Source organism: Anomaloglossus baeobatrachus, chromosome 5 (assembly GCF_048569485.1).
Source record: "Anomaloglossus baeobatrachus isolate aAnoBae1 chromosome 5, aAnoBae1.hap1, whole genome shotgun sequence".
Classification (NCBI taxonomy): domain Eukaryota; kingdom Metazoa; phylum Chordata; class Amphibia; order Anura; family Aromobatidae; genus Anomaloglossus; species Anomaloglossus baeobatrachus.
In genome coordinates this window covers 263,231,903-263,303,991 of record NC_134357.1, presented here as the reverse complement: position 1 = coordinate 263,303,991, position 72,089 = coordinate 263,231,903, and the positions used below count along the sequence as shown (strand labels likewise).

At 47.9% G+C, this 72,089-nt stretch overlaps 1 protein-coding gene across 1 annotated transcript; it reads right to left on the bottom strand.

Annotated features, from left to right (window-relative positions):
• Positions 1 to 19,817: 19,817 nt before the first annotated feature.
• On the bottom strand, positions 19,818 to 68,004 carry LOC142311192 (uncharacterized). Its single transcript, XM_075349384.1, has 6 exons — positions 67,952 to 68,004; positions 51,461 to 51,821; positions 47,797 to 47,961; positions 43,374 to 43,505; positions 24,744 to 24,867; positions 19,818 to 22,937 (listed from the first exon to the last, which is right to left on the bottom strand). Exons 2-6 carry the CDS (start codon positions 51,806 to 51,808, stop codon positions 21,589 to 21,591), a joined length of 2,118 nt encoding a protein of 705 aa, XP_075205499.1. The 5' UTR covers positions 51,809 to 51,821; positions 67,952 to 68,004; the 3' UTR covers positions 19,818 to 21,588.
• Positions 68,005 to 72,089: the final 4,085 nt, after the last annotated feature.

Genomic DNA, 72,089 nt, shown 5'->3' with positions numbered 1-72,089 from the left:
CCAAACGCGGCGTCTGCCGCAGGTGACCAGTCCTTCGGATTAGCCCCCTTCTTGGTCAAGGCGGAGAGAGGCGCAGTCAGGGCAGAGAAGTGAGGGATAAACTGACGGTAATAGTTTGCAAATCCAAGAAACCGTTGGATTGCCTTCAGTCCGGAAGGAGGGGGCCAGTTGAGAACGGAAGATACCTTCTCTGGGTCCATCTGCAGACCGGTATCGGAGATTACGTAACCCAGGAAGGGAAGAGAAGACTGCTCGAAGACACACTTCTCGTACTTGGCGTACAGACGATTCTCTCTCAGTCTTTGTAGTACCAGCTGCACGTTCTCTCTGTGGGTCTGGAGGTCCGGAGAGAAGACCAGGATGTCATCCAGATATACCACCACACAGACGTAGAGAAGGTCCCGGAACACGTCGTTCACCAATTCCTGAAAGACTGCTGGTGCGTTACACAGGCCGAAGGGCATCACACAGTATTCATAGTGCCCATCGCGAGTATTGAATGCGGTCTTCCATTCGTCCCCAGAGCGGATGCGGACCAGGTTGTAGGCACCCCGAAGATCCAACTTGGTAAACACACGAGCTCCTCTAAGCCGATCAAACAATTCAGGGATGAGCGGCAGGGGGTATTTATTCTTTACGGTGATTTGGTTCAATCCCCGGTAGTCAATGCATGGGCGCAGGTTGCCCTCTTTCTTCTTAACGAAGAAGAAGCCTGCTCCAGCAGGAGAGGAGGATCTCCGGATGAATCCCCTTGCCAGGTTCTCAGTGATGTAGGCAAACATGGCCCTTGTTTCAGCAGGGGACAAAGGATATATTCGTCCTCGAGGTGGTGTAGTTCCCGGGAGTAGGTCGATGGCACAGTCGTAAGGACGATGTGGCGGCAGTACCTCTGACTCCTTTTTATCAAAGACGTCCGCGAAGGACCAATAGGCCGAGGGCAGTCCTGGTAGGGACTCCGGAACCGGAGGTCGTCGGATGGGCTGTATGGTCTTCAGGCAGTGCTCGTGACAAGAGGAGCCCCATCGGGTAACTTCACCAGTACGCCAGCTGACTGACGGTTCATGTGTCCGTAACCAGGGGAGTCCCAGCAGGATTTGATGAGACATGTGTGGGAGGACGTAGAGAGTGATGTTCTCGGTGTGCAGGGCACCGATACGTAATTCTACCGACTTGGTGATCCACGAGATGGTGTCAGAGAGGGGTCTCCCATCCATAGAGGCAATCACGAGGGGTTTGTCGAGTGGAGTAACAGGCACCTGGTACTTGTCCACCGTGGCCTGCTGGATGAAATTGCCTGCTGCCCCGGAATCGAGGTACGCCTCGTCCGTGAACCGCGTCTCTCCCGTGGTCACTTGAACAGTCCACGTAACCGGGTCTGAGAGAGTCCCAGCACCTAGGGTGGCCTCTCCTACCAACCCTAGGCTTTGGAGTTTCCCGGTCTCTCTGGACAGGAACGTAGCAGGTGTGTGCCCTCTCCGCAGTAGAAGCAGAGACCCTTAGCGAGCCGTTCTGCTCGGCGTTGGTCGGACTGCCTCAGACGATCCAATCTGCATGGGTTCGTGGACAGAGACGCCAGACGATGCCGACTGAGGTACGACGGGCTTCTGCGGAGGAGAGGAATGCCGTATTGGACGTCTCTCGCGCGGACACCTCTTTGGATCGTTCCTGGAATCTGAGGTCCACGCGGGGTGGCTAGTGCAATTAGAGCATCCAGTGTGGAAGGAACATCGCGGCCCGCCAGCTCGTCCTTAATACGACCGGAGAGTCCTTCCCAGAAGGCGGCGGTGAGGGCTTCATTGTTCCACCCCCAATTCTGAGGCCAAGGTGCGGAAGCGGATGGCATACTGCTCCACCGTCATGGTCCCCTGACGTAGCCTGTGGAGTGATGAGGCGGATGCGGCGGCACGGCCGGGTTCGTCAAAGGTGGTTCTAAACGCCTGCAGGAAGTCCTGGATGTTAGTAGTTAAAGGGTCCTCCTGTTCCCACAAGGGGTTCATCCAGGCCAGTGCCTCACCCTCTAGATGGGACATCACAAACGCCACCTTGGCTTGGTCGGAGGCAAACAGGTGCGGAAGCAGCTTGAAATGGAGGGAGCACTGATTTAGAAATCCTCTGCAGGTCTTGGGATCTCCGGCATAACGGGGTGGAGAGGCCAAGCGGAGTTTAGAAGCTTCCGAGGCAGCCACCACGGGAACCGTGGCCGTGGACTGTGCAGTAGAAGCCTGAGATGCCAGGGACGTGGCAGTTGCTTGCAGCGTGTTCAGGCGGGTATCCACCGAGGACATGAAGGCCAGCATGCGGGACTGGGTCTCGCGCTGTTGTACGAGTTCTTGCTGCAAGGTGCCCAGCTGGGCCGCTAGTGCTTCGGCGGGATCCATGGCCTGTTCTTACTGTTAGGACCAGGTGGACGGGCAGACCCAGGAGGTGGATCCACTGGGCTGAACACCCTCACCGAGGGCAAGGTGCCCGGTAGCCGGAGCACTACAGGTAGCAGGACAGTCCGTGCAGAGGAGTGAAGTGAAGAAGTCCCTGGGACCACGGGGTCTCTGATGGTAGTCTGGGTGACGGAGCTCAGGTTCGGAGGCCGAGATGACGTCAGGCAGAATCCGGAACCAACGGAGCGAGAAGGTGGGTCCCCGCAGGGATCGGAGATGGTAGGAACTGACGGGATGGCAGACAGTCACCGTTCGGGGTTCGGGTATCGTCAGGACCGGTTGGCGTGGCAGGAGCGACTCTACGAGAGAGATAGGTAAGTATGGCACAAGACACAAGGAGACCTGACTCCTAGCTTAGCAAACACGAAGAACAGGCCCCGCCCACTTGGAAAGGGATCCCCCTATATACCCTGTACCTGATACTTCAATATCCTGTTGGAGGACACTGGCCCTTTAAGAGAGGGTCAATGACCGCGCGCGCGCCCTAATGCGCATGCGCGAGGCCCGGGTGCCAGAAGCCAGAGCAGGGAGCGGTGCACAGGAGGCAGGAGTGCCGGGCTGGATCAGAGTTGCCGCCGGGCGCCGGGAGCGGGGACCGGGCTGCCTGGGGACCGCAGGTGATGGGGCATGGAGGCTGTGGAGTGGGGGACGCGTGGCAGGGGAGCCGGTGAGCAAGGCAGGGGAGCCGGGGAGCATGGCAGGGGGAGCCGGGGAGCATGGCCGAGGAGCCGGGGAGCGTGACAGGACGTTGGACAGGGGTGTGACGGACGTAGTCTTGGAGGAACTGTCGGCACCAGAAGGGCCCAACAGAACTGACCGGTACCGGAGCACGGGGTACACGACCCTAGGTCAGGAGCCGATTCAACGTTCTGACAATTCACTTGAAAGGGAGAGGATCTTCAAGGACTTCCCTAAACGCTCAGAGATTGAGGGCATCAGCACAACAAGGGGGGCAGAGTTTTTCCAGACACAGCAACTCACTGAGGTCCCAAGTGCCAGCCCTTAAGAGCACAGCTACACTACACATAGTGAGCAGGGCCCCCAACAGCTTTAAGCCATGGGGACTATCAACGGACAACAAATTGTGCACGGAAGCAGGCTCCGAATCACTAAGTGACACCGATGGGACCGGGTACTTGGATGGGCTCCCGGCAGCGGCAGCTGTACTCAGAGACTTTGGTTTACCTACAGTGTGTGTGTCTCCTTTCTCCACCTCATCCAACACCACGACTACCCGCAGTGAGTACACCTGGTCCCTGCACTCTGTCCTCCCAAAGCTACCAACCCCTGAGCCCGGGGCCTTCCTACATGCGGAGGGACTGACACCTTGCTGCTTCACACCATCTGCCCCGGTCCTCCCTCATGCAGCAGCAGTACTTCCCATTACCGCAACCCGCAGGTGGTGTCACAATTGTTTCCCCTGTAAATATCCCCCTTTTACATATCAGAGTGTCCGCCAAGCCAGGTCGGACCCCTCGAGCCACGACGATCCCGGATCCAAGCAGCCCGACTAACACCGGGGCGGCACATATGTATTTCCGCTAAAGGAATTTTCACCGTCGCATGGAAATGGAATGTTGGCCTGTCACAATGCAGCCAGGGAAAGAGAGACAGACAGACAGGGAAAGAGACAGACAGGGAAAGAGACCAACACAGAGAGACAGGGAAAGAGATAGAGAGACAGACAGGAAAAGAGATAGAGAGACAGACAGGGAAAGAGACAGACAAAGAGAGTCAGAAGGAGACAGACACCGACAGAGAGAGACAGACAGAGGGGGAGACAGACTGTGACTGGGAGAGAAACAGAGAGACAGTTACTATCCTGGGCAACGCTGGGTGCTACAGCTAGTATATATATATATATATATATATATATATTTATATATATATAGGGGCAGCTTGTGTGGGGGATAGTATTCAAGTGCACTTGAGGGATATTATGCAGAAGGGCAGTGGGAGTGGGGATATTATACAGAGCGGCATTGTATGTGGGGGATATTATACAGTGGCAGTATGGGAAAGATATTATGGAGAGGGGCGGTGTAGAGGGTGCATTACGAAGAGGGGCGGTGTAGGGCCTGTATTATTAATTTGCTCAGAGAAATACTCCATTTTCTGGAACAACCTGTTGCGAACACTGTTGGCCATAACTGTGTGCGCACTATATATATATATAATATATATATATACATATATATTATATATTATATATATATATATTTAATTGCTTTATTCTGTCTGTCTGTCTGTCTGTCTTGCTCCAAAATTGTGTCACCGTGACAGTGTCATTACAGTGACAACTGTCGGATTGGCCGCTGGGCTCGGACTGGCCCCGCCCCCACATGGATTAGCCGCTCGCCCCGGCCCTCCGCACGCATCGACCGCTCCAGCGTACACCGGCTCCCGGTACACATGTGCAGGGAGCCGGCATACGCTGACGCCTCGCCCGCTCGCCCCCGCCACACGTTGGCACACTCGGCCCCGCCCCCCGGCGGACATAACCTTGCGATGCTGGGATCGTGACGGAGCCGGTGTACGCTGGTAACCATGATACACATCGCGTAACTATAGGAAGCGCTTCCTTAGTTACCCGATGTGTATCATGGTTACCAGCGTACACCGGCTCCCGGTACACATGTGCAGGGAGCCGGCATACGTTGACGCCTCGCCCACTCAGCCCTGCCCCGGCACACGTTGCCATTCCCGGACACGCCCCCGGCGGCCCCAGCATGGGGGATGGAGCACGATGGGGGGTGTGCAGCATGGAAGATGGAGCACGATGGGGGGTGTGCAGCATGGAGGATGGAGCACGATGGGGGGTGCGCAGCATGGAAGATGTAGCACGATGGGGGGTGCGCAGCAAGGGGGATGGAGCACGATGGGGGTGCGCAGCATGGGAGATGGAGCACGATGGGGGGTGCGCAGCATGGGAGATGGAGCCATGATGGTGGTGCGCAGCATGGAGGATGGAGCACAATGGGGGGTGCGCATCATGGAGGATGGAGCACGATGGGGGGTGCGCAGCATGGGGGATGGAGCACGATGGGGGGTGCGCAGCATGGGGATGGAGCATGATGAGGGGTACGCAGCATGGGGGATGGAGCACGATGAGGGGTGCGCAGCACGGGGGATGGAGCACGATGAGGGGTGCGCAGCATGGAGGATGGAGCACAATGGGGGGTGCGCAGCATGGAGGATGGAGCACGATGGGGGGGTGCGCAGCATGGGGGATGGAGCACGATGGGGGGTGCGCAGCATGGGGGGATGGGGCACGATGAGGGGTACGCAGCATGGGGGATGGAGGCACGATGAAGGGTGCGCAGCATGGGGATGGAACACGATGAGTGGTGCGCAGCATGGAGGATGAAGCACAATGGGGGTGCGCAGCATGGGGGGATGGAACACGATGGGAGGTGCGCAGCATGGGGGATGGAGCACGATGGGATGCACACCTCCCCCCCCAAAACACACACACACCGCCACACGCGCACCGCACAACACACCACACACATACACTGGGAACCACAAACACCGCCCTACACAGACACCCACACACACAGACAACGCCGCACACACACAACACCCAACACACAAACACCGCGGCATACATAAATATATGCACATACCGCGCAATCACACACACTGCACAAAACATACCTCCCCCCAAAACACACACACGCACTCCACACCCACACAAACCGCGCAACACACACAGCACCACACACACAGAACGCTGCAGACACACAGTGCTCCACAAACAATGCAACACACACAACACCGCTCTCACACCCCCCCCACCCAGACAACACCCAGAACATTTACAGCGCACTTGGTAACTACACACAACAACATTTATATATATATATATATATATATATATATATATATATATATATATATATATATATATATATATATATATATATATATATTATATATATATATATATATATATATATATATATATATATATATATATATATATATATATATATATATATATATATATATATATATATATATATATATATATATATTAATATATATATATATATATATATATATATATATATATATATATATATATATATATATATATATATATATATATATATATATAATATATATATATATATATACTATATATATATATAATATATATATATATATATATATATTATATATATAATATATATATATATATAGTGTCGTTATTTGTGGAGCGCTGTGTGTCTGTATCGTTGTGTATGTGTGTTGCGCGGTTTGTGTGCGTGTGTGTGTTTTGGTGGGAGGTATGTTTTGTGAAATGTGTGTGTTGTGCGGTATGTGCGTATATTTGTGTGTGCCACGGTGTTTGTGTGTTGGGTGTTGTGTGTCTGCGGCGTTGAGTGTGCGTGTGAGTCTGAGTGTGAGTGTGCGTGTGAGTCTGAGTCTGAGTGTGAGTCTGAGTCTGAGTGTGAGTCTGAGTCTGAGTGTGAGTGTGCGTGTGAGTGAGTGTGAGTGTGCATGTGAGTCTGAGTCTGAGTGTGCGTGTGAGTCTGAGTGTGAGTCTGAGTGTGAGTGTGCATGTGAGTGTGCGTGAGTGTGCGTGTAAGTGTCAGTTTGAGTGTGAGTCTGAGTGTGCGTGTGAGTCTGAGTGTGAGTCTGAGTGTGCGTGTGAGTCTGAGTGTGCGTGTGAGTGTGCGTGTGAGTCTGAGTGTGAGTCTGAGTGTGAGTCTGAGTGTGCGTGTGAGTGTGCGTGTGAGTGTGCGTGTGAGTCTGAGTGTGAGTCTGAGTGTGAGTGTGCGTGTGAGTGTGCGTGTAAGTGTGAGTCTGAGTGTGAGTGTGCGTGTAAGTGTGAGTGTGAGTTTGAGTGTGAGTCTGAGTGTGCGTGTGAGTCTGAGTCTGAGTGTGAGTGTGAGTGTGCGTGTAAGTGTGAGTTTGAGTGTGAGTCTGAGTGTGCGTGTGAGTCTGAGTGTGAGTCTGAGTGTGAGTGTGCGTGTAAGTGTAAGTGTGAGTGTGAGTGTGCGTGTGAGTCTGAGTGTGCGTGAGTGTGCGTGTGAGTCTGAGTGTGAGTCTGAGTGTGAGTCTGAGTGTGAGTGTGAGTGTGAGTCTGAGTGTGAGTCTGAGTGTGAGTGTGAGTCTGAGTGTGAGTCTGAGTGTGAGTCTGAGTCTGAGTGTGAGTCTGAGTGTGAGTCTGAGTGTGAGTCTGAGTGTGAGTCTGAGTCTGAGTGTGAGTGTGAGTCTGAGTGTGAGTCTGAGTGTGAGTCTGAGTGTGAGTCTGAGTGTGAGTGTGAGTCTGAGTGTGAGTGTGAGTCTGAGTGTGAGTCGAGTCTGAGTGTGAGTCTGAGTGTGAGTCTGAGTGTGAGTCTGAGTCTGAGTGTAAGTGTGAGTCTGAGTGTGAGTCTGAGTGTGAGTGAGTGTGAGTGTGAGTGTGAGTCTGAGTCTGAGTGTGAGTCTGAGTGTGAGTCTGAGTGTGAGTGAGTGTGAGTGTGAGTCTGAGTGTGAGTCTGAGTGTGAGTGTGAGTCTGAGTGTGAGTGTGAGTCTGAGTGTGAGTCTGAGTGTGAGTGTGAGTCTGAGTGTAAGTCTGAGTCTGAGTGTGAGTCTGAGTGTGAGTGTGAGTCTGAGTGTGAGTGTGAGTCTGAGTGTGAGTCTGAGTGTGAGTCTGAGTCTGAGTGTGAGTCTGAGTGTGAGTCTGAGTGTGAGTCTGAGTCTGAGTCTGAGTGTGAGTCTGAGTGTGAGTCTGAGTGTGAGTCTGAGTGTGAGTGTGAGTCTTAGTGTGAGTCTGAGTGTGAGTCTGAGTGTGAGTCTGAGTGTGAGTCTGAGTGTGAGTGAGTGTGAGTGTGAGTCTGAGTGTGAGTCTGAGTCTGAGTATGAGTGTGAGTCTGAGTGTGAGTGTGAGTGTGAGTCTGAGTGTGAGTCTGAGTCTGAGTGTGAGTGTGAGTCTGAGTGTGAGTCTGAGTCTGAGTCTGAGTCTGAGTGTGAGTCTGAGTGTGAGTCTGAGTGTGAGTGTGAGTCTGAGTGTGAGTCTGAGTGTAAGTCTGAGTCTGAGTGTGAGTCTGAGTGTGAGCCTGAGTGTGAGTGTGAGTGTGAGTGTGAGTGTGAGTCTGAGTGTAAGTGTGAGTCTGAGTGTGAGTCTGAGTGTGAGTCTGAGTGTGAGTCTGAGTCTGAGTGTGAGTCTGAGTGTGAGTCTGAGTGTGAGTCTGAGTGTGAGTGTGAGTCTGAGTGTGAGTCTGAGTGTGAGTGTGAGTGTGAGTCTGAGTGTAAGTGTGAGTCTGAGTGTGAGTCTGAGTGTGAGTCTGAGTCTGAGTGTGAGTCTGAGTCTGAGTCTGAGTCTGAGTGTGAGTCTGAGTGTGAGTGTGAGTGTGAGTGTGAGTGTGAGTCTGAGTCTGAGTCTGAGTGTGAGTGTGAGTCTGAGTGTGAGTCTGAGTGTGAGTGTGAGTCTGAGTGTGAGTGTGAGTCTGAGTGTGAATCTGAGTGTGAGTGAGTCTGAGTCTGAGTCTGAGTGTGAGTCTGAGTGTGAGTCTGAGTGTGAGTGTGAGTCTGAGTGTGAGTCTGAGTCTGAGTGTGAGTCTGAGTCTGAGTGTGAGTGTGCATGTGAGTCTGAGTGTGAGTCTGAGTCTGAGTGTGAGTCTGAGTCTGAGTGTGAGTCTGAGTGAGTCTGAGTCTGAGTCTGAGTGTGAGTCTGAGTGTGAGTCTGAGTGTGAGTCTTAGTGTGAGTCTGAGTCTGAGTGTGAGTCTGAGTGTGAGTCTGAGTCTGAGTGTGCGTGTGAGTCTGAGTGTGCATCTGAGTGTGCGTCTGAGTGTGAGTGTGAGTCTGAGTGTGCATCTGAGTGTGAGTCTGAGTGTGAGTGGTGGCCAATCCGTGCGGGGGGGGCGGATCCGAGCCCAGCGGCCAATCCATGCGGGGGGAGGAGCCGAGGCGAGCGGCCAATCCGTGCGGGGGGCGGGGCCATGGCGAGCCCAGCGGCCAATCAGCTTTGTGTCACCGTAAGGACACAATTTTGGAGCATGACAGACAGACAGACAGACAGATAGACAGACAGACAGACAGACAGACAGACAGAATAAGGCAATTATATATATAGATATATATATATAAAACAAAAATTATACATTAACTACACAATATGTAAATTCTAGAATACCCGATGCGTTAGAATCGGGCCACCTTCTAGTATATATATATATATATATATATATATGTATGTATATATATATATATATATGTATATATATATATACATGTATATATACATATATATATACATATATATATATATACGAGGGGCGATCCAAAAGTAATGATAATCGGTTATTTCTATTGCACACAGAAATTAACATAAAATGTTTTCTTCTCTCTTAGGTACCCACTAGTCCAGGAAAAAAAAATCAAAAAAACCCCACAAACCGTGGCGTCACGGACCAAATCCCCAAACCAAACTACTCCCCTTTCACTCACGGGCGAGGAGCGCCGCTCGAGTCCCCGGATCCGGCCCACCGCTCGAGCCACCGAGCAGCAGCAGCAACGCCGGACCCGAGCGTGGTGAGTGCAGCGCCCTCCCCGCCCGCGACAACTTGGCGTCACGAACAGGATCTTACCGTTCTACCGGCTGGTAGAGGTGCGTCTCCGACCGAAAACTTTCAGAATCCGCCATCTTGGGCGCGAAGATTTTCCCGCTCGAGCGTCTTCTCGAGCAGTGGAGGCGCGAAAGCCGAAGCTCCACCCCTGAAGAGGAGGTGCTGAGAAAAGACCAAGCGGGGACGGATGGCGTCCGGCCGCATGTAGACCGCGGCTATAAAAGCAGGGACGCCAGAACTCTGCGGCCATATTTTGGTTCCTGGAAGACACCGCTGCCAACATGTCCGTCCCGTCCGGCCACGCAGAGATCCCGGGGCCGGTGCCCAGAACAGCGGCATGGCTCAGGGCCCGAACGGCGGGGATCTGTCAGCGCTACCAGAGTCAGATATGTCTTCTGATGGAGCAGTGGACCGCGGAGGTGGAGTAGTTGGCTGCGGTCGCCCGGGTGTACGGGATGGAGGCCATGATGGAGGAGCTGGTGAGTGACCCACGCCCCTGTGTCCCTGAGGGACCGGCCGCTGCGGCTGAGGGACCCGGTCTGCCCCTGGCCCCCATACTGCCTCCGTCTTCCCTGCCCGCGTGCCCCGCCGCTGCTGGTCCGTCTGGCTTGCGGCCCCCTGCAGCGGCAGCAGAAAGAGTGGCGAGCCCGGAGACTGCGGCAGCTGGCGGCAACCCGCCTGGCACAGGAACGGATGATAGTGACTCCGGGCCTGACACAGAGCCTGTCTCGGAGGAGGAGGGAGTCGTCGGCTTGTATGACATGGAGGCCACTTACATCCCACGGAGCGGGAATAATGGATATCGGGCGGCCCTTCCCCGTCGCGCCTGCCGTGCGTTGGAGGGGCAGGTACCCGTGTTTCTTCACCTGGGGCCGGGTGAGGAGGATGAGAGTGAGCAGTGAAGGCAGCGGTCCCCCCGTTGCACCGTTGTCCCCGTTGGGACCACCAGTACCGTTACCTGTTAACTGATGAAAGTAATCAACCGAAGATGTTACCTGATTGTCGACTGTGATTGAAACGGCCGTTGCCGGCAAGTAGTCCCCGTAGGGACCCTTTGTACCGTGCATAAGAAACTGCTTATGGACATGCCTGAGAACTAGCAGGGCAACCACAAACTAGTGGAAATGTAAATATGTTGGCATGTTTCCGTTACCGCCTCCGGAGAGGCTGATTTGGAGGATGGGCCTGGAGGAAAGAGATGGCCCAGGCCCGCCACTACCATAACCGATGGCGATCCTCCGGGGGTCATGGGTCCCCCATGGACGTGGGGTCCCCTGAAGTGACCGTAGGATGCGATACACCGTACCCGTTCCCGCTCGGGCAGCCTGGATCTGGACTGGGGTCAAAAGGTGCTGCCCACTTCTTAGGGGCAGTATCAGGGCCAGGTTGTTTGGGTGGGACAGCGGAAGCCATCCGTTTTAATAAAAATGTCTACCGTTTGTAACGTTAAAAGTACCGTGCCTCCCGTTAGGGGAAGATTCATAAACATGCTTGTGTTTAAATGTTTTATATGTTTTTTACCTTTTACAGTTTCAAAATAAAAACGGTGATGGACGGGCAGCCCGCGGACGGTCTGCATTTAACCAAGAGAGAATGTGGCGCCCTGGACTAGCCAGGTCGTCACAGGGACTAAAACACAACACCCCCACCCCGAGATAGGCACATCAGTCAGACACAAATCCTTGTTGCCTCCCTCCAGGGGCTGATGTCCACACCAGGTGGGGTGGAGCCAGGTGGTTGGCCCCACCCACTGAGGAGTTCACAGTCCTGGAGGCGGGAAAAGGAAGTCAGTGCAGTTAGGGAAGTGGAAGAGTGTGGAGGAGAAGTGGTAGTAGAGGAGCAAACTGACCGTGTCCGGGTACGTGGCCCGGGCACCGAGAGCAAGGTTGGCAGACGGTGGTGGCCGTCGGCAGGAGAGGCAGATCAACGCAGAACCGTAGGACCGGGGAGGGGCGGTGGCCCGCCGGTACTGAACCGGGGAGCGAAGTGAAGCCAGCACAAACCGGCAGGGCCTGCGGTCCCCGACCAGGCTTGGAGTCGCCTTTAAACAGGTCAAATGCGTTAGTGACCGGAACCCCAGGGGTTTCCAAACAGCCGAGACCCGATTGAAGGCAACCGTCCAAACAGCAAAAGGGAAATACAGCTACCGCCACAGCTAGAGTTCCCAGGGCCTGCGGGCAAAAGGGCTCCTCCGGCACATATCCACGCTGGGGAGCGGGTTACCGGTGGGAAGCCATCGGGACCGAAGATACACAAAAGGTGCAGAGAAAGAAAGCCACCACCAACCGTCCGGGGGAAACCACAGCAGCCGGCTGCGGGACCCGTCCATCCAGCCGTTTGTTTTACCAGAGACTTGCATCCATTTGTGGCTGAGTGAGTACTACCGTGCCGTCCGGCACCGCGCTGCGCAGTCCAAGCGGCCTTTACACCTTGCCCGACCCTGCCTCCCTGTCACCTCACTGGGCCCCGGGACCACCAACCCCTACCCACGGAAGGGGAAAACAACATCCCAGCTGCTCCCTGCCATCGCTCCCGGGATCCCCGTCAATAGCAGCGGTGGTGCCCCAACCTCACCACAAACCGTGGGTGGCGTCACGGACCGAATCCCCAAACCAAACTACTCCCCTTTCACTCACGGGCGAGGAGCGCCGCTCGAGTCCCCGGATCTGACCCACCGCTCGAGCCACCGAGCAGCAGCAGCGCCGGACCCGAGCGTGGTGAGCGCAGCGCCCTCCCCGCCCACGACAGGTGCAGGTGGCTGCAGTAAGTGAGCGGCGCGGGGCTGGGACTGATGGGGAAAAGGTATGGACGGGGTAGCAGGAGAGCGGGTTTGGCAGGGAGCAGGGACCTCAGGGTTTGGAGCGACGGGTGGTGAGCGGCGCGGTTGGACTGGGAGCGCGACACCAGTCCATAGTTTCAATGCCTTCAGCTTGTAGGAACCGCTGACACACTACAGCCACATGAGGTCTGGTATTGTCCTGCATTAGGAGGAATCCAGGGCCAACTGAGCATATGGTCTGACAAGGGATCTGAGGATCTCATCTCAGTTCCTAATGGCAGTCAAGCTACCTCTGGCGTGAACATGGAGGGCTGTGCAGCCCTCCAAATAAATGCCACTCCACACCATTACTGACCCACTGCCAGGGCCGGCTCCAGGTTTTTGTGGGCCCCGGGCGGAAGAGTCCCAGTGGGCCCCATAAACACGCAGACACACACACATACACAGATACATACACGTACATATACATATTTAAAGACAAACTCACAAAAATACATATAAACAGACAAATCTATACAGTCATATACACTGACATACATAGATACACATCATACATGCATACATACAGAGACACACACTGCTATGCTGCATACATACATACAGACACACACATACTGCTCTGCATGCATACATACATGCATACATACAGACACGCATACTGCTCTGCTGCATATATACATACATACATACAGACACGCACACTGCTATGCTGCATACATACATATAGACAGACACGCATACTGCTCTGCTGCTTGCATACATGCATACATACAGACACGCATACTGCTCTGCATACATACATACAGACACGCATACTGCTCTGCTGCATATATACATACATACATACAGACACGCATACTGCTCTGCTGCATGCATACATACATACAAACACACACCTTGCTCTGCGGGCCACACACGCGGCTCTGCGGGCCACACACGCGGCTCTGCAGGCCACACACGCGGCTCTGTGGGCCACACACACGGCTCTGAGGGGCCCACACACTCGGCTCTGCGGGGCCCACACACGCACGGGGGGACAGGGAGGGGCGGGGAGGTAGTGATGTCCCACATACTGATCAGGTCACGGTGCAGATGGGGCTCACACAGCGCTGGAGGGAAGCAATGTGCTGGGGGTCGCCTGGCACTGTGACTCCTTTATCTGTGCGACCAAGCAGGACGCCGGGCGGTAGCTCCGCCCACAGATGATGCTCAATGCAGGAGAACACAGTGAACGCTGTGTAAAGGGCCGGCAGCCACAGTTTCCAGTGCCAAGGACTGGGGTCCCCGGAACTCGGCCCGGGGGCAGCAGAACTGACGAGGCCGAGTGGGCCCCCCCAGCTCTCCAGGGCCCCGGCATTTGCCCAGGTATGCCGCGTGCTGACGCCGGCCCTGCCCACTGCCAAACTGGTCATGCTGAAGGATGTTGCAGGCAGCAGATCGCTCTCCACACTCTGATTCGTCTGTCACATGTGCTCAGTGTGAACTTGCTTTCATCTGTGAAGAGCACAGGGCGCCAGTGGCGAATTTGCCAATCCTGGTGTTCTGTTGCAAATGCCAATCGTCTGCAAGGTGTTGGGCTGTGAGCACAACACCCATCTGTGGACGTTGGGCTCTGATGCCTTCCTCCTGGAGTTGGTTTCTAATCGTTTGTGCAGACACATGCACATTTGTGGCCTGCTGAAGGTCATTTTGCAGGGCTCTGGCAGTGCTCCTCTTGTTCCTCCTTGCACAAAGGTGGGGGTAGCAGTCCTGCTGCTGGGTTGTTGCCCTCCTACAGCCCCCTCCACATCTCCTGGTGTACTGGCCTGTCTCCTGGTAGCGCCTCCATCCTCTTGACACTATGCTGACAGACACAGCAAACCTTCTTGCCACAGCTTGCATTGATGTGCCATCCTGGATGAGCTGCACTACCTGTGTCACTTGTGTGGGTTGTAGAATCCGTCTCATGCTACCAAGAGTGTGAATATATATATATATATATATATATACTAGCTGTAGTACCTGGGCGTTGCCCGGGATAGTAATTGTCTCTCTGTCTTTCTCCCAGTCTCTGTCTGTGTGTCGCTGTCTGTCTGTCTCTCTGTCTGTCTCTTTCCTTGTCTGTCTGTGTCTATGTCTCTGTCTGACTATTTCTATCTCTGTCTGTATTTGTATCAGTCTGTCTCCATCTCTGTGTCTGTCTGTCTCTCTCTATCTCTGTCTGTCTGTGTGTGTCTGTCTCTTTCCCCGTCTGTCTCTTTCCCCGTCTGTCTCTTTTCTGTCTGTCTCTTTCCCCGTCTGTCTCTTTCCCCGTCTGTCTCTTTCCCCGTCTGTCTCTTTCCAGGGCTGTCTCTTTCCCCTTCTGTCTCTTTCCCCTTCTGTCTCTTTCCCCTTCTGTCTCTTTCCCCTTCTGTCTCTTTCCCCTTCTGTCTCTTTCCCCTTCTGTCTCTATCCCCTTCTGTCTCTTTCCCCATCTGTCTCTTTCCTGCTCTGTCTCTTTCCAGGGCTGTGTCTTTCCAGGGCTGTCTCTTTCCCCGTCTTTCTCTTTCCAGGGCTGTCTCTTTTCCCTGCTGACTCTTTCCAGGACTGTGTCTTTTCAGGGCTGTCTCTTTCCCCATCTGTCTCTTTCTAGGGCTGTCTCTTTCCCCATCTGTCTCTTTGCCCATCTCTCTCTTTCCAGGGCTGTCTCTTTCCAGGTCTGTCTCTTTGCCCGTCTGTCTCTTTGCCCATCTGTCTCTTTGCCCGTCTGTCTCTTTGCCCGTCTGTCTCTTTCCAGGTCTATCTCTTTCCCGCTCTGTCTCTTTGCCCATCTGTCTCTTTGCCCGTCTGTCTCTTTGCCCGTCTGTCTTTTTCCAGGGCTGTCTCTTTCCAGGGCTGTCTCTTTTCAGGGCTGTCTCTTTCCAGAGCTGTCTCTTTCCCCGGCTGTCTCTTTGCCCGTCTGTCTCTTTGCCCGGCTGTCTCTTTGCCCGGCTGTCTCTTTGCCCGGCTGTCTCTTTGCCCGGCTGTCTCTTTGCCCGGCTGTCTCTTTCCAGGGCTGTCTTTTTCCAGGGCTGTCTTTTTCCAGGGCTGTCTTTTTCCAGGGCTGTCTCTTTCCAGGGCTGTCTCTTTGCCCTGCTGTCTCTTTCCCCTGCTGTCTTTTTGCCCGTCTGTCTCTTTGCCCGTCTGTCTCTTTGCCCGTCTGTCTCTTTGCCCGTCTGTCTCCTTGCCCGGCTGTCTCTTTGCCCGGCTGTCTCTTTGCTCGGCTGTCTCTTTGCCCGTTTGTCTCTGTCTGTGTCTCTGTCTGTCTGTCTTTTTCTGTCTCTCTATGCATCTCTCCACCGACATCATATAACCTCACGGCATAAGCTTCAACTAACAGTTTATTTTGTTCCTATAGCAACGACTGACAGTTGCTATTAATAACCTATAGCTCCCACCTCCATTGAGTTTAATGGCGGCAGGATTTTAGAGACTAACTGTAAAGCACGGGTTTAAATTTTTCTGTCAAAACATAGTCTACGACGTTCCCTGGGTCATATGGGGTATCTGTGCAAAATTTCATGATTGTAAATGCGACGGTGCGGATTCCTTTAGCGGACATACATACATACATACATACATACACATACATACATACATACATATATATATATATATACCCCGTATTTTTTGGACTATAAGACGCACCGGACCAAAAGACGTACCCTGGTTTTAGAGGAGGAAAATTGGAAAATAAAATTTTAAGCAAAAAATGTGGTCATGACACACTGTTATGGGGCGAGGATCTGCTGCTGAAACTGTTATGGGGGTAATGTCCCCAAATTCTCTACTAAGGTACCCCATCCTGGTAACTATCCTCCTGCCTTGTATATGATCCCCATCCTTGTATATATGTTCCTCATCCTGATAAATACCCCCATCCTGTTATATATCCTTATCCTGATATATACACAAATCCTGCTATATACCCCCACCCTGCTCATAATATACCATCCTGCTATATAGCCCCATCCTGATAAATACCCCCATCCTGCTCATAATATACCCCCACCCTGGTATATGCCCTCATCCTGCTATATACCCCATGCTGTTATAGGGCCTGTATCCTAAGGCACAGAAAAAAATAAACATTTATACACACCTTTCCTCACTCCCTGCAGCATCGATTATCTTCCTGTCTGTGTCAGCAGCAGCGCTGCTGACCTGTGTGGAGTCGGTCACTTCCATGCAGCATCGCGATGTCCTCCTGTCTGCCGGCTCTCTGATGTGTGTGGAGATCGCTGTGCTCACCGCTCTCTACACAGACCAGCTGGCCGGCAGACAGGAGGACATTGCGATGCTGCAGGGAACGGTGAGTATACCGTACTTATTCACTGCCCCCCGCACTGATGATGATACGCGGGGGCCAGTGAATAGAGCCGCACATGATCACTCCAGGCTGTAGTTGCCAGGGGTGATCATGCGGGCCGGCTGTTTACTATGCGTGCACCCTGGCCCATCACCCCACCCACCTGTCAGCGCTGGCTTCAGCGCTGACAGATGATGGGCGGGAGGATGGGCGTGCATGTGAAATGATGACCTGCTCCACCGCAGCACCCTCATTCCCGCAGCCCTACATTAAGACTATAAGACGCACCCCCCAATTTCCCCCAACATTTGAGGGAAAAAAAGTGCGTCTTATTATCCGAATAATACAGACTATCTATCTATCTATGTGTATATATATATATATATATATATATATATATATATATATACACATATATATGTATATATATATATATATATATATATATATACATACACACACACGTTTTTCCAAGAATGGCGGTAAGGGTATGGAAGGTTTGAGGTGTGGAGGTGGAGCTAGGATGGAGCCTGGGTGGAGTCTCAAGGGGGCCCAAACATTTTGCCAGTATGGGACCTTGAAATTCCCAGTGGAGCCCCTCCCCCCGGAATTGTCGCATCCATTAGATGTGACAATTCTGGCACTTTACACGGTTCATCCTGATTGCCCTAGAGCAGGGGTGGGATTCAGCCGGTTCTGTCCGGTCCGGGTGAACCGGTTGTTAAAATAGTAGCCGGTTCCCCGAACCAGCAAGAAACAGCTCTGGCGATCTGATTCCCTGTATTCACTTGTGTTAGTGTCTTTAAGACACTGGCACAAATGAATCCCCGTACCTCCGTACGCGCCGCACTTCCGGGTACAGTGGAGCCTGTCTGCTCCCTTACCCGGCGTGCAGCGACGCGCTGATGCTGCAGAGGTCACGGCAGTGTGAGGATGTAGCTCCTCCTACTGCCGTCTGTCAGCGTCAGTGTGATTGCAGAGTGTCGCGGAGGACGGAAGACAGAGGAAAGGCCAACGGTGCTTGGAGCAGGTAAGTGCTCTGTGAGCCGAAGATGCAGGGAGAGGGGCCGCATAAGATGGCAGCTATATGGGAAAAGGGGGCGCAAAAGATGGCAGCTATATGGGGAAAGGGGCCGCAAAAGATGGCAGCTATATGGGGAAAGAGGCCGCAAAAGATGTGAGCTATATGGGGAGAGGGGCCACAAAAGATGGCAGCTATATGGGGAGAGGAGGCCACAAAAGATGGGAGCTATATGGGGAGAGGAGGCCGCAAAAGATGAGAGCTATATGGGGAGAGGAGCCCGCAAAAGATGGGAGCTATATGGGGAGAGGGGCCGCAAAAGATGGCAGCTATATGGGGAGAGGAGGCCACATAAGATGGGAGCTTTATGGCAAAAGGAGCACAAGGGATAAGAACTGCTGGGAAAAGAAGCCATGATGGGATGGGATCTGCAGGGGGAAGGAGCCACATGGGATGGGATCTGTAGTGGGAAAGAGGCCATAATGGGATGGGTTTTGCAGGGGAAAGGGGCCATTATGGGATGGGATCTGCAGAGGAAAGAGACCACATGGGATGAGATCTGTATGGGGAAGGTCGTCCATTCCAATTTTAGCAGGGTTCCTTCAGTAATAATCTTTAAAAATTGTAGAAAAACCGTTTAATACAATATGACTGCCAGTGACTGGAACAACTGATACTGGACAGGAGAGTGAAGGTATAGGAGGGTAAGAAGAAGGGGAAAGAGATTTTACTTTAAATTACTTTTATTTTTTGGTTGAGGAAAGTACGTGTAAATGGGTGTGGCTAACAAAATGGGTGTGGTTACTGAATGGGTGTGGTTTTCAACTGGGCGAGGTTTACAAAGAACCTGTTGTTAAAAATTTGAATCCCACCCCTGCCCTAGAGTGGTGTCAATTGGGGTGATATAAGGGGTTAATGACAGCTGTGATTTGTCAGAAAATCACAGCTGTCATCAAACTCAAGATTACTAACAGGTAGGGATATATAAGACCCCCCCATGACTAATCCAGTAAATCAAAAGAAACACAGAAAACAGAAAAATCCTTTATTAAAAAAACAACAACAAAAAAAAACACCAACACCCTCTTTTTGCAATTTATTAACCCTATTAACATAAACATTCCTGAAGGTCCAACATAATCTACCCGAGGTCCCATGACGATCCCGGCTTTGGTACATCTGAAATCGTAGTGTGCACATTAGAAAGTGTGACCTCTCACTTCGGCTTCAGAGACACACTGACTGAGCCACAGCTGTGAGCGGTGATGTCACTGAGTTCATCTGAGGTCAGAGCTGGAGATTCCCACAGTACCCTAGGGCTATGTGTGCACACAGAGTTTTTTTGACGTTGTGTTTTTGTGCGTTTTTGGCCGCTAAAAATGCATAAAAACGCACCCGCGGCAAAAATGCGCAAAAAACGCACCGGTAAAAACGCATGCGTTTTTACCTCATTTTGGTGCGTTTTTGGCTGCGTTTTTGAGCTCTGCGTTTTTCCAATGCATTGCATGGGGGGAAAACGCAGGAAAGAATTGACATGTCCATTTATTTTTTTTAAGCTCAAAAACGCAGCTTAAAAAAAAACGTTGTGTGCGGACAGCAAAAATGAAAACTCATAGACTTTGCTGGGGAAGCAGAGTCATGCAGTTTTGAGCCCAAAAACGCACCTGAAAAACGCGCAAAAACGCCGTGAAAAATGCACTGTGCGCACAAGCCTAGCTGTGACCTCAGGTGAACTGACCTGAGGTGAACTCAGTGACCTCACCTCAGCTGAAGTCATTGAACTTAATGCTGAATTAGGCAATGTGTGAATACTGAGTATTTGGGTGTAGACATTTCTACACCAAATCTGTATCATCTGTCAAAAAACGCACCAAACCGAATGTATTTTGATGTGATTTGGTTGGTTTTTTTTTGCCAGGAGATGCAGATTTGGTGCAAAAATGGGGAAACTTCCAGTTGTGACCACAAATAACCTGAGTGAGGTCACTGCTCATCGCTGCGGGTCAGTCTCTCCCTGAATCCCTCAGTGTGCGGACATGTTCTGTGCCCGCATGCTGTGCCTTCAGTATGTTTGTAGCAGAGCTGGAATCTTCGTGGGACCTAGTGTGCATTATGTCGGACCTGCCGGGGTGTTTTGGGGGTTTATAAAGGGGTGAAAAAGGGTGTTTTTTTTGTATATTATTTAAAATAAAGGATTTTTTCGTAACAGCGGGTCTCATAGATGTCTCCCATTACTAACCTAGGGCTTAGTGGCAACTGTGAACTTTCATTAACCCCAGACTTTACAATTCAGGTTTGCCCATCACTATCTACGATGCTATTCCTTAATCGATAGCTCTCTTTTCTCCCTCCTTCTCTTCCCCCCTTCAGAAAGTCTTATACTCTGTTATTTTAGTACTTCTTTGAAAATGAAAATGGTCCTCTCTGGAATGTTTGGATTTGGGTTTAGGGTGGGCTATGGAATTGAAGTTGTGATAGGCTATTTTCTTTATAATATGGCATTATTGTGACAATCATGATATTAGAAAAATGGGAAAAATAACCTGTATTTGGAGTTTTCAATAAAATGATTTGATAAAAAAGACAAATGATCCCAAACACACAGCCAAGGAAACTCTCAAATGGATTCAGAGAAAGAAAATAAAGCTGCTAGAATGGCCCAGCCAATCACATGACCTGAATCCAATAGAAAATTTATGGAAGGCACAAAAGCTCAGGGTTCATAGAAGGAGCTCGCAGAACCTTCAGGATTTGAAGTGTTTGTGTGGAAGAATGGATCAAAATCACACCTGAGCAAAGCATGTGACTAGTTTTTCGATATGAGAGGTGTATTGAAGCTATCCTCACCAACAAAAGCTTTTGTACAAAGTATTAAATACAATTCAGTAAGTGTGTTCAATACTTTTTCCCTACATCATTTTTCATTATTACACATAACTCAATTTATGAACAGCTATGGTTTGATTTTTTTTTACCTGTGTGGATTGGATGGGTTGTTACTGACATCTGGTGAGAAATTCACGTTAATAACATCTTTAGAAATATATTTATTTAGAAAATTGGTGACATGTTCAATACTTATTTCACCGAATATATATTTTTTGTTATTTCCAATTTGTGATAAGATCATCCCAGTTTAATGCTCTTAAAACAAAAAAAAAAGAGATGGAGAAGTCGCCGGTATTAAACTCCATGTGTCCTTTAAAAACATATTACTCAAATGAAATCCTAAAGTAGCTCACTTGAGGAAGGGCAATGTAAGTTCGTGTCCCAAGTCAGGCTTGCAAACTTTTTTAATTACTCATAGGGAAAATACACAAGTGTTGCTCATAGTGTAGAGCTGGTGAGCTGGTGAAAGGCACTGGAGCCCATCTATATGAAATCCCACATACGGTAGCTAATTTTTCCTTACTCACGTAACAATATTTTTATGCAAATATATTTCTAGTAGGGTTCTCCATGAAGAATCATGTGAGAGCCGGACTGTCATTGAAGCATCTGAAAAGGGGCCACATTTGAGTCTAATAGGAGGGTCATTGGCATCGGGAGAAAAGATTTCATAGTCATTGACTTTTTTCCTTTGTGCACCTTTTGATGTTTCATGAGATTCCCTTTACCAGGAAAGCATCGTCCACATTCTAAGCAGACAAAGGGCTTCTCTCCTGTGTGGATCCGCTGATGAATGATCAGTGTGCTTTTTCTAGTGAAACGTTTCCCACAAGCTGGGCATGAATACGGTTTTTCTCCTGTATGACTCCTGATATGATTAGAAAGATTTGACTTATTTGAGAAGTATTTTCCACATTCCGGACACTTCAGTCTTTCGATTCTGTGAATAGTTTGATGATATGCAAGATCTGACTTGGAAGTAAAACCTTCTGAGCACTCCGTGCATGTAAAGGGCAGAGTTTTGTCAGGGACCCTTCTTTCATCCAAGGTGAGTAATTCATCCTTGATGTGAGTAAATGGAGATATTTGTGGATGACCTCTCGGCAAAGAAACGTTTGTCACTGTGGCAGTTCCTCCATCATATGTCTCTGCCTCCTCCTTAATATGAACGTATGGATGCTGTTGTAGATGATTTTTAGGTGTATAAATGTTGGTGTCCATAAGATCTCCTTCCTCAAAGTAGGCTGGCTCCTCCTTGATAATAATTGATGGGCATGGTATGGGATCCACCGGTATATAAAATATGTTAGGTGTTGTATGTTCTGCCTCCTGTAGGATATAGTCCACTTTTATATGAGGTGCTGGATTGCAATGAGTAGGAGCAACTGGTGTATGATTTGTGTTAGCTGTGGTACTTGATCGTTCTTCACAAGGAATATATTCCACTTTTATGTGCGGGGGTAGACTATGTGGTATTTCTGTATCTGTAGGTATAGAAGTGCCATGATACATGAGATTTTCTCTATTACAGGAAGCAAATTCCTTAATACAAGTAGACGGACAGTTTTGCACGACATCTGCAGATGTCATTCTAGTGGCATCTGGTAGAACAGAGGGAATGAAATCCACCATATCCAGAGTACATTGATTCTCTTTTATATGATTCGTGTGTGTATACCCACAGGTGTCTGTGTCGTCTTCTTTACTTGAGACTGGTTCCATCTTAATAAATGTAGACAGATGTGTATAAGTGGCATTTGCATCTGAGACATCTTCCTCTTTGCATGAATTGGCTGCTTTTGAAATATTTTTTACCCGTTCTTTCACTTTTTTGATCATTTTAAGACATGAAGATTTTTGGTTGGCACGATTAGAATTTTTATTTGGGTTTGCACGGTTTGAACAAGGAATGTGTTGGAGAGACTGAATCTGTTCACATGAAAGACCTGTAAAAAAAAGAATAAGTTCAATTCTCGAATATTCTTTCTGTATCTGATATACTATCATACTCAATGTAGCGCTGGTGTCCCTGCACCCCTTGCTAGGAACAGGTACATACTCACTCACTTGCATAGCCGGCTTTCTCCAAGCAACCCGGCATCCTCACGGTGCTCTACGTGGGTGCTTCCCCCTCCCGAGGCCTGTGCACATAGCACAGGTTATCCGGGATTGTTTCTAGGGTGTGCGCACACACCACTGCCCTTCTCTTAAAAGGGCCAGCGCATCACTCCCAGGAAGTGCCTCTCAGCCTATTGCTGAGAGGCACTGGGTACTTAAGGCACTCTCCCACTAGCCTTGCTAGTGACTCTGTGGTTCCTGTCCTGCTAGTGACTCTGCCAGTCCATCCTGCTCGTGCTGTCTGTCTCAGCGACCCTGGTGGTCCCTGTCTACACTAGAGACTCAGCCTGTCTGCACCTGTGTCTCTTCCTGAGCTGGGGTACAGCTACTACAGTCCCAGTCCCTGCCCTGGTAGTAGCACCTGGCGTCTTTCTCGTGGTGGGCGCATAGTCAAGCTCCTCCCACTAAATGGTAAGTCTAGGGCCCCCCTATGGTCCAGGGAGTTTACTTTAGCTCGCCGCTTTACAATCTCCGGCGGAGAGCGTTAAACTCTTTAATAGCATTATACTCTTTTATGGAAGCCTATCTAGATACTCTCTTAGGTTTTTCTTTCTACTCATGCTGTTTTTTCTTTTTTTTACATCACTGATATAGTTTGTAAAAAAAAACAAAAAAAAACCCAAACCATAAATTTACTGCTTGTCTTCTGCCTACCCACTTGACCGCTTATTGTGACCAACACCCAGAACTAGTCAGTTGCGGAGCTGCCCAGCTCCACCTACAAACTGCACTTTAACATGGATGACCTATCCATACCACATAGGTCATCAATGTCAGACTGGTGGGAGTGTGACAGCTGGCACCTCCACTTATCAGCTGTTCCTGTTGCCACCGCAGGCCGGAACTACTCGGTTGCGGAGCTGTACAACACAGCTCTGTCAACTGTATAGTGGCCATCGTTAGTTACTGGAAACGGGTTGTAAGTGCAGTACTTGACCTTGGCCCTTATTCTGTAGGTCGAGTTGTGCTGTGCAGCTCCACAACTGAATAGTTCCGGTTGTCGGTGGCAGCACAGGGAACAGCTGATCAGCGGGAGTGGCTGATGTCGCACCCCCATTTATGACCTATCCTAAGAAAATGTCATCAGTGTTAAACTTGACACTCTTGCAAGGTAGACGAGGATTGCTGCAGCACAGACTGGAGGGAACTGCTGGAGTGGCAGATGATAATGAAATGGAGTATAGCTTAATTTTTTTATTTTATGCCATTTCCTCATTTTGGACAATTTCTTGGGTATCTTAGAAAAGTCTTTTAACCAAAACTACATAGACTGATTTCACATGAACGTAAGTGATTATGTTATCAATTATTAAGAGGGTTGTCGTATCTTGTACATTTATGGCACATTCACTGGATATATCACAAAGAACAACATTTCCAGACCAGGGCTCCATTGTGTGCCATTTTCAAGTGAGCATGTGCGTGAGCTGCACATGCATAGCAGCCTGTCCTCTAATAGCGGCAAGCAATGGGACTAATGGGACTTTTTTCTCAAAACAGATGTGGTCTCAGTGGTGGAACCTGCATTTATCATACATTTATCGTATATCCTGTGCATATGACATAAGTGGAGAAGATAACTGTCACCTTGAAAGCTAGGATGAGAAAATGTTTTTTTCCACTCATTTTCTTACCAGGTGATGTAGGGTTCTGGTGGTTCTTCATAATGACGTCTTTGTACAGATCCTTGTGTTCTTCTATATACTCCCACTCCTCCATGGAGAAATGCACAGTGACATCCTGACACCTTATAGGAACCTGACACACAATGATAAAGTCATTATCCAGAAACATTAACTCTTGAGTTGATGTACAGATATTATTTTTCAAATTGTTAGTATGCTTTCTTTTCTTTGAAATAGGATGCTGTTCATCCTACTGAGTATATGTCTTCCATACTTGAGCACTAACAATCATGTTAAGACTATATTTGTTGTATTCTCAGTAGGAAGAGACGTAAAAAACGTTTTAGGGGCACATCACCAAGCAGAGAGTTTGGTTATTTTCATTCCATCTATATATTGAGCCCCCATACCCCAAGCAATTACAAGTTTTAAAAAGTCTCTCAGGCAAAAAAGAAGTTTTCTCAAATGACAGTTACCTGTTTAGGGGAATTTGTCACCAGGTTTTTGCCACCTAATCTGAGCTCAGCATGATGTAGAGATAGAGATCCTGATTCCAGCAATCTGCCACTTATAGGGCAGCTTATTGCAATTTTGATAAAATCCAGCAGGAGTTTTATCAGCAGGAGATTATCATTGGAGGACTAGTAAACCAGCTGCTAATTAGTCCTGCAAATTAATAATGAGCTCCACCACCACTACTGATTGGCAGCATCCATTGTATACTGTACATTGTCAGAAATCTGCCAATCAGAGGTATAGGCAGGGTTATACAGAGTTCAGTATTCAGAGAAGTGGTAGACCTGCAGCAGATACAACAGTGATTTCATCGAGATGATAGCAAGCAGCCTAGTAGGTGACACATCCTGGAATCAGAGGAGCTTGGTGTTGCTGTGATCACTACATGTATTATCACCAAGAAGATAAAGGACCAAGGGAATCTGTCAGCAGGTTTTGATGCAGCATAGCATAGGGAAAGAAAGCCTGATTCCAGCGATATATCACTTACCGGACTGTTTGGTGTAGTTTTTATAGAAGACCTGTTTTGTCTGATGTAGATGTAGCAGCGCTAACAACTCATATGTTTATCACCCCGCCCACAGTGACAGTTTCCTGTGTACACTGTGCATTATAATAGTATATCAGTTGCTCTTCTTCACCTCCTCTTGTGACACCCTGGCCTATCAGGTCATCACAGGGTATTGTGCAATCTGCCCTTCTGCACAGTATCCAAGTATCCACCTCCTCCTTGATTACGGACCCCTAACCATTGGTGTTGCCAAGAACAGCTAATTAAAATCCTAGGAACACTCTGCACCACACCCACCAGACACACCAGTGGACAGCCTGAGTGGAATAGGGTCGCCCACGTGGGGGGTTTGTTAAGGGGAGGTCAGAAGTGTCAGGAGACAGTCAAAAAGTGACTCTCGAGAGGAAAGATCACGGAGCGGTGAAGTGTTGGAGAAGAGAACAGGAGCTGGGCTCCTTGAGACTACTAGGTGGCAGACGTTGGTCTGGACCTGATAGGAGCTGGACCCCGGTCGCAGGGGATCGTGACAAGGGGCACGGACTGTCGAGGAGGACAGCCGGCGGCCTTGTGCCATCACCGGGCAGGGGACAGGGCACGATGGGGTACGTGGACCGTAGGCCAGGAAGAAGCTTCAGGCGTCTTGACAATTTACCCGACGAGGACGGAGCCTTCAAGATCCTTTCTCCACCCGCATTCCCCCTACCCGTGGAGGGGTTAAACATCTGGCTGCCCCCACCATCACCACCGGGTACTCCCCATTGCAGCGGTGGTACTCTATCTTACCATGCACCACGGGTGGCTTCACGAACTGTCCATACAAACCCCTGTAAATAACCCTCTTTAAATCCGAGTGGCCGCGCAACCCCGACCCCCGAGTCTGGAGACCCCACGAGCCACTGTGGATCTGGATCCGAGCAGCGGCGGCAGGCTGCTGACGCGGGGGCGGCACACTCTTCCCTTTACTGTTGCGGTTCCTCAGGGTTCAGTCCTAAGCCCCTACTCTTCTCTCTATATAGTGCTCTTTTTGGACAAACCATCAGCAGATTTAGTTTCCAGTGCTACCTTTATGCTGATGACACCTAATTATTCCCTTCTGCTCCTGACATCACCCCTGCATTACTATAAAATACCAGTGATTGTCTGTCTGCTGTCTCTAACATAATTTCCTCACTCTATCCAAAACTGAATCTGTCAAAAACTGAACATCCTGTGATTCCCTCCTCTACTAACCTACCGAAACCTGACATTGCCAATAAATTGCCAATAAATTGCTTGAAACCCCCAAACAGAATGGATTTAAATTTGACTCAGATCTTTCCTTTAATCCCTACATTCGATCACTTGCTTACTCATTTTACCGGCACCTTAAAAACATCTTTAGAATTTGAACTTTTGTTATTACTTTGACTCTGGAAAAACTCTTAAGGGCACTTTACACGGAGCGATATCGCTATCGATATCGCTAGCAAGCGTACCGGCCTCCGTCGGTTGTGCGTCATGGGCAAATCGCTGCCCGTGGCGCACAACATCGCTTACACCCGTCTCACATACTTACCTGCCTAGCGACGTTGCTGTGGCCGGCGAACCGCCTCCTTTTTAAGGGGGCGGTTCCTGCGGCGTCATAGCGACGTCACTAAGCGACCGCCCAATAGAAGCGGTGGGGCGGAGATGAGCGGACGGAACATCCCGCCCACGTCCTTCCTTCCTCATTGCGGGTGGTCGCAAGTACGGTGATGTTCCTCGTTACAGCGATGTGTGCTGCTGCAGGAACGACGAACAACCTGCGTCCTGCTACAGCAACGATTATTGGGAATAGAACGACGCATCAACTATCAACGATAAGGTAAGTAATTTTGATCGTTAACGGTCGTTCGTGCGTTTCACACACAACAACGTCGCTAACGAGGCCGGATCACAAATTCCATGATCCCAACGACATCTCGTTAGCAATGTCGTTGCGTGTAAAGCGGCCTTTACTCTCATCTGGACTATTGCAACTCTCTACTAATCGATCTCCCAATTACTAAACTCTCCCCTCCCAATCTATCATCAATGCAACAGCCAGGATCAGATTTCTGTCCAATCACTACACTGATGACTCTACCCTGTGCCACTCTTTGCACTGGTTGCCCATATGCTATAGAATCCAATATAAACTTATCAATATTTCACAAAAAGCTCTCCACAGTTCTGCACCACCCTACCTCTTCTTCATCTCACTAAGATCCTCCACAATCTGAACCTCCCACTCCCTTATTCTGGACTTCTCTTGTACTGCACCAAGTTTCAGAAATACGCTAACCCAGACAATCCGATTAATTCCCAGTACCTGTACACATACTGGCTGGTGACTGGTTCATGCAGCATTATTTGAATACCCCATTTATAATACTGATATCTTGAACTTGCACAACAAGCAATTTATTTTTCCCTTTTCTCTTTTGTGCCTTCCCGATTTCCTCATAGGAATTAGCACAGGATTTAACACAACAGGCAGGTGCATTATTCCCTGCTCCCATCGGTGAGCCTTTGATGTATTTGCAGAGTGCTGATGGGTTGTCATGACAGCCAGTGGTCTGCTGAAGACCCCCATTCCTGTCATTATGATTCTCCTGTAAAGGTTGGCCCGTGCCCAGGTTCATAGGAGATCATGATTTTAGCTATACAAAGCAGGCCATCAGCCCTGCTCTGTATAGCACAAACAATCGCATCTTAAAAAACCCCAAAACGTTTTAAAAATATATACAGTGGAACCTTGGTTAACGAGAACAATCCGTTGTGGGAGTGTGCTTGTTAATCAAGTTATTCGTCTAGCAAAGCAAGATTTCCCATAGGAAATCACTAAAATGCAGACAGTTTGTTCTACAACTTGTTAACCCCTTCACGACCGCGGGCAGTAAAATTACGTCCTATTTTAACGTGACTTAACGACCAGGGACGTAATTTTACTGCCTAAACTTCATTTGATTGCCGTGGCCATTAGCAACGGCTTTCAAATGATGTCCCCTGCTGTTTCTTACAGCAGGGGACCTTTGCTTGACCCCAGGGGGGGCGGCATCGCCACCCCCTATCGACGATCGATGTGATTGGCTGTTCAAATCTGAACCGCCAACCACATCGATCGCACTAATTTCGGCAAAAATAATGCCCGAATTAGTGCGATCCTGTGAGATCCAGCTATGAGATGCCGCAGCTGCTGCAGCATATCATAGGTGGACCTCAAACATGCCGCCCCCAGCCCCTGCAGCACTGATTGGAGCGATCGTGCTATGACGCGCAATCGCTCCAATCAGTGTGCAGTGGGGCGGTCTGATCTGCCGGTGGCCGCCCTCCCCAGGCCTGTGCTGGCCTGCGAGCCCTCCCCCAACATGTCTGCAGCGTGCAGTGGCTGGTACTTGTGGTACCACGCCACCGCTGCTGCTGCCGCCGCCGCCTCTGATGTCTCCGCCGCTCCTGCTCCAATGGTAAGTATTCCGCCCCCCTGCGCGCTCCCGTGAAGGCCCCTGCGCGCTCCCGTGAAGGCTCCTGCCCGTGCCCCCCCCCCGATCTGCCCCCCTACGCCCCGATCTGCCCCCCGGCATCCCGATCTGCTACCACCGCTGCTGCTGAGGTCACCGCTGCTGCTGCAAAGTGAGTACTGTGCTCACTTTGCAGCCCGTGCGCGCTCCCGTGGTGCCCCTGCGCGCTCCCGTGAAGGCTCCTGCCCGTGCCCCCCCCGATCTGCCCCCCTACGCCCCGATCTGCCCCCCGGCATCCCGATCTGCTACCACCGCTGCTGCTGAGGTCACCGCTGCTGCTGCAAAGTGAGTACTGTGCTCACTTTGCAGCCCGTGCGCGCTCCCGTGGTGCCCCTGCGCGCTGCCGTGATAGCCCCTGCCGTGCCCCCCCCCGCGATCTGCTCCCCCCAACCACACCAACCCCCCCCCCCCCGACATCCCGATCCGCTCCCCCCGCGATCTGACTGCCTCCCCCATTATTTCTATTCTGCTTCTGCAGCTCCCTCTCCGGTCTCCCCCTCTGCTCTCCCCCTCCCCCTCTGCTCTCCCTCTCCTCCTCTGCTCTCAACCCCCCCTCTGCTCTCCCCCCCCCCTCTCCCCCTCTGCTCTCCCCCGACGTCCTCTTACCTGTCTTCACCGGCCTGATCACATCTGCGTCCATCGCTGGGTCCTTCCTGGGCATTCTGCTGATCTGCCTGCTGCTCCTGTAAAGCTGTCCATCTCTCTGCCATCTGTTCCTCTGCAGCTCTTCTGGTCAGTGATCCTCCTGCTAGTCCTCTGGGTACTGTGAGTATAACTTTTTTTTTTTTTTTTCCGTATCCCCTGTCCATTTTTACACCTCATCCGTCCGTGCGTCCCGCCAAGCGCTGATCAGGGATGCAGATAACGGATCGGCATCCCTGCTCAATTTTTGGCGTGACTTTTTTTTCCGTATCCCCGACGCTTTTTGTATCGCATCCGTCCGTGCGTCCCGCCAAGCGCTGATCAGGGATGCAGATAACGGATCGGCATCCCTGCTCAATTTTTGGCGTGACTTTTTTTTCCGTATCCCCGACGCTTTTTGTATCGCATCCGTCCGTGCGTCCCGCCAAGCGCTGATCAGGGATGCACATAATGGATCGGCATCCCTGCTCAATTTTTGGCGTGACTTTTTTCCGTATTTGCGACGCTTTTTGTATCGCATCCGTCCGTGCATCCCGCCAAGCGCTGATCAGGGATGCACATAACGTATCTGCATCCATGGTCAATTTTTGGCGTGACTTTTTTTTTTACGTATCCCCGACGCTTTTTTTTATCGCATCCGACCGTGCATCCTGCAGCGGCCGATCAGTGCACCGCGTCTGTGCGTTTGAAAAGTCAAATGGCGCTCCTTCTCTTCTGAGCCCTGCCATGCGCTCAAACAATTACTTTCCACCACATATGAGGTATCTGCGTACTCAGGAGAAATTGCACAATACGTTTTATGGTGCATTTTTTCCTGTTACCCTTGTGAAAAAAAAAGCTACCTAGTTGAAGCAACCGTTTTGTGGTAAAAAAAATAATTTTTCTTTTCACGGCTCAACGCTATAAACTTCTGTGAAGCCCCCAGGTGTTCAAAGTGCTCACCAAACATCTAGAAAAATTATTTGAGGGCTCTAGTTTCCAAAATGGTGTCACTTGTGGGGGATCTCCACTGTTTAGGCACCATAGGGGGTCTCCAAACGTGACATGGCGTCCGCTAATGATTCCAACCAATTTTGCTGTCAAATGGCGCTCCTTCTCTTCTGAGCCCCGCCATGCGCCCAAACAATTACTTTCCACCACATATGAGGTATCTGCGTACTCAGGAGAAAATGCACAATACATTTTATGGTGCAATTTTTCCTGATAGCCTTGTGAAAAAAAAGCTACCTAGTTGAAGCAACCGTTTTGTGTTAAAAAAAAATTTTTTCTTTTCACGGCTCAACGCTATAAACTTCTGTGAAGCCCCCAGGTGTTCAAAGTGCTCACCAAACATCTAGAACAATTATTTGAGGGCTCTAGTTTCCAAAATGGGGTCACTTTTGGGGGAGCTCCATTGTTTAGGCACCTCAGGGGGTCTTCAAACCCGACATGGCGTCCGCTAACAGGTGCAGCTAATTTTGCACTCAAAAATTCAAATGGCGCTCCTTGCCTTCCGAGCACTGCTGTGTGTCCAAACATTTGATTTCCACCACATATGAGGTATCTGCGTACTCAGGAGAAAATGCACAATACATTTTATGGTGCATTTTTTCCTGTTACCCTTGTGAAAAAAAAAGCTACCTAGTTGAAGCAACCGTTTTGTGGTAAAAAAAATTTTTTTTTCTTTTCACGGCTCAACGCTATAAACTTTTGTGAAGCCCCCAGGGGTTCAAAGTGCTCACCAAACATCTAGAAAAATTATTTGAGGGCTCTAGTTTCCAAAATGGGGTCACTTGTGGGGGAGCTCCATTGTTTAGGCACCTCAGGGGGTCTTCAAACCCGACATGGCGTCCGCTAATGAGGGCAGCTAATTTTGCGTTCAAAAATTCAAATGGCGCTCCTTCCCTTCCGAGCTCTGCCGTGCGCCCAAACAATTGATTTTTACCACATATGGGGTATCAGCGTACTCAGGAGAACATGCACAATAAATTGTATTGTGTACTTTCTCTTTTCTCCCTTGTAAAAATGAAAATTTTATGGCTAAAGTAACATTTTTGTGTTAAAAAGTAAAATTTTCATTTTTTCCTTCCACATTGCTTTGGTTCCTGTGAAGCACCTAAAGGGTTAATAAACTTATTGGATGTGGTTTTGAGCAGTGTGAGGGGTTTAGTTTTTAGAATGGGGTCACTTTTGGGTATTTTCTGTCACCTAGGCCTCTCAAAGTCACCTCAAATGTAATGTGGTCCCTAAAAAAATTATTTTGTAAATTTTGTTGGAAAAATGAGAATTTGCTGATGACCTTTGACCCCTTCTAACTTCCTAACGGAAAAAAAATTTGTTTCGAAAATTGCGCTGATGTAAAGTAGACAAGTGGGAAATGTTATTTAGTAACTATTTTGTGTGACATATCTCTCAGATTTATGGGCATAAATTTTCAAAGTTTGAAATTTGCGAAATTTTCAAAATTTTCGCCAAATTTCCTAAATTTTCACAAATAAACGCAAAACATATCGGCCTAAATTTACCACTGACATGAAGTACAATATGTCACGAAAAAACATTGTCAGAATCGCCAGGATCCGTTGAAGCGTTCCAGAGTTATAACCTGTCAAAGTGACACTGGTCAGAATTGCAAAAAATGGCCCGGTCATTAGGGTGTTTTAGTGGCCGGGGGTGAAGGGGTTAAATGTCCCATCCTGGTCCCCTATTGTGCCATTCCACACACGTACAAACACACACGAACATGCACGCACACACACATATTATGCTCACCTTACCTTCCGTTCCATCGCCGGCCTCCTGGATCTTGCAGTTCGCAGGTACAGGATGTGTATCGGGTAACCAGCGCGACCGATGCCGGAACTTCAGCTGCCAGAGCGCTGACGTCCAAAGGCAGGAGCTGCTTACCTCTGGTCAGCGAGGAAGTGTGTGCAAAGCTTGCTCGTAAAGGGAGTTACAAATTTACAACAAGCTTTGCACGTTAAGCGGAATACTCGCTTACTGGGTTACTCGTTAACCGAGCTTCCACTGTATATAGAAAAAAACAAACACAAGTTCAAATCACCTCCCTTTTGCCCCACTGAAAATAAAACAAAAAAAAACACATATTTAGTATCGCTGCATTCAGAAATGTTCAACAATATTTCAAAATCTAAAATAATCCAATCGGTACACAGCGTAATGGAAAGAAATTCAAAGCACCAAAATGACGTCTTTTTGGCCGTTGCAACATTGCAAAAAAATACAATAAGAAGCGATGAAAACATTGTATCTGCCCCAAAATGGTATAAATAAAAACAGCTCAGGGCACAAAAAAAAAAGCCCCAGATCCCAAAAAAATACAAATATTACGGGTCTCGGAAAATGGCAACAAAAGCAAAAAAAATTTTCTTATAAAATATTTGGGTTTTTTTCACCACTTGAATAAAAAAAAACCCAAACCTATATATGTTTGGTATCTACAACTACAAACTCGTACTGACTTGGGGAATCATAATGCCAGGTCAGTTTTAGGCTATGTGCCCACGTTGCGTCGGAGTACCTGCAGTTTATTCTGCACGTTTTCCTTCCTTTGTCCAAATGGCTTTTGACCATTTTTCAGCGCTAAAAACGCATGCGTTTTTAGTGCGTTTTCAGCGCTTTTTACCTGCTTTTTCACCTGCGTTTCTGCAGATGCGTTTTGTTGATCAAGACACTGAGAAATAAAGTTGAAATAGTCAATAAGAATGAAAAAAGAGAAAAAAAAATTATATTCACTTTTAATATAACTATATGTAAAATCAACAATTATAATGAAATTATAGTGGTTATTCACATGTTAACCGAAAAATTGGTGAAATTTATTATTTTATAACATTTAAATTTTCGGTTATTGTGTTTGTGTAAAGGAACATTACAACCCTTTAATTTTTTGTCAGAAAAGCATGCGTTTTTGGAGCCAAAAACGCATTGAAGAAGCAGGTAAAAAGCATGAAAAACGCAGGAATTGTGATTTTGGTTGCATTTTGCCATTTCTCATTGACTCCAATGTTAAGGAAACGCTGCAGAAATGGCAAAAACAACTGACATGCTGCTTCTTTTTCAGCATGGTTTTTGACCCAAAATATGCAAATTAAACGCTGCAGAAGAAAAAGCAAAGTGCAGACAGGATTTCTGCTTTTCCCATAGACTTTGCTGAAAAACAAAAACGCATGCGCTGTAGCGCAAAAACGCTGCTGCTCAAAACGCTGCAGAAACGCGGAAAAAAACGCAACGTGGGCACATAGCCTTATTATAAAGAGAATATGATAAATAAAAAAAAAATCCAAAAAACTAAGTGTGGATTTGTACTTTTTTGTAATTTCATCGCATTTGGATTTTTTTTCCTGTTTTCCAGTAAAATTTTAGGCAGAATGAATGGTGTCATTCAAAAGTACCACTCGTCCCACAAAAAACAAGCCTCCATATGGCTATATTGAGTGTAAAAATAAAGAAGTTATGGTTTTTGGAAGAAAGGGAGGAAAAAACAAAAATAAAAAAAAACGGAAAATACCTCAGGGGTGAACGGTTAAGAAGCAAACACCAGTGGACAGATTTCCGTTAACACTGTGACAATGGAAGTGACATGAGTCAGCAGATCTCAGCATGGTCCGGTGACACACATCAAGCCTCCTTAGATCACACTGTAAGGAGCCGCTTTATGACCTTCTGTGTGGGCTTCTGATTTTTCTTTTGAGGACGCTATCTTAGGCCCCCTTCACACGTCCGTGAAAAACACGCACGTGTGTTACGGGCCGTTTTTCGGGTCCGTGTCCCGTTTTTGTGTCCGTTTTTATGGTCCGTGTGGCACCTGTGTGAATTGCGTATGCTAGCCGTGTTTGTGTGCAGAACGTCCGTGTGTGCGTGTGGAATTAACGTGTATGTGTACGTGGAATGTCCGTGTGGAATGTCCGTGTGTGTGATGCACAATGTCGTTTATAAATGTCGGCTGACAGCAGACAGAGTTGCGCGATGAGAATGAACTCGGGTGAACTTCACCCGACTTCATCCTCATACCGCGGCTCTGTCTGTGTCGAGTACTGATTAGCGGTCACCTGTGAAGGATTCACCGGTGACCGCTAATCCCCCGAGTGACTGAAGTTTCCCCCCCTCTCTCATACTCACCGTTCTTTGATCTCCGGCGCAGCGCTGCACGGCATTCACACTGCTGCGGCGGCTTTTACTATTTTGAAAAAGCCGGCCGCTCATTAAACAATCTCCTATTCCCTGCTTTCCCCGCCCACCGGCGCCTATGATTGGTTGCAGTGAGACACGCCCCCACGCTGAGTGACAGGTGTCACACTGCACCCAATCACAGCAGCCGGTGGGCGTGTCTATACTGTGCAGTAAAATAAATAAATAAATAATTAAAAAAAAACGGCGTGCGGTCCCCCCCAATTTTAATGCCAGCCAGATAAAGCCATACGGCTGAAGGCTGGTATTCTCAGGATGGGGAGCTCCACGTTATGGGGAGCCCCCCACCCTAACAATATCAGTCAGCAGCCACCCAGAATTGCCGCATACATTATATGCGACAGTTCTGGGGCTGTACCCGGCTCTTCCCGATTTGCCCTGGTGCGTTGGCAAATCGGGGTAATAAGGAGTTATTGGCAGCCCATAGCTGCCAATAAGTCCTAGATTAATCATGTCAGGCGTCTATGAGACACCCTCTATGATTAATCTGTAAGTTACAGTAAATAAACACACACACACGAAAAATCCTTTATTAGAAATAAAAACACACACATATACCCTGGTTCACCACTTTAATCAGCCCCGAAAAAGCCCTCCATGTCCGGCGTACTCCAGGATGGTCCAGCGTCGCATCCAGCGCTGCTGCATGGAGGTGACAGGAGCTGCAGCAGACACAGCCGCTCCGGTCACCTCCACGCAGGTAATGAAGACAGCCACGCGATCAGCTGCTGTCACTGAGGTTACCCGCTGTCACTGGATCCAGTGACAGCGGGTAACCTCAGTGACAGCTCAGCTGATCGCGCAGCTGTCTTCATTACCTGCGTGGAGGTGACCGGAGCGGCTGTGTCTGCTGCGGCTCCTGTCACCTCCATGCAGCAGCGCTGGATGCGACGCTGGACCATCCTGGAGTACGCCGGACATGGAGGGCTTTTTCGGGGCTGATTAAAGTGGTGAACCAGGGTATATGTGTGTGTTTTTATTTCTAATAAAGGATTTTTCGGGTGTGTGTGTTTATTTACTGTAACTTACAGATTAATCATGGATGGTGTCTCATAGACGCCTGACATGATTAATCTAGGATTTAGTGGTAGCTATGGGCTGCCAATAACTCCTTATTACCCCGATTTGCCAACGCACCAGGGCAAATCGGGAAGAGCCGGGTACAGCCCCAGAACTGTCGCATATAATGTATGCGGCAATTCTGGGCGGCTGCTGACTGATATTGTTAGGGTGGGGGGCTCCCCATAACGTGGAGCTCCCCATCCTGAGAATACCAGCCTTCAGCCGTATGGCTTTATCTGAATAGGATAACTGAAGTGAGCACTAATATATATATTATGAGTGCAAGCCAAAAAATTACATACTATATACGAATAAGGCTGCACATCAAACTTAGATAATAGTATAATGCCTCAAGCATATGGACAAATATTGGAATATACAATGAAAAATGCTACTTGCTAATTTGAACATGTGAATAATGAATTGCATACCTGCCATGAATATTAGGAAAAAGGAGATATTTAGCAATCGCATTGATCAATGTAACTGAGCCCCAAGGCCTCGTCAAGGCATATCTCTATATTGGGGTCCCTAGCTCTGTGACCCTAACTGTGTGTCATCTCATTGCAATTAAAAACTGCTATGGGTCGAGAGGGGTAACTAAGGACTTTCTTATATAGGAGATGGAAAAAACATGGCCGAAAGGGGCGGAGCTGTGTTCACATTCAGAAAAAAAACTACATATAACTGAATAGGATAACTGAAGTGAGCACTAATATATATATTATGAGTGCAAGCCAAAAAATTACATACTATATACGAATAAGGCTGCACATCAAACTTAGATAATAGTATAATGCCTCAAGCATATGGACAAATATTGGAATATACAATGAAAAATGCTACTTGCTAATTTGAACATGTGAATAATGAATTGCATACCTGCCATGAATATTAGGAAAAAGGAGATATTTAGCAATCGCATTGATCAATGTAACTGAGCCCCAAGGCCTCGTCAAGGCATATCTCTATATTGGGGTCCCTAGCTCTGTGACCCTAACTGTGTGTCATCTCATTGCAATTAAAAACTGCTATGGGTGGAGAGGGGTAACTAAGGACTTTCTTATATAGGAGATGGAAAAAACATGGCCGAAAGGGGCGGAGCTGTGTTCACATTCAGAAAAAAAACTACATATAACTGAATAGGATAACTGAAGTGAGCACTAATATATATATTATGAGTGCAAGCCAAAAAATTACATACTATATACGAATAAGGCTGCACATCAAACTTAGATAATAGTATAATGCCTCAAGCATATGGACAAATATTGGAATATACAATGAAAAATGCTACTTGCTAATTTGAACATGTGAATAATGAATTGCATACCTGCCATGAATATTAGGAAAAAGGAGATATTTAGCAATCGCATTGATCAATGTAACTGAGCCCCAAGGCCTCGTCAAGGCATATCTCTATATTGGGGTCCCTAGCTCTGTGACCCTAACTGTGTGTCATCTCATTGCAATTAAAAACTGCTATGGGTGGAGAGGGGTAACTAAGGACTTTCTTATATAGGAGATGGAAAAAACATGGCCGAAAGGGGCGGAGCTGTGTTCACATTCAGAAAAAAAAAAAAAAAATGTGAATGTGAACACAGCTCCGCCCCTTTCGGCCATGTTTTTTCCATCTCCTATATAAGAAAGTCCTTAGTTACCCCTCTCCACCCATAGCAGTTTTTAATTGCAATGAGATGACACACAGTTAGGGTCACAGAGCTAGGGACCCCAATATAGAGATATGCCTTGACGAGGCCTTGGGGCTCAGTTACATTGATCAATGCGATTGCTAAATATCTCCTTTTTCCTAATATTCATGGCAGGTATGCAATTCATTATTCACATGTTCAAATTAGCAAGTAGCATTTTTCATTGTATATTCCAATATTTGTCCATATGCTTGAGGCATTATACTATTATCTAAGTTTGATGTGCAGCCTTATTCGTATATAATATGTAATTTTTTGGCTTGCACTCATAATATATATATATTAGTGCTCACTTCAGTTATCCTATTCAGTTATATGTAGTTTTTTTTCTGAATGTGAACACAGCTCCGCCCCTTTCGGCCATGTTTTTTCCATCTCCTATATAAGAAAGTCCTTAGTTACCCCTCTCCACCCATAGCAGTTTTTAATTGCAATGAGATGACACACAGTTAGGGTCACAGAGCTAGGGACCCCAATATAGAGATATGCCTTGACGAGGCCTTGGGGCTCAGTTACATTGATCAATGCGATTGCTAAATATCTCCTTTTTCCTAATATTCATGGCAGGTATGCAATTCATTATTCACATGTTCAAATTAGCAAGTAGCATTTTTCATTGTATATTCCAATATTTGTCCATATGCTTGAGGCATTATACCATTATCTAAGTTTGATGTGCAGCCTTATTCGTATATAGTATGGCTTTATCTGGCTGGCATTAAAATTGGGGGGAACCGCACGCCGTTTTTTTTTAATTATTTATTTATTTATTTTACTGCACAGTATAGACACGCCCACCGGCTGCTGTGATTGGGTGCAGTGTGACACCTGTCACTCAGCGTGGGGGCGTGTCTCACTGTAACCAATCATAGGCGCCGGTGGGCGGGGAAAGCAGGGAATACGAGATTGTTTAATGGGCGGCCGGCTTTTTCAAAATAGTAAAAGCCGCCGCAGCAGTGTGAATGCCGTGCAGCGCTGCGCCGGAGATCGGGGAACGGTAAGTATGAGAGAGGGGGGGAAACTGACCGACAGACTGTGAGAGAGGGACAGACAGACAGAGAGACCGACAGAGAGACTGACCGACGGACTCAGGGAGATTGACGGACATACACAGAAATAGAAAGAATAGCCGACATCACTAGAAATAAAAACACCAAACGGACACGGACTATAGGTAGATGCATACGTGTTTACTAACGTGTGTGCACATACCCATAGACTTTCATTGTGTCCACGTGTGCGTGCTCCGTGCAGATAACGGACATGCATCCGTGCCAAACGCAAACACATACGGATCACGGACACGCACACACGGACATAATGAAATAACGGACGTGTGACCACAATCATAGATTAACATTGGTGCACGTTTGGCCGTGTCTCCAGTATATACGGAAACGGACCAAACACGCACGTGTATCACGGACGTGTGAAGGGGGCCTTATGAATGGGAATTGTCAGAGAGAGAAATAGTAAAAGTTACCAGAAGGAATCTCTTACCACCACTGTGGTTGAAGCATACATTTGCATATTGGGCGCCCTAAACTTTAAGAACTAGTATCGCATGAAAAAAAAAAAAGTTATATTCAGCCTCTCTGCCCCCTTTTAATGATACAGTATATAGTTAAAAAAATGTTGTGAAAGATCCTGTTTAATAAGCATCCATGTGAGAATTAAGTTGACTTTAAACTCCAGCATGGTAGGCCGTAGCGGTGTGCAATGATTGTGGTTACGTAGGTAACTGGCCATCAACTTGCAGCAGGGGGACCAGGGTCAAAATGTATTGTTTGCAGGGCGTGGCGCAAGATTTGCCCCCCACAGATCCACCTCTAACATGTACCATATGAGTGCTGCACTGATTTCGTGGAGCAACACTTTGCTGCTTTATCAAGCAGATTTAAAGGAGTTGTCTACAGACGATGGTACATTCAGTCTAAAGCGGGCTTTACACGCTGCGACATCGCTAGCGATGTCGCGAGCGATAGCACCCGCCAACGTCGGTGGCGCGTCATGGGGTGATCGCTGCCGTAGCGAACAATATCGCTATGGCAGCGTCACCCACAATTACCTGTTCACCGACGTCGCTGTGGCCGCTGAACAATCTCTCCTTTAAGGGGGAGGTTCGTTCGGCGTCACAGCGGCGTCACTAAGCGGCCACCCAATAGAAGCGGAGGGGCAGAGATGAGCGGCCGGAACACCCCGCACACCTCCTTCATTCCTCATTGCCGGCGGCCGCAGGTACGATGTTGTTGCTCGTTCCTCTGGTGTCACACATAGCAATGTGTGCTGCCGCAGGAACGACGAACAACCTGCGTTCCAAACGAGGAACGATTTTTTAAAAATGATCTGACGTGTACACGATGAACGATTTGACACCTTTTTGCGATTGTTACTGATGGCAAAAAGGTGTCAAACACAACAACATCGCTAATGAGGCCAGATGTGCGTCACCAACACCGTGACCCCGACGATATCTCGTTAGCGATATCGTTGTGTGTACATGGGCCTTTAGTGCGATCTGACAAAACATCGGATCCCATTAGGACCAATGTAAGGCTATGTGCCCACGTTGCGTCGAGGTAGCTGCAGTTCAAAAAGCATCCTCTGGCAGAAAGGGCAATGCTTTTGGCTTTAAAAACGCATGTAAAACGCAAAGGAAGTAGCCTATGCGCACCTTGCAGTTTTCATGAGTTTTTAGTGCTTTTCCGGTGCTTTTAGGCTATGTCCGCACGTTGCTTTTTACCTGCTTTTTACCTGCTTTTTTGCTGCTTTTTCAACTGCAGCGTTTAATGCCAAAATGGTTGTGTTCTGCTTTTCAAGCAAAGTCTATGGGAATTTGGGTTTCTTGTCCGCACTATGCAGTTCAAACTGCAGCCTTTTTGTTGCAGAACTTTGGTCAAAAACTCAGCTTTGCAGTGCAAAACCCAAATGGCAAAAACAATTGTCAATTGTAAAGGCTGCTTTACACGCTGCAATATCGTTACCCGCCCACATCGGTTGTGCGACACGGGCAAATCGCTGCCCGTGGCGCACAACATCGCTCAGACCCATCACACGCACTTACCTGCCTAGCGACGTCGCTGTGACCGGCGAACCGCCTCCTTTCTAAGGGGGCGGTTCGTTCGGCGTCACAGCGACGTCTATAAGCGGACGCCCAATAGAAGCGGAGGGGCGGAGATGAGCGGGACTTAACATCCCGTTCACCTCCTTCCTTCCTCATTGCGGGCGGCCGCAGGTAAGGTGAGGTTCATCGTTCCTGCGGTGTCACACACAGTGATGTGTGCTGCCGCAGGAACGACGAACTACATCGTACACGCAGCAGCAACGATAATTGGGAATCGGGGGGCATGTCACCGATTAGCGGTTTTGCACGTTTTTGCGACAATGCAAAATCGCTTATAGGTGTTACATGCAACGACATCTCTAAAGCGGCCTGATGTGAGTCACAAATTCCGTGACCCCCAACGAGATCGCTTGAGCGATGTTGTAGCGTGTAAAGCGGCCTTTAGAGTATGTGCGCATGCTGCAGAAATTTTCTGCACTAAAAAGAACGCGCCTTGTGGCTAAAAACCACATAAAAAAATGCGTTTTTTGTGCGTTTTTTAGTGAATTTAATAGTTTGAAGAGCTAAAAAATGCAGGAAAAAAAATGGACTGCTCTGTCCGCACGGTTCAGCTTTTGATGCGTTGTTGGTGTAGTTTATTGCCCAAATCTGTATGTCTATCTTTATCCCAGCAAAGTCTATGAGAATTCAGAAATGCTGTGCGCACGTTGCTTTTTTTTCCTTGCAGTTTTTGGTGCACAAAAAAGGATCGGTATGTCAATTGTTGGTCTGTTATTTCCTGTGGTTTTTTTAGCCCTTCCAGCCATTGAATTTTTGGTGCAGAAAATTTTTGCAGTGTGAGCACACACCCTAATAATCGACATGATGCTTCTTTTTTCTGCACTAAAAACTACAAGGAAAAAAGAAGCAACGTGTGCACAGAATTTCTGATTTCTCATAGACTTTGCTGGGATAAGGATAGAAATGTAGATTTGGGCAACAAACTGCACCAAAAAAACACATCAAATTGCACCATGCACACAGGGCTTTAGACAGGCCGATAAATCAGGAACCAGCATTTCTGGGCTGCAAGGGTGCAGTGCAAACCTAGTCCAGTCACACCTGCGTTTTCAATTTTGGTTAAATTTTTAGGAACAGACAAATGGAATTTATGTGAAAAACTAATGTTTCAAAATGGAAGCAGAATTACCTCATTATAGCACCTCTGAATACATTTGCATCCGTTATATAACAGATCCATGTTAGGCCCCTTTCACACGTCAGTGATTCTGGTACGTATGTGCTTTTTTAAAACGTACCAGAATCACTGACATACGCAGACACATTATAATCAATGGGTCTGCTCACACATCAGTGATTTTTCACTGAACGTGTCTCCGTGCAGCATGCACGCGTGGCCGTGATTCTGCACGGAGACAAGTCAGTTTTTTCCTGGCATCACTGATGACCCACGGACCACACTATGGTGTGATCCGTGTGTGATCAGTGAAACACGTACCAGAAAATCACGGACATATTAAATATTTTCAACTTACCTTGCGTGCGATTCGCTCTGGAGCCTCCGCTCTCGGCAGTTTCTGCCTGGCTCATGAATATTCTTGAGAGCAGGAAAACCCGACCAGGAAGTAGGTGCTGAGAGCGGTGGGCGGACGCTGGAGACCCGAGGAGATCAGCACCATAGACAGCAGCAGTGAAGGCAGGTGAGTACTGTCCATATGCAATCACGGATTGCACATTGACAACCCACGTGTGCCGTGAATCACGGAACACGGAGGGACATGTGCGTGTTTTACACGTCAGTGAAGAACGTCTGTGTTTTTCACTGACGTGTGAAACGGGCCTTACACAAATTATCTTTCTCTCTTCCTAACACAGAACAGATAAATGAAATTCATGTGTGAACCCAGCCTAAAATTTGGAATGCCTTACTTTCCCATGTATCAGTCCTAGGGAAAGTGAATTAAAAAACAGTGGGTCTGGAGCACCAAAATAAAATTTTGTGTAAAGCGCCATTCAGCCTAAGGCTGGCCCTGTCCTCAGAATACAATATTTCAAGGAGGCTAAAGCTGGCCACATAGCACAAATGTTTTTTTCAATGATGAGAGAAAGCAAACCGTCTGCTAAATCCATGTTCTAACCTTGTTTCTGCCACAGGAAAGAGTCGAGAGATCACCTTATACATTAGATTGTTAGCACCTAAATTATTCTAAATTGCAAGTGCTCCTAAAGAAAGTAAAACCTGATGGATGTTTATCAAGATTCATGTTGGAAAGCAACAATCATATTCACAGTAAACAAAATCAGCGTTTCAAAACAGAATGCCATCCCTACCGTGAAACATGCAGGAAGCTCACTGATGTTTTGGGGTTGCTTTGAAGAACAACAATTTTGGCCAAGTCTTTAGAATGTCCCAGCAGCGCTCACCTCTCCTGTCAGCAGCTCTATGATCTTGTTGGTGAGTTTTATGATCTTCTCCATATTGCTTTTCTCAGGAGTCGGTGAGGGAGGTGGAGGTTCTGTGATGAGGCTCTCGGGCTTCTTCACGAGCGCAAAATCCTTTGTTTAAAATATAAGTAAATTTGTAAAAGCTATAATTGTAATTGTATGTATATATATATATATACATGTACAGTTAGGTCCAGAAATATTTGGACAGTGACACAATTTTCGCGAGTTGGGCTCTGCATGCCACCACATTGGATTTGAAATGAAACCTCTACAACAGAATTCAAGTGCAGATTGTAACGTTTAATTTGAAGGTTTGAACAAAAATATCTGATAGAAATTGTAGGAATTGTACACATTTCTTTACAAACACTCCACATTTTAGGAGGTCAAAAGTAATTGGACAAATAAACCAAACCCAAACAAAATATTTTTATTTTCAATATTTTGTTGCGAATCCTTTGGACGCAATCACTGCCTTAAGTCTGGAACCCATGGACATCACCAAACGCTGGGTTTCCTCCTTCTTAATGCTTTGCCAGGCCTTTACAGCCACAGCCTTCAGGTCTTGCTTGTTTGTGAGTCTTTCCGTCTTAAGTCTGGATTTGAGCAAGTGAAATGCATGCTCAATTGGGTTAAGATCTGGTGATTGACTTGGCCATTGCAGAATGTTCCACTTTTTTGCACTCATGAACTCCTGGGTAGCTTTGGCTGTATGCTTGGGGTCATTGTCCATCTGTACTATGAAGCGCCGTCCGATCAACTTTGCGGCATTTGGCTGAATCTGGGCTGAAAGTATATCCCGGTACACTTCAGAATTCATCCGGCTACTCTTGTCTGCTGTTATGTCATCAATAAACACAAGTGACCCAGTGCCATTGAAAGCCATGCATGCCCATGCCATCACGTTGCCTCCACCATGTTTTACAGAGGATGTGGTGTGCCTTGGATCATGTGCCGTTCCCTTTCTTCTCCAAACATTTTTCTTCCCATCATTCTGGTACAGGTTGATCTTTGTCTCATCTGTCCATAGAATACTTTTCCAGAACTGAGCTGGCTTCATGAGGTGTTTTTCAGCAAATTTAACTCTGGCCTGTCTATTTTTGGAATTGATGAATGGTTTGCATCTAGATGTGAACCCTTTGTATTTACTTTCATGGAGTCTTCTCTTTACTGTTGACTTAGAGACAGATGCACCTACTTCACTGAGAGTGTTCTGGACTTCAGTTGATGTTGTGAACGGGTTCTTCTTCACCAAAGAAAGTATGCGGCGATCATCCACCACTGTTGTCATCCGTGGACGCCCAGGCCTTTTTGAGTTCCCAAGCTCACCAGTCAATTCCTTTTTTCTCAGAATGTACCCGACTGTTGATTTTGCTACTCCAAGCATGTCTGCTATCTCTCTGATGGCTTTTTTCTTTTTTTTCAGCCTCAGGATGTTCTGCTTCACCTCAATTGAGAGTTCCTTAGACCGCATGTTGTCTGGTCACAGCAACAGCTTCCAAATGCAAAACCACACACCTGTAATCAACCCCAGACCTTTTAACTACTTCATTGATTACAGGTTAACGAGGGAGTTGCCTTCAGAGTTAATTGCAGCCCTTAGAGTCCCTTGTCCAATTACTTTTGGTCCCTTTAAAAAGAGGAGGCTATGCATTACAGAGCTATGATTCCTAAACCCTTTCTCCGATTTGGATGTGAAAACTCTCATATTGCAGCTGGGAGTGTGCACTTTCAGCCCATATTATATATATAATTGTATTTCTGAACATGTTTTTGTAAACAGCTAAAATAACAAAACTTGTGTCACTGTCCAAATATTTCTGGACCTAACTGTATATATATATATATATATATATATATATATATGGTACAGACCAAAAGTTTGGACACATCTACTCATCTCTAGAACAACTGTTAAGAGGAGACTTTGTGCAGCAGGCCTTCATGGTAAAATAGCTGCTAGGAAACCACTGCTAAGGACAGCCAACAAGCAGAAGAGACTTGTTTGGGATAAAGAACACAAGGAATGGAAATTAGACCAGTGGAAATCTGTGCTTTGGTCTGATGAGTCCAAATTTGAGTTCTTTGGATCCAACCACCGTGTCTTTGTAGGAAAGGTGAACGGATGGACTCTAGATGCCTGGTTCCCATCGTGAAACATGGAGGAGGAGGTGTGATGGTGTGGGGGTGCTTTGCTGGTGACACTGTTGGGGATTTATTCAAAATTGAAGGCATACAGAACCAGCATGGCTACCACAGCATCTTGCAGCGGCATGCTATTCCATCTGGTTTGCGTTTAGTTGGACCATCATTTATTTTTCAACAGGACAATGACCCCAAACACACCTCCAGGCTGTGTAAGGGCTATTTGACTAAGAAGGAGAGTGATGGGGTGCTACACAGTCACCAGACCTGAACCCAATCGCGATGGTTTGGGGTGAGTTGGACCGCAGAGTGAAGGCAAAAGGGCCAACAAGTGCTAAGCATCTCTGGGAACTCCTTCAAGACTGTTGGAAAACCATTTCCGGTGACTACCTCTTGAAGCTCATCAAGAGAATGCCAAGAGTGTGCAAAGTAGTAATGAAAGCAAAAGGTGGCTACTTTGAAGAACCTAGAATATAAGACATATGTTTTAATGCATAGTTTTGATGTCTTCAATGTGAATCTACAATTTTCAGAGTCCTGAAAATAAAGAAAACTCTTTGAATGTGAAGGTGTGTCCAAACTTTTGGCCTGTACTGTATATATATATATATATATATATATATATATATACACACATAGACACACACACACACACACACACACACACACACTATACATATATGGTAGCATCTAAAACTTTTTTCCCTTAAATAGCCTATTCAGTCTGCAGCATAAACATTATGTGACAATACCTACTGGAAATTTAATTCCTTGTTGTTGGCTTTTCAGCAAAGACTGATAAGGGCAGAGCTCCAATCTGTGACTACAACATTCCTGCAGTGCATGCGTTAAGCTGGTGTCACACTAAGCGACAGCGACAACGACGTCGCTGTTACGTCACCATTTTCGGTGACGTAACAGCGACCTTGTAAGTCGCTGTTATGATCGCTGCTTAGCTGTCAAACACAGCAGAAGCAGCGATCATAACGTCGCTGTGTTACATGTTCAGAGAGCAGGGAGCCGCGCTTAGCGCTGGCTCCTTGCTCTCCTAGATACAGTACACATCGGGTTAATTAACCCGATGTGTGCTGCAGCTACATGTCACAGTGCAGAGAGCAAGGAGCTGCGCGCACTGCTTAGCGCTGGCTCCTTGCTCTCCTTGCTACAGTATACATTGGGTTAATTACCCGATGCATACTGCAGCCGCATGTCACAGTGCAGGAGCCGGCACTGGCAGCAAGAGCGGAGGCTGGTAACCAGCGTAAACATCGGGTAACCAGGGAAAGCTCTTCCCTTGGTTACCCGATGTTTACGCTGGTTACAGCTTACCGCAGCTGCCAGTGCCGGCTCCTGATCGCTTCATTTCGTCGCTCTCTCGCTGTCACACACAGCGATGTGTGTGTCACAGCGGGAGAGTGACGACCAAAAAATGAAGCTGGACATTCAGCAACGACCGGCGACCTCACAGCAGGGGCCAGGTCGTTGCTGGATGTCACACACAACGACAGTGACGGGACGTCGCTGCAACGTCACAGAAAATGGTGACGTAGCAGCGACGTCGTTGTCGCCGTCGTTATGTGTGACACCAGCTTTATATAACAGAAGAAGTCTGGGGTCGTCCAAAACACACCTTCTGTCTCATCATTTGTTCAGTCTCTTGCTCTCTTCCTCCCAATACAGTCCTGATTGGATGCTGTGTAATCTATCACAGGCTCATGTGAGAGAATACAATACATTTTGTTCTTATAGAACCCATCTTGTCTTATAACTAAATATTGTCATAGGACTTAGCTAACACTGATGGGTGGGGATGCTTCACATTTCTACACACATAGCTAACACTGATGGGCGGGGATGCTTCACATTTCTACACACACCCCTGCGGCTCTAATTGGTGCATAGTTCTGAGAAGTTATTTCTTTGTTTGGGATACTATATAAACTGGTCACATGATGTAACAAAGCAGAAACTTTCAGTACACTGCAAAGTGTATGTGCTGGATTGATCTCCCAAGCGCTTGTAAAACAAATCTTTTTAAGTTGGAGTTCCAATGGAATAGAAGGAGTGTATTTTGCTCACACTCACCAGGAGGTTAGTGCATGGAATACAATTTTTTATTGCACCAGAGCAGAAAAATTACCAAGTCATAAATGTCCCTTGAAGTTTTACTAGTCCTTGTGAGTGGTATATTGTGACAATGTGGCCTTCTGGCCAGAAAACGTTGTGCAGCCCTATATAATTAAGAACAACTCACCTCTCCGGTCAGCAGATAGATGATCTCTAGTGTGAGATTTAAAACTATTCCAGTCAATTCTCCTCCTCGTTTCACCAAGTTGAGATTGTCCTTACGACATAGTTTTGCTTCTTGTGAGTACTGGGGAGAATCTTCAATTTCTTTCTTTTTCATAAATTCTTTAGCCTTTATGTGGGAGATGAAAACATAACTATAACTACTTAGAGTAGCTATGCACATAGATTTTTAAGAAAAATTAAAAATAAAGTAAAGTAATGGTAAAATAGTTGTCATGCGGTGTTCAGGTCCAGACTCATTAGGTGTTACTTCGTCTTAAGAGATTCTGTTCACACTGCAAAGGCTGACAGGCAACTTGATGTCTCTTAGTTGTTCAGCCAGAGCCTTGCATCTGCTGTTTTTTGTGATCTGTTCCTCAGTCCTGCAGGAGTTAATTCCTGCTGACTTGGGGAACTCTGCTAGGAGCTCAAGCTGCTAATTACCAATCACAGCCGTTTCCTCTAGAGCAGTGATGGCGAACCTATGGCACGCAGAGCCCATTCTGTTGGCACGCGTGCTGTCGCCCGATCCTGCAGCTTTGGTCTGCTAGTGCAGCCGCGCCGGCAGATCAAATCTGTGTTGGAGCGGAGGAGACATTTCTCCTCCGCTCTGACACTCCTCCTCCCCCAGGCTGCAGGTGTGTTGCCTAGGAGATGGAGGAGCATCAGAGAGCGGCGCCGGCGTCGTCTGCTGGCCGCGTGGGAACTGAGGACCCAGCAGCGCGCAGCAGGGGAGCGTATGCAGGTAAGCTGTGTGTTGCTTTTTTTTTATAACTCGTGTGCGGCTGTGCCAAGGCGGGGATGGGGGGGCAGCGCCAGCATGGGGTGGGGAAACGCACATGCCAGCGTGGGGTGGGGGAACGCACATGGCAGCGTGGGGGGAACGCACTTGGCAGCGGGGGGGTGGGGGAACGCACATGCCAGCGGGGGGGGTGGGGGAACGCACATGCCAGCATGGGGTGGGGGAACGCACATGCCAGCATGGGGTGGGGGAGGGGGAACGCACATGCCAGCATGGGAGGGGGAGAACACGCATGCCAGCATGGGGTGGGGGAGGGGGAACACGCATGCCAGCATGGGAGGGGGAGAACACCCATGCCAGCATGGGGGGGGAACATGCATGCCAGCATGGGGGGGATGACATGCATGCCAGGATGGGGGGGAAACATGCTTGCCAGCATGGGGGGGACATGCATGCCAGGATGGGGAACAATGCATGCCAGGGTGGGGAACAATGCACGCCAGGATGGGGAAACATGCATGGCAGGATGTGGAAACATGCATGGCAGGATGGGGAAACATGCATGCCAGGATGGAGGAAACATGCATGCCAGGATGGAGGAAACATGCATGCCAGGATGGAGGAAACATGCATGCCAGGATGGAGGAAACATGCATGCCAGGATGGGGAAAACATGCATGCCAGGATGGGGAAACATGCATGCCAGCATGGGGGGGAAACATGCTTGCTAGCATGGGGGGGGGCATGCATGCCAGGATGGGGAACAATGCATGCCAGGGTGGGGAACAATGCATGCCAGGATGGGGAAACATGCATGCCAGGATGGGGAAACATGTATGCCAGGATGGAGGAAACATGCATGCCAGGATGGGGAAACATGCATGCCAGGATGGGGAAACATGCATGCCAGGATGGAGGAAACATGCATGCCAGGATGGAGGAAACATGCCACGATAGGGTACATTTACCAGGAAGGGGTACATTTACCTGGATGGGGGTAAATTAACCAGGATTGGGAACATTTACCAGGATGGAGGACATTTACCAGGAATGGGGTACATGCCGGGATGGGGGAACATTTACAAGGATGGGCAATATGTCAGGATGGGGTACATTTACCAGGATGGAGGACATTTACCAGGATGGGGCCATGATGGGGACAAATATACCAGAATGTAGGAAATATATATCAGGATGGGGGACATGTTTACCAGGAAGTGGCCGAGGAAGGGGACAGAACTACACAATGATGGGGAGGGGAGCCACTCGTACGTCTTTATGGGATTTCAAGATGTTCAGACTTTGCAATGTAGATGTGGATTACAGGGTGACATCTGATTGCATTCCAGACTAAAATCTCTGTGTAATATGCTGCCATTTTTTCCAGAAAGATCAATCCAACTGCTGTGTCTGAAAAGGGCAGGGGCTCAGCTTCAATGTGTGGTAAGCATGAGCGTGATGCCCCCTGCTGAAGAGAAGAGAAGACGGCAAAGGTAAGATTAAAATCAATTCTTTATATAATAGGATTAGTTGGCACTTCAGAAAAAAAATTGGGTTTAGGGCTACAGTTTGGGCACTCGGCCTGTAAAAGGTTCGCCATGACTGCTCTAGAGTATAAGATTCTGGATCTTGCTTCTCAGAGCCGATAATAGCTTCAGCATAGCTCCAACGATTCTGGTCTTGGTGGTAATCCGGTTTATGGTGATATGTGTTACGATTTTAAGTGGTGTGAAAGTTCCTCTGCTGTGCGGTTACTTCCGTTACTTTATTCCTCTGTTCACATATTGTCTCTCCTTTGTATTTTGAGTGCAGTGTGTACGAGTTTTTGTTCTCCCTTGTCCGTGTCGTTTCTGTGTGGTTTTGTTATTTTGTTTTTCGGGCAACCCAAAGGGTGGGGAGAGGGGGAGTAAGATCAGGGCTCGGACAGAAAATAGGGTTACACTGGCGGCTTGAACCTGGCTACCATGAAGCCTACCTCCGAGATAAGGGACAGCGCAGGGTCTCAAGTCTTAGGGCCAGCCTAGGGACCACTGTTTTATCACTGCATACTCTGTGGCAGTAGTTCTTGCATAATTCTAACAGGCTGTTGACCTGCTATTATATATGTTTTATGGACAATTCTGCATTGATTCTATATAGTTTACTATAATACAGTACATGTGTAGTCTATATATAATATCTAAGGAGGCTGGTACATAGACTATAATACAGAGTATCAGTACATAATTTTCTATATGTCAGTGCTATAATGTGGCAGAACATACAACATTCAGCAATAGCTGTAAAGAATAGGACTCAGGCAAATGGATGTTTATATGACACATTGTTCGTTTCTATGTTTATTGTCATTATAGGTAGTGATATAAAAAGAGAGCACAACATATTACTCTGTGATTTGGTTTTCCTAGGAAAAGTCTAGATAAGCTGGATTTTGCTATGTAATATGACAGCAGCATGATGTAGGGACAGAGACCCTGATTGCGGTGATGTACCACTTAGTTCACTTGCAGCAGCAGTTATGATATAGTCAGTTTTCTCTGCTTCAGGCTAAGCAGAGCTCAGTTGTTGAGTTGTGAATAACCTGCCCAGACTATAGCTTTCTGTGTACATTGTATCGTGACAAAAATCTGAGAATTGCCTGCTGATAAAACACTGATTGTATTGAAACAGCAAAAACTGAGCAAGCTTAGAATGTGACATCGCAGGGGCAAGTGTCTCTGCTCCTACATTTGGTGTTCTTAGATTACATAGAAAAAATCTGCTGACATATTCCGATTAAATGTAATGAGATATGCGTCAATAGATAAAAAAATTGTTTTTCCAATATCATGCTAAAGTACAGCCATATAGATGTAATCAGCTGTGTCTATATAAGTCCACATCTTACCTGTCTGCTCAGGGGCTCTGGTTTATGGGTACATCGTGTTTCCGTCACACAGGGAGTCAGAATTGTTGGAACTGCATTTTTATTCAACACCTTCTTGTCTCCACTCACTATATAACATTGCTGGGAAAAATGCTCAGAGCAAACGCGATACGAATCATGTTTTTTGCCCTCATGTATTTTTGCAGCCATCTCGTCGAGATTCTCAAAAACTTGACCACCTTGCTCTAAAGATTTCAGCCAGGTTTTTATTCTGTCAGGAGTAGTGGGAAAACCATGGAGAATTACATTGGCATAATTCTTCCTCATTCCAGCATAATTGTGACAGTAATCAACAATGCATTTTGGCATTTTTGACTTTTTTCTAAAAGAAAAGACATAAAGCAGTGTTACAGAAGAGCATTAAGATAAATCTGTTTCACAAAGATCTTCTAATAGTTCATAAATATTAAAGAAGAGTTTTCATTATTTAAAGAAGTTTACTAAAAATGTAATAATAGCTGCGGTCACGTAATTCATACAGCAGCCTGTCCTAGTTACTGTGTCAGGATTGGCTGTAGTCTGAAGAAACATTGCTCCCAAAACCTGTGTCTGAACTGACAGAGAAGCTGTATCGTAAGCACACATACCTACCTGAACTGACAGAGAAGCTGTATCGTAAGCACACACACCTACCTGAACTGACAGAGAAGCTGTATCGTAAGCACACATACCTACCTGAACTGACAGAGAAGCTGTATCGTAAGCACACACACCTACCTGAACTGACAGAGAAGCTGTATCGTAAGCACACATACCTACCTGAACTGACAGAGAAGCTGTATCGTAAGCACACATACCTACCTGAACTGACAGAGAAGCTGTATCGTAAGCACACACACCTACCTGAACTGACAGAGAAGCTGTATCGTAAGCACACACACCTACCTGAACTGACAGAGAAGCTGTATCGTAAGCACACATACCTACCTGAACTGACAGAGAAGCTGTATCGTAAGCACACACACCTACGTGAGCCGAGAAGAGCTGTACGATCACAAGACATAAATCTTCTCCTTGTCTGACTGCGCATGGAAAACTGAGGTTGGAGAAAAAAATCCTTTGTACACCGTCAGCAGAGGAGATTTATTTACTCTCCTGACTCACACCTCATCTCATTGAGATATGTGTACTGTATTTATGATACAGATCCAGTCAATTGAGACACAAGATTTGGACTCTTTCTTCTGACTGCTGCCCATCCTGACAAGTGACTAGAATGGGCTGTCATTTGAATTATGTGACCAGGGCCATTTTATTAAATTGTTGGAGAACCCCTCTATATATAAGAGCCCAGGCCACTGTGAGAACATAAAAAAACACTTTATAATACTTACCTAACGGTCACGCGGTTGGCCAGATGGGCATCTCCGTTGTCCGGTGTCGGCGCCGCCTCTTTCAGCCATCTTCATCCTCCTTCTTCTCTAGCCGCGGTGCATGACGCATCCAACGTCATCCACACTCACCGGCATTCAGATCCTGAGCAGGCGCACTTTGATCTGCCCTGAGTAGGGCAGATCAAAGTATTGTAGTGCGCCTGCGCAGGATCGGCGAGTGTGTGTGACGGAGACGCGTCATGCACACAGGCTTCAGCAGAAGGACGAAGATGGCCGAAAGAGGCGGCACCGAAGAACGGAGATGCCATTATGGCCAACCGTGCGACCGTTAGGTAAATATTATAAAGTGTTTTTTATGTTCTCACAGCGGCCTGGGCTCTAATATACAACATGTTAGAATGCTCTATATAAGAGCCCATTGGTGGTGGCCACAGCTTATACGCCAAAAAAGTGGTGACATGATCCCTTTAAGAACAACAATCGATTTCTAATTAGAAGGCCAGCAAACCATACCTTGAAGACCCATTATTGTATGGATTTCAAAGCCCTATGGTCATCATAGTCATAGTCTACATCTGTAAACTATGATGTTTAATCACACCATGTCTAAGGGCGGCTTTGCAAACTACGACATCGCAGGTGCGATGTCGGTGGGGTCAAATCGAAAGTGACGCACATCCGGCGTCACTTGTGATGTCGTAGTGTGTAAATCCTAGATGATACGAAAAACGAGCGCAAAAGCGTTGTTATCGTATCATTGGTGCAGGCTCCGACATTTCCATAATTTTACTGCAGCGATGGTACGATGCTGTTCCTCGTTCCTGCGGCAGCACACATCACTGTGTGAGAAGCCGCAGGAGCGAAGAGCATCTCCTACCTGCCGCCGGTGGCTCTACGGAAGGAAGGAGATGGGCGGGATGTTTACATCCTGCTCATCTCCGCCCCTCCGCCGCTATTGGCCGCCTGCCGTGTGACGTCGCTATGACGCCGCACGACCCGTCCCCTTAGGAAGGAGGCGGGTCGCCGGCCAGAGCGACGGTCGCAGGGCAGGTGAGTGCATGTGAAGCTGGCGTAGCGATAATTTTCGCTACGCCAGCTATCAAAAGATATCGTACCTTGTAGCGACGGGGGCGGGGACTATCGCGTGCGACATCGCAGCATCGGCTTGCGATGTCGCAACGTGCAAAGCCCGCCTAAGTCATTACTGAGATAATGACTTAGAGGTTCTTGGGATCTGGACAGTGTGGTGGATTGTTACCTACTAACATCAATGTTTTGTATAATAGGAGTTGAAGATCAAAAGTATAATTAGGCCCAAAAACATGGATCTCCAAGGTCTTAGAAGTTCAAATAAAACCATATAACAGATGGCCAACAGTGATCATAGTACTTTGGATCAAATAATCATCTGATGTTGGCCTCATGAAATAGCCAGGCCAAAAATCACCTGCCAAACTTCTCCTACGCATAAGGCTATGTGCCCACTTTGCGTTGAGTTTGTTGCAGTTCTAAACGCACCCTTTGGCAGAAATGGTATTTGCCAAAATTGCTTTTGACCACAAAAACAGTATAAATACGCTTGCGTTTTTACCACGCTTTTGCCGCGTTTTACCGCGATTTACATGTTTTTTCGTTGCTTAAAATCAGATGCGTTTTGATAACAAATACACTGCTAAATTAAGTTTTAACATTCAAACACTATGAAAATATGGGAAAAAAATGATAACAAATATCAAGATTATAATCATAAACAAAATAGCTGCTTTCATTAAAATGATAAATGTTTGTTAATATTTATGTATAAAATAACGTTAAATTAATGTTTTTCTTAATTTTAATTGTCAGACTATGTGTGTGTGTAAAGGGACATATCATGCCTTTAATATAATGTCAAAAACGCAGGCAATTAAATTGTCAAAAACGCTTGTTTTCTGCATCCAAAAAGCATGTAAAACGCTAGGATCTTGATGTAGAATGCGTTTGGCATCTTCTCATTGACTCTGTTATCAAAACGCAGCTCAAATGGCAAAAACAATTGACATGCTGCTTCTTTGAACGCTGAGTTTTTGCCCAAAAATATGCAAATTTAAAGCAGAGTTTTGAACAGCATGGTGTGCACAAAAAATCCCTATTTCTTATAGACTTTGCTTGGAAATCAAAACGCCTGCATTTTGGCATTAAAACGCTGCAGTTGAAAACTCGTCGGAAAAGCATGTAAAAACGCAACGTGGGCACACAGCCTAACATAGGTTATAACAGGACATAACAGGACCATATTTAAACTAAATTTAGGGAATAGAGAAAAAGACAAGGGCTACACCCCATTCACACCTAACAATTCTGTATGACATGGACACAATGACAATGGGACAGAACTAAGATTGTTAAACAGTTCTTTAAATAATAGTAATGAGATCAGTCACGTGCGTCCCCGTGTTACTATTAAAATCAGATCAGAATCACCTCCTCCTTATTACTATCGTTCTAATAGGATCAGAGTGACCACTTTACAAAGGCTAAAGCAAGTCCAACCTTTCACAATCAATTATACATTGACTAGCATTAGAATATGAATAACCCACAACGCCATTTGTGTCTGCTATTACTACCTTGCGGTATAGGATTCCACAATCTGACTGCTCTACCTGTAAAGAACCCTTTCCTATTTAGATGCTGTTTATACCTTTCCTCTACATGTAACGAATACCCCCTGGTTCTTTGTAAGGTGTTCTGACAGTCCTTTGTATTGACCACATATTTATACATATAAATTAGATTGCCTCGGAGCCATCTTTTGGCTAAGCAAATTTTTTTTCTAATTTCCCACTATTGGGCCATTATTCACATATGTGCTCTAGCTGTGCTTTCATGGATAGAACACATTACCCATTAAAGTCAATAGAGCTATTCACATGTTCGTGTTATTTTGCAGACCATATGTCCAAAAAATAAATCAGGTAGATATGTCCATTTTTGATTGGAGTCATGGATAAAAATTATCCATACATGTCTATGGGTGTGTTAAAATCTTGGACAGCACACAGATGGCATTAGGCTGGGGCCACACGGGGACTAATACGATCCTCCCATGATACTCGGCTCACGCTGACAGGACAGCAGGAGCCGAGTGTCATGCGAGTGTCACTGCGGGGGACGGGCTGGCACTGAGGAGGGGCGTGCTAGCGCTAAGGAGGGGTGGGCCGCCAGGGGATGGGCTGGCACTGAAGAGGGGCGGGCCGGCGCTGAGGAGGGGAAGGCCGGCACAGAGGAGGGGAGGGAGGGATTTATCTCCCTCTCTCCTCCGTAGCCGGCTATTGCCATTCTCACCCTGCACTTGTGGTACACCGGTGTACTGAGAGTGCAGTGCGAATCTTCTCTTGCCCCATAGACTTGAATGGGTGCGAGAGAAAGAGTCTTGCATTACAATCACAGCATGCTGCGCTTGTTTTTTCGGTCCAATTGGGGCTGAGAAAATAATCGCTCATGTGTGCTGACACACAGGCTAATATTGGTCCGAGTGGAATGCGATGTTTTATTTTCATGCCGTGTGTCTTAGGCCTAAAGGGGGCTTTACATGCTGCGACATCGCTGTCGATGCCGCTAGTGTTCGCACCCGCCCCCGTCAGTTGTGCGTCACTGGCAAATCGCTGCCCGTGGCGCACAACATCGCTAGGACCCGTCACACTATACTTACCTTCCTAGCAACATCGCTGTGGCCGACAAATCGCCTCCTTTCTAAAGGGGCGGTTCGTACGGTGTCACAGCGACGTCACATGGCAGCCGTCCAATAGAAGCGGAAGGGCGGAGAGCAACAGAAAGAAAGTGATGCCCACCTCGTTGCCGGAGGACGCAGGTAAGGTGTTGTTCCTCGTTCCTGGGGTGTCACACGTAGTGATGTGTGCTGCCTCAGTAATGACGAACAACCTGCGTCCTGCACCAGCAACGATATTTGGGATTAGAACGATCAACAATTAGGTGAGTATTTTTGATGGTTAGCAGTCGTTCGTACATTTCACATGCAGCGACGTCGCTAACGAGGCCGGATGTGCGTCACGAATTCCATGACCCCAACGACATCTCGTTAACAATGTCGTTGCGTGTAAAGCCCCCTTTAGTGTCAGCCTGCATGCTGTCTGTGATCATCCATCAGACACTAAGATAAGGTTGGGAAACCAAGCTGTCGGCCAGAGTCTTCTGTTTCGAGCACAGTCTGTGTTTCATGGACGTGAAAACGGCTTATTATACTCCATTATACTCCATGTAACAATCTAGTTTTCCTCCTCTGGTCTGATTCTAGCTTTTCTATATCCTTTTTAAAATGTGGAGTTCAATCTGATTGGTTAACCCCAAGTTTCACAAGATCACTATCCTTATGGAGTGTATAGTTTATTATAGAAATGTGATTCACTATGGTCTTTATATATCCTTTCCTTGTTTTAACCCTCCCTCTTCCCTCCCCTCCACTGCTTTTTCCTGTTCCTTCCGTGTATTTCCAAAAATAAGACACTTTCTTAGGCCTTGTGTGCACACTTCCTTTTTTAACCGCGGTTTTACCCACGGTTTTGCTGCAGAAATTTCTTGAGAAATGTTTGTAACCTTTCTGCAGATATTCCCCAGCAAAACCTATGGGGAAAAAAAAATAGCTGTGCGCACACTGCGTTTTTTTTCTCAAGAACATTCTTTCTGCAGAATTTCTTGAGAAAATTTCTTGAGAAAATGTGCTTGTCACTTCTTGCCATAGATAACGGTAAAAACTGCGTCGACCAACTTGCGGAAAACCCACGGTAAATCCGCAGTTAAATCCGCGGCAAAAACGCAGGTGCGATTTTACCACAGTTTTTACCGCGGGTGTGGAATTCTTTCAGAGGGTCCAATTTTTCTTAAGAAAACGCCACTTTCTAGTGCGCACATAGCCTTATACTTTTTTTTACCCCCTAAAAAAGCACTAGGGCTTATTTTTGGAGGATGTCTTATTTTTGGAGAAACATGTTGGGGGTAAGTAAACTCCCCCAAAAAAGCAGACCCCCCTTCCCAGGAGACTCATACTTACCAGACTCGGACGTCTGCGTGGCTCCCAGGTCCTTCCTGTGATCTCCGGTGGTTGCTGCACGCCGTTCTCCCCTGCTGCTGGCTGACACTGAGACATGCTGAAACACACACACACACGCTGAAACACACACGCTGAAACACACACGCTGACACACACACGCTGACACACACACGCTGACACACACACTGACACACATGCTGACACATACGCTGACACACAATCCAGCCTTACCGAATAATGGCCGCAGGGAATGATGGGAGGAAGTCACGTGTCTGGCCGTAGGTCCTTGTGCTTCACTGCACAGCCTCTCAGGATTCTGCCGGCCAGAAGAAATCAGTGTCGCTGGATGTGGTGAGTATGTGTGTGATGCAATGTGTGTGTGATTGGATGTTTGTGTGTGAGATCTGATGTGTGCGGCTATGTGATCTGATGTGTGTGGGTGAGAACTGATGTTTGTGTGTGAGATCTGATGTGTGCGGCTATGTGATCTGATGTGTGTGGGTGAGAACTGATGTTTGTGGGTGAGAGCTGATGTTTGTGGGTGAGAGCTGATGTTTGTGGGTGAGAGCTGATGTGTGTGGGTGAGAGCTGATGTGTGTGGGTGAGAGCTGATGTGTGTGGGTGAGAGCTGATGTGTGTGGGTGAGAGCTGATGTGTGTGGGTGAGAGCTGATGTTTGTGGGTGAGAGCTGATGTGTGTGGGTGAGAGCTGATGTGTGCGGGTGAGAGCTGATGTGTGTGGGTGAGAGCTGATGTGTGTGGGTGAGAGCTGATGTGTGTGGGTGAGAGCTGATATGTGCGGGTGAGAGCTGATGTGTGCAGGGGTGCAATCACGGCAGATCCTGCCGCTCAGCATCGGGTGAGTGATTGCGGGGTGCTGCTGTCTATAATTAAGTGTCCTGCAGTATCTTTATCTTTTTTAGCTGCACGGACATTTGATTACTGAACTGCGACTAGTGCTTATTTTCGGGGGAGGGCTTATATTTAAAGGAGTTATCCGACATACACTCCAAAAAAAATTGTAAGCTAATCTGTGCTGTATTGTCATATAAATCACCCCTACATTGTTATTTTCTGCTTTCTAACTTTTGTTTCTCTTGAATTCACACTTTATTCCCTGCAGCTCTTGTTTACATTTAGCTCCAACAAACATGACAATTTCCTGTATTCTTGGTTGCCAAACCTCAGTCAGAGCTGTCACCGCCCAGCCTCAGTGTACAGGAACGCCCCCTGCCCGGCCTCAGTGTACAGGAACGCCCCCTGCCCGGCCTCAGTGTACAGGAACGCCCCCTGCCCGGCCTCAGTGTACAGGAACGCCCCCTGCCCGGCCTCAGTGTACAGGAACGCCCCCTGCCCGGCCTCAGTGTCCAGAAACGCTCCCTGCCCGGCCTCAGTGTCCAGAAACGCCCCCTGCCCGGCCTCAGTGTCCAGAAACGCCCCCTGCCCGGCCTCAGTGTACAGGAACGCCCCCTGCCCGGCCTCAGTGTACAGGAACGCCCCCTGCCCGGCCTCAGTGTACAGGAACGCCCCCTGCCCGGCCTCAGTGTACAGGAACGCCCCCTGCCCGGCCTCAGTGTACAGGAACGCCCCCTGCCCGGCCTCAGTGTACAGGAACGCCCCCTGCCCGGCCTCAGTGTACAGGAACGCCCCCTGCCCGGCCTCAGTGTACAGGAACGCCCCCTGCCCGGCCTCAGTGTACAGGAACGCCCCCTGCCCAGCCTCAGTGTCCAGAAACGCCCCCTGCCCGGCCTCAGTGTACAGGAACGCCCCCTGCCCGGCCTCAGTGTACAGGAACGCCCCCTGCCCGGCCTCAGTGTACAGGAACGCCCCCTGCCCGGCCTCAGTGTACAGGAACGCCCCCTGCCCTCCCTCTGCACATTCAATGGCTGTCAGTATTCTGCCCAGCACCTGACCTCTCAGCATGTGACAGAGCAGAGATCCAGCTTCTCTCATCTGTGACACAGCAATCAGCTCACATCCCATCAACAATGGTAACAGAAAGAGATGTTACATGTTCCTCACCCCTTATAGATAAATGAATACTGTGTAAGGCAGACTATATATAGCACCCAATGTGAGTCTATAGTAGATATATACGCCATGTATGTATGGTACATGTGTGTGTGTGTGCGTGGTTTGTGTCATATAGTTATGTGTATACATATACATTATATATATATATATATATATATACACACACACATAGATTCTCCAGGCTTATCCCTCTATGTGTCACTATATGAATTGACACATTGGGCTCAGAATGTGGAGTGTGCAGCTTGCATACGAGTGGTCACATGACCATTCATTCTGACTGTCGACAACTGTGTCTGCTGCATGTGATGTGAGGATTGACATATCTACACTGTGTAGCAGCAAGATATAGTGCGATAATAATAATAATCATCATCATCTACAATAAAATATAGTTACTGCAGATTTTTGTGAAAAATCTCGACCACTATTTTTTCCTTGGGCTACATGGTATTTTGGTCATGCTGTCATACATTACAGCATGCCTATGTCACTACTAGCATGATGCAGGTCTGTGAGGTGGCTTTCATTTCCGCACTGGTAATAGCCACCCATCCCTCACAGCATCACTCTTTCAATGGCATCAACATTGTGGATGCACATACAGTCTGTCTCTGTTTCTGTCTGTCTCGTTCACCGTCTGTCTCGTTCACCGTCTGTCTCGTTCACCGTCTGTCTCGTTCACCGTCTGTCTCGTTCACCGTCTGTCTCGTTCACCGTCTGTCTCGTTCACCGTCTGTCTCGTTCACCGTCTGTTTTCTTTCCCTGTCTGTCTCTCTCTATCCGTCTCCCCACTGACATCTTATTACCTCTTATACTAACACTGTCCTTTGATACTATAGTAACCAATCACAGCTGAGATTAATAAACTGTAGTTCCAGGCTCCATTCACTTTAATGGAGTCATGTTTTTTGGAGAGTGACTGTAAAGCGCAGGGTTAAATTTTCATGTGAAACCGTAGTCTACGACGTTCCCTGGGTCACATGGGTCATCTGTGCAAAAAAAACGTTATTGTAAATGAGAGCGGATTCCTTTAGCGGACATACACACACACACGGTGGATGCAGCGGTGGCCGCGGGTAACCTCAGTGACAGCTCAGCTGATCGCGATACTCACCTCATTTGCTGTGTGGAGCTGACAGGAGCGGCGGCTGAGTAGCGCGATCAGCTGGACTGTCACTGAGGTTACCCGCGGCCACCGCTGCATCCAGGTAACCTCAGTGACAGCTCAGCCGATCGCGCGGCTGTCTTCATTAGCTGCGTGGAGGTGACCGTAGCGGCGGTGTATTATGCAGCTCCTGTCACCTGCATGCAGCAGAGCTGGATGCGACGCTGGAGGAACGTGGATTACGCCGGACAAGGAGGGCTTTGTTGTGGGTAATAAATTGGTAATGAGGGAATTTGTTAGTGTTTTTTATTTCTAATAAAGGATTTTTCGGGTGTGTGTGTTTTTTAACTGTAATTTACAGATTAATCATGGAAGGTATCTCGGTCAGACGCCTGACATGATTAATCTAGGACTTATTGGCAGCTATGGGCTGCCAATAAGTCCTTATTACCCCGATTTGCCAATGCAACAGGGCAAATCGGGAAGAGCCGGGTACAGTCCCAGAACTGTCGCATATAATGTATGCGGCAATTCTGAGCGGCGCTGGCTGATATTGTTAGGCTGGGAGGCTCCCCATAACGTGGGGCTACCCATCCTGAGAATACCAGCCTTCAGCCTTATGGCTTTATCTGGCTGGTATTAAAATAGGGGGGACCTCACGCCGGATTTTTTAATTATTTATTTATTTATTTTACTGCACAGTATAGACACGCCCACCGGCTGCTGTGATTGGGTGCAGTGAGACACCTGTCACTCAGCGTGGGGGCGTGTCTCACTGCAACCAATCATAGGCGCCTGTGGGCGGGGAAAAGCTGGGAATACGAGATTGTTTAATGAGCGGCCGGCTTTTTCAAAAAAGGAAAAGCCGCTGGAGCAGTGTGAATGCCGTGCAGAGCCGGGGATCGTTGAGTATGAGAGAGGGGGGGAAACTTCAGTCACTCGGGGGATTAGCGGTCACCGGTGAATCCTTCACAGGTGACCGCTAATCATGACGCTACACAGACAGAGCCGCGTGGTCGCTGTAAAGTCCCCTTTACACACTGAGACTTTGCTGCACAGCGGGAAACAAAAGGAACAAAGAATGGTCCTGAACGATTTCTAGCGATCACAACTTCACAGCAGAGGCCAGGTCGCTGATGTGTTTCACACACTGCAATGTCGCTGGGGAGGTCGCTGTAACGTCACAAAACCGGTGACGTTACAGCGATGTCGTTTGCGATGTTGCAGTGTGTAAAGCCACCTTTAGTGCCTTTCATGTGGCACTAAGGGGTGCTTAGCCTTGTATTTAGCCAATAAATAAAGAATTATTAAAAAAAAAAAAACGACGTGAGGTCCCCCTTATCTTTTGTAGCCAGCTAGGGTAAAGCAGACGGCTGCAGCCTGCAGACCACAGCTGGCAGCTTCACCTTGGCTGGTAATCCAAAACAGAGGGCACCCCACGCTGTTATTTAAAATTAAATAAATAATTAAAAACAAAAAACGTGGGGTCCCCCCCAAATTGGATCACCAGCCAAGGTAAAGCGGACAGCTGTGGTCTGTTATTCTCAGACTAGGGAGGTCCACCGTTATTGGACACTCCCCAGCCTAAAAATAGCAGGCTACAGCTGCCCCAGAAGTGGCGCATCCATTGGACGTGCCAATCCTGGCGCTTTGCCCCAGCTCATCCCGCGCCCTGGTGCGTTGGCAAACGGGGTAATATATGGGGTTGATGCCAGACGTGTAATGTCACCTGGCATCAAGCCCTGGGGTTGGTGAGGTCAGGCGTCTATCAGATACCCGACATCACCAACCCAGTCAGTAAGAAATAAAAAATAGACAACCAAAAAATTTTTATTTGAAAAAACACTCCCCACATTCCCTCTTTCAACAATTTATTGACAAGAACAATCAAATCCGGGTCCGGCGTAATCCAATAAGGGTGTCGCACGGCGATCCATACCATAGTCAATGAGACTCCCAGTCAATGAAGAACAAAATGTTCCCCATTGGCTGGGACAGCCGTGCAGTGACCTGAGCTAACATCAATAGGTCAGCCCAGGTCACTGCAGGGGATGCCGAGCGCTGCCGTCAGGAGGTTAGATGAGTTCATTACCTGCAGTAACGATCTCCTGCTCTCCTGACGTCAGCGCTGTCACTGACTTCTATGCCCGCCGCGTTCTACGCAGTATCGCGAGAGCCCGTGACGTCACTGCTAGTGACAGTCTCGGGCCGCCCGCGAGACGGGCAGAGAAGGCAGTGACCTCGGTGACGTCAGGAGGCAGGAGATCGTTACTGCAGGTAATTATGTCATCTAATCTAACCTGCAGCTACATGTGCAGAGAGCAGGGAGCCGCGCACACTGGGCGCTGGCTCCCTGCTCTCCTAGCTACAGTACACATCGGGTTAATTAACCCGATGTGTACTGCAGCTACATGTGCACAGAGCAGGAGCCGGCGCTGGCAGCGAGAGCGGCGGAGGCTGGTAACTAAGGTAAATATCGGGTAACCACCTTGGTTACCCGATGTTTACCATGGTTACAGCTTTCCGCAGCTGCCTGATGCCGGCTCCTGCTGGCTTCATTTCGTCGCTCTCTCGCTGTCACACACAGCGATCTGTGCGTCACAGCGGGAGAGCGTCAGTGTCCCGCTCCCTGCCAGCCCCGCGGCGTGAGAAGCTGCAGATACTGCGGGCAGACACTGACATTGCAGTGCGGGCAGCTGCGGGGCTGGCAGGGAGCGGGACACAGACTGCACGGGCAGTGAAGCAGCGCTCGTCATCCCCGCGGATGCACGCACTGCAGGCTGAGAATGAGAGGCAGCTTATACTGCAGAGGGGGGCAAACACTGACAGGGGGGGGGGGGGGGCGGGGGGGGTAAAATGGGGGGGGGGAACAGTTCCCAGGGCGTCAGGCAGTAAACATAATAAAGCGCTGGGGACACAGCGCTGGCAGTGTATCGGACAACAAGTGTTCCTTGCCTTATTGAACTGGACACTGACTCGGCTGCAATTCAGGGCGCACGTAGCTGGGCACAGGAGGCGGAGGAGGGAGACTACAGAGTGTGTGGGAGGTTGTGGGCAGAGTACGGGGTGCGGGGGAATGTGTGGGAGGGGGCAGGGAACGGGGGCGTTTACTCCACACACTGTACAGCCCAGCAGGGAGGTGACATGCTGTTCCAGATTTGCATGTCAACATGGCTCTGCCCATGTAGACGTGCAAAGGCCGGAAGCAGCAAAATCGCGGCAGGAGGGGTCACATGACCGCTCTGAGCCGGGGGAGAGGGGCTGACAGCGGGGCAGGTAAGTGGTCTCTATCTACTTACCTGCCCCAATGTAGCCCAATAGTGTAATAATGAAAAAAAGTCAAAAGAAGCCGGATAACCCCTTAAAGCCTTGCTCCGAAAATGCAGAAGTTCCCCGCTAGGGTTTATTTTTGGGGGAGGGCTTATTTTTGGAAAAACACGGTATACTACTATGAATAGATATCTATTGACTTTAGAGTTATTTCACAAATGATCATTTCTTCTAAGCCCCCTGTGCGGGAATCATTAACGTTAATATTTTGTGTATGCTGCTTCTGTTACTATTACGGGCGGCACAGTGGTTCAGTGGTTAGCACTGCAGTCTTGCAGCGCTGGGGTCCTGGGTTCAAATCCCACCAAGGACACCATCTGCAAGGAGTTTGTATGTTCTCCCCGTGTTTGCGTGGGTTTCCTCCGGGTTCTCCGGTTTCCTCCCACACTCCAAAGACATACAGATAGGGACTCTAGATTGTGAGCCCCAATGGGGACAGTGTTACCAATGTATGTAAAGCGCTGTGGAATTAATAGCACTATATAAATGAATAAAAGTATTATTATTACTAGAAGGTGGCCCGATTCTGCGCATCGGGTATTCTAGAATTTACGTATTGTGTAGTTCATGTATGATTTTTGTTATATATATATATATATATATATATATATATATATATATATATATATATATATATATATATAGATGTTGTTGTGTGTAGTTACCAAGTGTTTGTGTAGGGCGCTGTACATGTTCTGGGTGTGGCGGGGGGGTGAGAGCGGTGTTGTATGTGTGTTGTGTGTGTTGCGTTGTTTGTGGAGCGTTGTGTGTGTGTGTGTTGCGCGGTTTGTGTGGGTGTGGTGTGTTTTGGGGGGAGGTATGTTTTGTGCAATGTGTGTGTTGTGCGGTATGTGCGTATATTTATGTATGCCGCGGTGTTTGTGTGTTGGGTGTTGTGTGTGTGCGGCGTTGTCTGTGTGTGTGGGTGTCTGTGTAGGGCGGTGTTTGAGGTTCCCAGTGTGTGTGTGTTGTGTTGTGTGTGTGTGTGTGTGTGTGTTGGGGGGAGGTGTGCACCTCCCATCGTGCTCCATCCCCCATGCTGCGCACCCCCCATCGTGCCCCATCCCCCATGCTGCGCACCCCCCATCGTGCTCCATCCCCCATGCTGCGCACTCCCCATCGTGCTCCATCCCCGATGCTGCGCACCCCCCATCGTGCTCCATCCCCCATACTGCGCACTCCCCATCGTGCTCCATCCTCCATGATGCGCACTCCCCATCGTGCTCCATCCTCCATGCTGCGCACCCCCCATCGTGCTCCATCCCCCATGCTGCGCACCCCCCATCGTGCTCCATCCCCCATGCTGCGCACCCCCCATCGTGCTCCATCCCCCATGCTGCGCACCCCCCATCGTGCTCCATCCCCCATGCTGCGCACCCCCCATCGTGCTCCATCCCCCATGCTGCGCACCCCCCATCATGCTCCATCCCCCATGCTGCACACTCCCCATCGTGCTCCATCCCCCATGCTGCGCACTCCCCATCGTGCTCCATCCCCCATGCTGCGCACCCCCCATCGTGCTCCATCCCCCATGCTGCGCACCCCCCATCGTGCTCCATCCCCCATGCTGCACACTCCCCATCGTGCTCCATCCCCCATGCTGCGCACTCCCCATCGTGCTCCATCCCCCATGCTGCGCACTCCCCATTATGCTACATCCCCCATGCTGCACACCCCCCATCGTGCTACATCCCCCATGCTGTGCACCCCATCGTGCTCCATCCCCCATGTTATAATAGTTCTCCTATTATACTCAGAGAGGAGTATATTAGGAGGACTATAATAGGAGGAGTAGTCCTGGGGGGAGAGGAGTATAATGCCGGCTCCCTGCACATGTGTACCAGGATCCGGTGTACGCTGGTAACTATGATACACATCGGGTAACTAAGGGACCTTAGTTACCCGATGTGTATAATGGTTACCAGCGTTCACCGGCTCCGTCACGATCCCAGCATCGCAAGGTTATGTCTGGCGCTGCTGGGATCGTGACGGAGCCGGTGTACACTGGTAACTATGATACACATTGGGTAACCAAGGGACCTTAGTTACCCGATGTGTATAATGGTTACCAGCGTTCACCGGCTCCGTCACGATCGCAGCATCGCAAGGTTATGTCTGGCGCTGCTGGGATCGTGACGGAGCCGGTGTACACTGGTAACTATGATACACATCGGGTAACCAAGGGACCTTAGTTACCCGATGTGTATGATGGTTACCAGCGTACACCGGCTCCGTCATGATCCCAGAAGCGCAAGGTTATGTCTGGCGATGCGTGCGGAGGGCCGAGGCGAGAGGGCAATCCATGCGGAGGGCGGGGCCAGGCCGAGGCGAGCGACCAATCTGTGGGGAGGCGGAGGCGAGGCGAGCGGCCAATCCATGCGGGGGGCGGGGCCATGGCGAGCCCAGCGGCCAATCAGCTTTGTGTCACCGTAAGGACACAATTTTGGAGCAAGACAGACAGACAGACAGACAGAATAAGGCAATTATATATATAGATAATTATTATTACTTCTGTAAACTAAAATGTGGAGCCCAAAACTGGACCCCAAAATCCAGATGTGGCCTTACAAGAGATTTATATAGGAGCAACAATACCTTCGGATCTAATCTTTTTATACACTATAAAATCTTGTTTGCTTTTGCAGCTGCTGCCTGACATTGAGTGCTGCTGCTCAGTTTATTTGTACCAAAATCCCCAAGTCCTTCTCCTGTTCTGTAGTCCTAAGTTTACTTCCATTTAATGCATATGCAGCAATGGATTACTCTGCCCTAGGTGCATTATAACAATGAGTTCATAGCCATCTCCCCTTACCTATACACTATTATAATTATGGGATCCTTCTTCACGTCATTACCATAAAGGGGGCTTTACACGCTGCGACATCGCTAATGCGGAGTCGTTGGGGTCACGGAATTTGTGACGCACATCCGGCCGCATTAGCGATGTTGCTGCGTGTGACACCAATGAGCGATTTTGCATCGTTGCAAAATTGTGCAAAATCGCTCATTGGTGACATGGGGGTCCGTTCTCGATTATCGTTACTGCAGCAGTAACGATGTAGTTCGTCGCTCCTGCGGCAGCACACATCGCTGCGTGTGACACCGCAGGAACGAGGAACCTCTCCTTACCCTCCCGGCCGCTATGAGGAAGGAAGGAGGTGGGCGGGATGTTCCGGCCACTCATCTCCGCCCCTCCGCTTCTATTGGGCGGCCGCTCAGTGACGCCGCTGTGACGCCGCACGGACCGCCCCCTTAGAAAGGAAGCGGTTCGCTGGTCACAGCGACGTCGCCGGGCAGGTAAGTATGTGTGACGGTTCTGCGCGATGTTGTGCGGCACGGGCAGCGATTTGCCCGTGTCGCACAACAGATGGGGGCGGGTACCCACGCTAGCGATATCGGGACCGATATCGCAGCGTGTAAAGTAGCCTTTACCTTACAAGCTGCATTTCACATATCACAGGTGATAAGGGCTTTGTCACTTTCTGCAGGTGACTTCCAGCATGCTCTGCCATCCCCTCCCTGCACATCCCTGCCCTCTCATGCATGGGTTATAATGATCATTATGCCCAGTATAATAACCGTGATTAGATACCTGACCTGGAAATGCTTCCAGCCTTAGCAGCAGCTCTGCAGCCCCCGCTTCCTGCCCATGTGATCCCCCCTACTGTCACATGCATCCAAGCCATGCCCCTCCTTTCTCCACCGCAGGCAAGGGTCCTGCTCAGTGGCTGCATTAACTCCTCTACAGCTGAGCTTCAGCACAATGGATTCCTACAACGTCTAGAAATGGAATTGTGATTTCTGGGCAGGGGTGACTATGTACTGTTTGCACCGGTAACATGAGTCAGGGTCAAAAACACACACTGAAGCAAACGCATCATATCTTAAATTACAGCAATTTTTCAGCTCACTATTTGGCAGCACTTTTTTTTTTACATGTGTAGAATGTTATTATTGCTGTTTTCCTGTAAGCTAGATAGTGGAAATCACGTGGAAGTTACTGAAACAGAGCCCCGTGCTGTTCTCTATTTTTGGTTCATCCCCATAAATCTAAATGATGAAGTCTGATGCATAAGGCTATGTGCGCACTAGAAAAGTGATTTTTCTCAAGAAAATTTCTTGAGAAACTTCTGGGAGTTGAAGATTACCGCACCTGCGGTAAAAAAACGCACCAAAACTGCGGGACAAACGCATGCGGTTTTGATGCGTTTTTGCCGCAGTTTTTCCGCAGGTTGGTCCCTGCGGTTTTTTTATGCTGTAACTGCAATAATATATAAAATAAAGCATGTTGAAAAAGAAAAAAAAAAGAAAAAAAAATTATAAATGATATTTCCTTCTTCATCATTCTCCATTTTCTATAGTGTAGATATTCTCCATTATCTCTGTCAACATGGCAAGCAATGGACTTTCCTTGCAGCTCCACACGCCTCATTTTCAGCTGCTTTTGCTGACTGTAGTCACTCTTACGTCGCCGGAGACAACAGGTATGGTTTTTTATTTTCCTTTTTTTCCCATAGAAAAAAAAATATTTTTTGCATTAACAATATATTTTTTAGGCAAAAAAAAAGAAAATGTCATCCCCTTCTTGTGGCACATGAAACCAAAGGACATTTTAGTCTCCTGTATTAACCCCTTCACCCCCGGCCACTAAAACACCCTAATGACCGGGCCATTTTTTGCAATTCTGACCAGTGTCACTTTGACAGGTTATAACTCTGGAACGCTTCAACGGATCCTGGCGATTCTGAGATTGTTTTTTCGTGACATATTGTACTTCATGTCAGTGGTAAATTTAGGCCGATATGTTTTGCGTTTATTTGTGAAAATTTAGGAAATTTGGCGAAAATTTTGAAAATTTCGCAATTTTCAAACTTTGAAAATTTATGCCCATAAATCTGAGAGATATGTCACACAAAATAGTTACTAAATAACATTTCCCACTTGTCTACTTTACATCAGCGCAATTTTCGAAACAAATTTTTTTTCGTTAGGAAGTTAGAACGGGTCAAAGGTCATCAGCAAATTCTCATTTTTCCAACAAAATTTACAAAATAATTTTCTTAGGGACCACATTACATTTGAGGTGACTTTGAGAGGCCTAGGTGACAGAAAATACCCAAAAGTGACCCCATTCTAAAAACTACACCCCTCACACTGCTCAAAACCACATCCAATAAGTTTATTAACCCTTTAGGTGCTTCACAGGAACCAAAGCAATGTGGAAGGAAAAAATGAAAATTTTACTTTTTAACACAAAAATGTTACTTTAGCCATAAAATTTTCATTTTTACAAGGGAGAAAAGAGAAAGTACACAATACAATTTATTGTGCATGTTCTCCTGAGTACGCTGATACCCCATATGTGGTAAAAATCAATTGTTTGGGCGCACGGCAGAGCTCGGAAGGGAAGGAGCGCCATTTGAATTTTTGAACGCAAAATTAGCTGCACTCATTAGCGGACGCCATGTCGGGTTTGAAGACCCCCTGAGGTGCCTAAACAATGGAGCTCCCCCACAAGTGACCCCATTTTGGAAACTAGAGGCCTCAAATAATTTTTCTAGATGTTTGGTGAGCACTTTGAACCCCTGGGGGCTTCACAAAAGTTTATAGCGTTGAGCCGTGAAAAGAAAAAAAAAATTTTTTACCACAAAACGGTTGCTTCAACTAGGTAGCTTTTTTTTCACAAGGGTAACAGGAAAAAATGCACCATAAAATGTATTGTGCATTTTCTCCTGAGTACGCAGATACCTCATATGTGGTGGAAATCAAATGTTTAGACACACAGCAGTGCTCAGAAGGCAAGGAGCGCCATTTGAATTTTTGAGTGCAAAATTAGCTGCACCTGTTAGCGGACGCCATGTCGGGTTTGAAGACCCCCTGAGGTGCCTAAACAATGGAGCTCCCCCACAAGTGACCCCATTTTGGAAACTAGAGGCCTCAAATAATTTTTCTAGATGTTTGGTGAGCACTTTGAACCCCTGGGGGCTTCACAAAAGTTTATAGCGTTGAGCCGTGAAAAGAAAAAAAACTTTTTTTACCACAAAACGGTTGCTTCAACTAGGTAGCTTTTTTTTTCACAAGGGTAACAGGAAAAAATGCACCATAAAATGTATTGTGCATTTTCTCCTGAGTACGCAGATACCTCATATGTGGTGGAAATCAAATGTTTGGACACACAGCAGTGCTCGGAAGGCAAGGAGCGCCATTTGAATTTTTGAGTGCAAAATTAGCTGCACCTGTTAGCGGACGCCATGTCGGGTTTGAAGACCCCCTGAGGTGCCTAAACAATGGAGCTCCCCCACAAGTGACCCCATTTTGGAAACTAGAGCCCTCAAATAATTGTTCTAGATGTTTGGTGAGCACTTTGAACACCTGGGGGCTTCACAGAAGTTTATAGCGTTGAGCCGTGAAAAGAAAAAAAATTTTTTTACCACAAAACGGTTGCTTCAACTAGGTAGCTTTTTTTTTCACAAGGCTATCAGGAAAAAATGCACCATAAAATGTATTGTGCATTTTCTCCTGAGTACGCAGATACCACATATGTGGTGGAAAGTAATTGTTTGGGCGCATGGCGGGGCTCAGAAGAGAAGGAGCGCCATTTGACAGCAAAATTGGTTGGAATCATTAGCGGACGCCATGTCACGTTTGGAGACCCCCTATGGTGCCTAAACAGTGGAGCTCCCCCACAAGTGACACCATTTTGGAAACTAGAGCCCTCAAATAATTTTTCTAGATGTTTGGTGAGCACTTTGAACACCTGGGGGCTTCACAGAAGTTTATAGCGTTGAGCCGTGAAAAGAAAAAATTTTTTTTTTACCACAAAACGGTTGCTTCAACCAGGTAGCTTTTTTTTTCACAAGGGTAACAGGAAAAAATGCACCATAAAACGTATTGTGCAATTTCTCCTGAGTACGCAGATACCTCATATGTGGTGGAAAGTAATTGTTTGAGCGCATGGCAGGGCTCAGAAGAGAAGGAGCGCCATTTGACTTTTCAAACGCACAGACGCAGTGCACTGATCGGCCGCTGAAGGACGCACGGTCGGATGCGATAAAAAAAAGCGTCGGGGATACGGAAAAAAAAAAGTCACGCCAAAAATTGACCATGGATGCAGATACGTTATGTGCATCCCTGATCAGCGCTTGGCGGGACGCACGGACGGATGCGATACAAAAAGCGTCGTGAATACGGAAAAAAAAGTCACGCCAAAAATTGAGCAGGGATGCCGATCAGTTATCTGCATCCCTAATCAGCGCTCGGCGGGACGCACGGACGGATGCGATACAAAAAGCGTCGTGAATACGGAAAAAAAAGTCACGCCAAAAATTGAGCAGGGATGCCGATCCGTTATCTGCATTCCTGATCAGCGCTTGGCGGGACGCACGGACGGATGCGATACAAAAAGCGTCGGGGATACGGAAAAAAAAGTCACGCCAAAAATTGAGCAGGGATGCCGATCCGTTATCTGCATCCCTGATCAGCGCTTGGCGGGACGCACGGACGGATGCGATACAAAAAGCGTCGGGGATACGGAAAAAAAAGTCACGCCAAAAATTGAGCAGGGATGCCGATCCGTTATCTGCATCCCTGATCAGCGCTTGGCGGGACGCACGGACGGATGCGATACAAAAAGCGTTGTGAATACGGAAAAAAAAGTCACGCCAAAAATTGAGCAGGGATGCCGATCCGTTATCTGCATCCATGATCAGCGCTTGGCGGGACGCACGGACGGATG

Coding starts and splice junctions, on each gene's coding strand:
- LOC142311192 (XM_075349384.1), bottom strand. CDS start 51,808: ATGCCAAAATGCATTGTTGATTACTGTCACAATTATGCTGGAATGAGG. Junction 43,506..47,796: donor TCTATCTGCTGACCGGAGAG/GTGAGTTGTTCT, acceptor TTTTAAACAAAG/GATTTTGCGCTCGTGAAGAA. Junction 22,938..24,743: donor CCAGAACCCTACATCACCTG/GTAAGAAAATGA, acceptor TTTTTTTTACAG/GTCTTTCATGTGAACAGATT.